Source organism: Porites lutea, chromosome 6, assembly GCF_958299795.1.
Source record: "Porites lutea chromosome 6, jaPorLute2.1, whole genome shotgun sequence".
In the NCBI taxonomy this organism is placed as follows: Eukaryota; Metazoa; Cnidaria; class Anthozoa; order Scleractinia; family Poritidae; genus Porites; species Porites lutea.
This window is the reverse complement of record NC_133206.1, coordinates 10,882,628-10,944,848: the sequence shown is the minus strand read 5'-3', so window position 1 is coordinate 10,944,848 and position 62,221 is coordinate 10,882,628. Positions and strand designations below refer to the sequence as shown.

Below are 62,221 nucleotides of genomic sequence, written 5' to 3'. Positions count from 1 at the left end.
TGTAAAGCGCTATGAAAGAGTAGCTGAATAGCGCTATATGAATTATTAAATTATTATTATTACTCCTGTATTTGCGAAAGCCGCTAGCCATGCTCCTGTGTTGAAAGCGTCTTTGACATCGTTTACTTCCTAACTCTGACACGAGATTGGCTTGATTCTCAGAGTCTGGGGTCGAATTTTTAAGATAGAGTCCATTCTCCGAGAACCTTTCCAATAAAGGATCCAACGATACCTCCTACAAATTTTCCAATCGCCGGAACAGGAATAAGAACTTGGCCAATGACTTCTCCTGCAGTAGATACTGCCACATTCATGGTACCTGATAAGATTCGATTTCCAACAGCTTGATCGAATTCTGCTTGGCTGATTCTCCCCTCTTGCTTGTCTTTATGGGCACAGCTTATATCATACACCGCAGACACGACTTCAAAAACTGCTGCGATTTCAAGCCCTCCAACAGATTCTTTGACGACTGATGTTTCGGTTACAATTTCCTGTAGCAAAGCTCTTAGCAGGGTGTCTTTGACATCGTTTACTCTTGTCTTAAAGACATCCTTGACATTGTTAACTTGTTCTGAGGAGGATATTCCTGTTTTACACCATAAGGCAAAATGCTCACAGTTATTGGTAACAGGATGGTATTTTCTTTCCCCTAGCTTACTCTTAGCTCTGGAAACAACAGCTTCGGGATCAAAACACCTGTCGTGTTTAATAACGTAAACGGATTCGTTTTCTAATTTGAAATTCCGTCTAACCACCACAGCCAATCCCGGAGTTTTTGGCGGGCTGCTGTTGCCCTGGCTGAATTGCTTTGCGAAATTGGAGTATTCAATAACGTTGACTTCACCATTTGATTTATCGACGGTCTTTACTATAGCGTGATGCCAGTAGAGAACTCGATCGAAGCACAGATGGTCTCCACGTCGGATCTGGTCCAGCGAGAATGCACGCACCTTCGGTACTTTATGCTTTTTGCTGCAGCTGACTGTGTACCTGTACACCCCTTTATCGGACAACATGGTTGATGTTTCCTGTAAAGATCATTTTCAGAACAAACAATTGTTAACAGTTACCAATTTAGAAAGTAGTTCGATCGTTACCCAGCTGGAAAAGAGGTGGCCATTATCAAGTTCAGAATGTGCTAATAAATTTTCAGCCGACTTGTTGTGCATTTTGATGCATTTCACGGTGATAGATATAGGGTGATTGTGTTTTGACAAATAATTTGACTAAACAACAAGTCGAACTAAGCCGAAAGAAAAGGAACGCACCAACTACATATTGCATGGCTAGAAATCGTTCCCAAATTCTTAACAAAAACGGAAGACGGAAGCAATGAAAAACAACAAATAAGCTGAACAAGGCAAAAAAAAAGAAAACCTATTTAGAAATAACAACTACAAAAAGAAAACCAAAAAAAAAAAGACAAAGAAAAACAGATCTCGCCGCAGATCTATCATGCCGGAAAACCTGGCATTGATTTGAGTGTTTTGGCACTCCAAAAGTGCCACTTATGAAGCATTTTTAGACTTAATACGTTGGGGCCAATTTGCCTATACTAAGAAATCGCCACGGTTATGTATAACATATGTTTTGGCCCCTTCTCAAAGCTCATTAGTCATTCTAACCCTCGCCTAGCTACTGTGTTTTTATTATTAATTTAATGGCTTTTCAAATAATATCCCCTTTGAAATCTGCGCCTAGGTCGAGTCACAAGCAGAGCAAATGTAAATAACAGATCTTACCTTTGATATCGGTCATGAACGAGAAAGTACGGCAGCAACCTACGTTCGCTTACGCTCTGATCAAAAGAAACAAAGAATTAATAGAGATCGAACTGAGCGGCTGTCGGCTTTCTTTCGCTTTCTTCGGGTGTTTTCCCCGGGGGTTGTCCCATACTTCGAGTGGGGGGTTCTACAATTGGTGACGTCACCGATGCGCTTCGCTATTGTTTCAGAAAATTTAAGACATAGTGGTGAGTTTCCTTGTCTCTAAACTTGAAACTTTTCCCATCAATTCGCACCGTCGACATTTCAGTGGCATAGCAAATTGAACAAAATGAAACTTTTTAGATTGTCAAAAAGCGCGAGTTGACTAGATAGTACGAAGCTGAATGGTAATACCGCTGAAGTTATTCCTTTTTGCAAAAATTGTAAACAAATATTCCATTTTCCACTTAAAGTTCCTCCGAAACGATAGTTCGGCGTTTATTTTCGTAGGAAGGATAAACAAGCATCAACCCTTTAATGAGCCTTCAAGTGAAATGCCTAAGCTTTTGAACGTAAGCAAGCTGGCCATAATTATGGTACTAGGCCGTCACTTTAAGCGGACACCGGGCTGGATTGAAAATAGTAGTATTGGATTACGTCCTTGAAATACGTGCTGTAGTCGATTAATAAAGATAAATCAATACATTTAGATGTCAATAAACTGTAGATTAGACCGATATCCGGCCGTATGATGTTGTCACCCACGATCAAAGTTCACCTAAAAGTCTTGCCCAAAGTACAGCACTTCATGGAACTTTATCAGAGTACATAGTAACCGTTGAATACAATATTTTTGAAATATACTTTTCTGGCGGGGGGGGGGGGGGGGGGAGGGGGGATAGGAGAAGCCGGACAAATGAAATCACATTTTTATAAGCAGTACCCGAAAGCATAGTTAAAAGAGTGGAAAATTATGGTTATGAAACATGCGAGACTCCTGGTCTATGTTTTTGTGGAATTGACGTTTGCCACCTTTTATAACCGGTCTCCTCTACTAACTACACCAAAAACAAACAGTTGTTGATAAAAAAAAGTTGCAAAATGCCGAACCTGCTGTTAAGCTGTGGTTCTGTTTACAGGGATTTGTTTAGATAAGAACTAACTTGGTTTTGTGTGCATACAGCACAAGGTTAGGTGTTTCATTTGTTTTGGGGCAGTACTCTTTCCCCAGATACAAAGACAGTTTATGAAATAAAATGTATTTAAAATACATTTTGATATATGGTATTTTTTGTATCAAAAGATTTTGACCAATCATAAGAGTTGAAAACAATAACCAAGAAAAGTTTACAATTTCACATTTTTCTCACGTGGGAATTTTTTCTGTGTTAATTAGACTCAGACAAGATTTTGTTATAAAGAAGTTGGTTGGATAACTAAGGTTGCTGCTACATACATGATGCTTTGTGAAGTTTCTGTAAGCATAGTACCGACAATAGTAAAATTAGCACCTTTTTGCATTCCGACATGTTTCCTTGTTTTTGCTTCTTTCCTTCTCATCTGTACTGTTATTTAATATATGTGGGCTGAAAATATGGACGGATTTAACCATTGACACTTGAGTCAGTAAATTAATTACAATTTAATAGTGTGAGTAGCATAATCAGTAAATTTGCTACCATGTATTCCTTGTACTGCTCACCCTTACATAGGTAGAATACAAGACTGGCAAACATAGTTATTAATAAAAAACGTATATTTATACTGTGATTGTAGTCTTGAATAGGACTGTTATTTAACAGTCTTATAGAGGACTGCAGCCTGCAATATATTGCTTATGTATATATAGAATTTAATTTGCCATTTATGTATTGCCAAATTAAATGTAAAGGAGTATTTACTTGTGCTATTTTATGATTAACTGTTTTGTAAATAAAAACAACAACAAACCCAAAAGATATATTGTCAAGAAAAAATACCACAAGGATTTGACGAATACAGGCAAAAGCATTTGTTTTAAGTTGGTTGTTGCGGAGAAATGTAGTGTGTACGAATTATCAATTATCACAGTATTTCGTAAACGAAAAAAGGATACAATAGCCTAAAAATCATTGGATCTTTTCAATCTTAACCCGATATGGAAAACTATACGAACTGAGAAAGACATCCCTACAGTCCAAATGCGAGTTTTTGAAATTCAAAGTTAACAGCATGCTGCTAACACTTTGAAATTGCGCGAATCACCATGCGTTGTCAAAGAATTAAAGGCTGGTTACAAAACAAACGGACCATCTCCACGCGCCTTCACGCGAAGCGCTATAAATTCGAGAATAATCGACGAATCCGCTCCAAATTGCCACCGGCTATAGTCTGCAGGTAACGTGTGCTCCGGTTCCTTGCTCGCTTGCTCCACAAAACCCATCGCAACTGCACAATAATCGCTCGCTCATCAACAAACACTGTTGACCTTTACGCTTCGATATGACCGCAAGCTACCAGGTTTAATACGCGACGTGAATATTCAAGCTTAGCGACCGCGTCCGCGCGACAATGCAGCACTTGCTATGGGAGGGATGGTACTATTGCTTCTAGGTCAATCGACACTGAGCGAGGGTCCGCTGCGTTAGTTTTGGCCAGAAAACAAAAGGCGATCGCGCGACCCTCCGTAAGTTTTCAACAGGGCGGCCCAGGTTTTCAAGTTCGAATTCTTCTAACGTTCGCTGTCACAGCTGCTGTCACATTGTTCGTCCAGTCGCTTGCATAGCCTTCTTGACTCTACTAGACCTATTTGCTTAGATTAATTAAATAAACAATTCTTTCCAGAACTACGTCTTATTCCACAGTATGTTGTCCAAGAAGATACAGCTGAAGATATGGTGAAGTAAAATTTATGTGCGCGATATCTTTTTTTATTATTATTATTTTCAAAACTCAGGGGCACCCAACGACGATTTCCCCCTAAATACATTGAAAACACATTTAATGCTGTCCAGAGTACTTTCAAATGCATTCTAAGCGGCGCTAATACATATAATTTTAGTCAGGAAGGCTAAAAGCGAAGCTCTTGATAATATTTATAGTTTGTTCATACTAAACATAAAATCGTGTAATGCTAAGCGGAGAAGGCAACGAGACAGGGGCACCCAACAACGGGTTTCCTCAAATACACTGAAAACACTTTTTAGCTGTTCATAAAGTATTTTTAGCTCTATAGAAATGCATTCTAGGTGGCGCTATCAAATTTGTATCTCAGTGTTCGGCCATTCTAGGGGAACTTGAGTCTTTTCGAAATTACGAGGAATTAAGAATTATTTTCCCGAAAATTTTATAAGTAATGTAACGTCTTAAGAAGGAGATAATTTTTCAGATTCCTTCTTTCATCACATTTTTGAATCCAAAAATGAGCCTAACCCGGGGAGTGAAATGTGGAAAATTAAACTTCAGAAAATCGTAGGGAATTTATTAGCAAGATTAGATGAGCTTCAAAAATTGTACATGAATGGAATGGTCATCTAATTAATTTTTTGCCAAGTAAAAGAAAATTCTAGGCAAAATTTGTTTCTCCGAACAGATATTTTACAGAAAACAGTCGTTGGATGCCCTTGACCAGAGCTGTGAAAAAAACAACAATCGGTCTAATTGCAGCACACTTTCTTGTACATTTCCTTGCCGTTGATTTGCATGACTGCAACGTGAAACGTCCAGAAAACTTCCTAGTTTTCACTTTTCATGGAAGAAATGTGGTACCTGTTCAAATTCTTGTTCACTTTTTCCACTTCCGCTCATTTTTTTTTTAGCTCCGCTATAAAATTCGTATCTGTTCGGTGATCCTAGGGCAAATTGGATCTTTTTGAATATTACGAGGGCTTCAATATTATTTTCCCGATTGATTGACCTAGAAGCAATAGTACCATCCCTCCTATAGCAAGTGTTGCATTGTCGCGCGGACACGGTCGCTAAGCTTGAATATTCACGTCGCGTATTAAACCTGGTAGTTTGCGGTCATATCGAATCGTAAAGGTCAACAGTGTTTGTTGATGAGCGAGCGATTATTGTACAGTTGCGATGGGTTTTGTGGAGCCAGCGAACAAGAAGCAGGAGCACACGTTACCTGCAGATTAGCCGATGTCAATTTGGAGCGGATTCGTCGATTATTCTCGAATTTATAGCGCTTCGCGTGAAGGCGCATGGAGATAGTCCGTTTGTTTTGTAGCCAGCCTTTAGGCCCAGTTCAGACGTCGTGCTTCTGCCGTGCCGAACTTAATTGTAATTTGGTTCGACTGTAGCACAGCAGGAAAACAACTTTGATTCAGACGTCGTGCCAGAGTCGAACCAAATTCAGGATTTACTGATGCCTCGTAACAATTCTTCTCCCAACTCCCCGTGGGAACGCAATCTCACCAAAATACATTAATATAATTTATGAATTTTGGTTTAGTGCGGCAGAAGCACGACGTTTGAATCGCTGCCGTGCCAGAGCCGTGTAGCACGACAGCGCTTGTCGAACTTAATTGCTTGCCGAACTTAATTCAAAAGTTTGATTCAGACGCCGTGCTTTTGTCGAACTTAATTCCTGAATTTAGTTCGGCACGACAGAATTTTGTCGAACTTAATTCCTGAATTTAGTTCGGCACGGCAGAAGCACGACGTCTGAACTGGGCCTTAATTCTTCTTTAGTGGATAGTACCTACAATTGCAAAACTCAACAAAATGCCACTTTAACCGGCCAGGAAAGACAAGGATACGTTCAGTTAAAGGTATCTTAGCTTTGTTTTGTTATATTTTGACTTTTGGACTATTTTAGTTCATGGGAGTTTCGACGACTCATCCTATTTTGTCCATGTGGATATTAATATACCGTAAAATTCCGAAAATAAGCCCCGGGGTTACCGGGGCTTATATTTTTCAAAGGCTCCTTTTGAGGGGCTTATTTTTGGAGGGGCATATATTCGGAGGGGCTTATTTACGGAGGGAAGTTTGCGTTTCTAAATCGATTGGGCTAGCCTTATAGTTGGAAGTAAATTTACCGTTTTTGCTTTGTTTTACTTTGTATTTGAGGGTAATTTTCCAAGTACAAGCCCCCGGGGGGCTTATATTTGGAGGGGCGATTTAACGGAGGATTTTTTGCGTTACCGGTTTGGGGCGCTTATATTTGGAGGGGCTTATTTTCGGAATTTTACGGTATTTCATTTGACACATACTACGTCTGGGCCGCCCGTGGTTGTGTAGCTCGGCAGCCGTTGTGGCACAAAGAAAATCTACCGAGATGTGAAGCTCGGCGGCGCCATTTGACCATGACTTGTGATATTTTCGGCACCGGACAAACGAACACTTTAACTCTATGCCCACAGTAGCGCCACTCTCGAGTCACTGAAATCAACACGCTCGACCAAATTACTGGAAAAGTTATTGACGTGAATCAACGCACACGTTCCATTGAAGGCTTTGATCGGGTTAGTGCGAAGTTTGAATTCAGATGTGAAAGCTTTTAAACCAGTAAATTCAATGTGATTCATTTTGTCAACAAGTTGATGATTGGATGCTGTTAAAAATAACACAGAAAATTATCCGAAGAAATGTTTTTGAAGAAAGAAAAAGAATCCCGGGTTAAGAACTAATCGACCTTTGAGAAACTGCGCCCTGTAACTCGCGCCAGTAAAACAAAATGTTCCATTTACACGTCCGACGCTGGCCAATGTCTCCTCCGATTAAAAGCACTGACACTGAACCATACGATATCTTTTGAAAACGTTCTTAAAATGATACACAGTTTAAATAGAGGTTTCGCTGTACGCAACCCTTACGTTCAAAATATGCCATGATCATATTTATCTACATCGCAACCACCCTTCCGCCTCGACAAACATATCGAACGCACTCTCCAAAAAAGCTCCGATTACTCCTAGTCTATAAAATAACACTGTTTCAAAAGAGAAGAACAGCAAAGCCAATCAGTTCCAGCGAAAATTTAAAAGTTAAAAACTAATATACCGTGATTCCTGGGAATTGTGTCGTTTCTTCATTTGTGTTTTAGATAAATATATAAAGATATCTAACTGGATTTATGAAAACATGGCTTCAGTGAGTGTACCAAGACTTTGACCCTCCCCACCCAGGACAATGGGTGACTGTCTGCACCTCCCATTAAGCCCTGCAATTATCATGATAATCATTCTCAGCAGAGGCCTGATTCAGCTGACTAGGGCAAATTAAGACCAAGGTACTCGCCAGTCAAAGCCTGCACTGAACAGTGTTGCTTTCTGAAAGGGTTGTGTCAAAACAGCCCGCTCCTTACCCCACTAGTTTTGACCCCAAGGCCTGATCCACCCACCCACTGTTAGGGAAGTCCTTGGACTATCCAGCTGTACCGACCAAGACGTCAAGCCCCCTACATTTTTGGGCACCAGACTGTTTCCACCAGACTGGCCTGGCGCCGGGCTGCGCACGGCGCCAGGCGAAAACCCAGTGGCCACGTTTTAACGAAATCAGACAGATATATAAAGTTCAAAACTGAACAGCAAAAACAATGATAACAACCGCTGATCAGTTCGGTGGCCACCTCTAACAAAGCTCTACACCTGAGATCAGTAAAAAAGACACAAATGGCGAAGCATACTGCAAACTGATCCTCGCCACGGAGAGTATCTCGGAAAATCCAGGGCAGTCAGTTGGGCCGGGGGGTGCAAGGTCGGGGGAAAAAGCGCGACACAGCCTCGTACCCAGGCCAGTTCACGCTATCCGAGTTACAAGGGGAGGCTTGGAACCGAGCGCGATAGGCGTTAAAGCTTGACAGGTGACGTTACATTCGAAATCACCGAGGACGACTGGGAACGAGGCCGGGGGCGACAAAAGTTTGAACCACAGGTGGAAAAGCTCTTCAGTCCACCCGTGCGTGAAAATTTTCGTCGCTCCTTTTCTCCCGGCCCAACTGATTGCCCTGGGTTTCCGAGGATGGACTTGAAGAGATCACGACAAAACAAAATCAAAAGATGCCTTTTGTTATTTTGTTTTATATTTTGATCAGTCTTCTCTTCGACGTGAGAATCCGTTTGCTGCTAAGTTTCTTTTTCCAGATACTGTCCTGCTTGAGAATTTATTGACTGGAATACAACAACTTTGCAAGTTCTTCAATCTACTTCACTTCACTGGTGTTTTCCTAGAAGGCTCAACTTAAAAATCTTTCCGTACAGACGTATCTCTAAAACATCGTTTTGGATTTAAAGTAAATTTTCTAACTTCAGACTGCAATGCAATCACTTCCTAACTCTGACACGAGATTGGCTTGATTCTCAGAGTCTGGGGTCGAATTTTTAAGATAGAGTCCATTCTCCGAGAACCTTTCCAATAAAGGATCCAACGATACCTCCTACAAATTTTCCAATCGCCGGAACAGGAATAAGAACTTGGCCAATGACTTCTCCTGCAGTAGATACTGCCACATTCATGGTACCTGATAAGATTCGATTTCCAACAGCTTGATCGAATTCTGCTTGGCTGATTCTCCCCTCTTGCTTGTCTTTATGGGCACAGCTTATATCATACACCGCAGACACGACTTCAAAAACTGCTGCGATTTCAAGCCCTCCAACAGATTCTTTGACGACTGATGTTTCGGTTACAATTTCCTGTAGCAAAGCTCTTAGCAGGGTGTCTTTGACATCGTTTACTCTTGTCTTAAAGGCATCCTTGACATTGTTTACTTGTTCTGAGGAGGATATGCCCGTTTTACACCATAAGGCAAAATGCTCACAGTTATTGGTAACAGGATGGTATTTTCTTTCCCCTAGCTTACTCTTAGCACTGGAAACAACAGTTTCGGGATCAAAACACCTGTCGTGTTTAATAACGTAAACGGGTTCGTTTTCTAATTTGAACCTTCGTCTAACCACCACAGCCAATCCCGGATTTTTTGGCGGGCTGCTGTTGTCCTGGCTGAATTGTTTTGCGGAATTGGAGTACTCGATAACGCTGACTTCACCATTTGATTTATCGACAGTGTCTACTATAGCGTGATGCCAGTAGGCAAGTCGAGGGAAGCATATATGGTCTCCGCGTCGAATCTGGTCCAGCGAGAATGCACTCTCCATGGGTACTGTATGCTTTTCGCTGAAGGGTCCTCTGTACGTGTACACCCTTTCTGATGTTCCCTGTAAAGATCATTTTGAGAACAAACAATTGTTAACAATATGGATGTTGATAACGTTACCAATTTGGAAAGTAGTTTGATCGTCCAGCCAAGCTGGAAAAGAGGTGGCCGTTATCAAGTTCAGAATGTGCTAATAAATTTTCCTCCGCCTTCAGGGTTGAGCATTTTGATGCATTTCACAGTGATAGATATAGGGTGATTGTTTTGACAAAAAAGTGACTAAACAAGAAGCCGAACTAAGCCGAAAGAAAAGGAACGCTCAAACTACATTGCCTCAAAATCGTTCCTAAAATTCTTAACAAAAATGGAAGAGGGAAGCAATAAAAAATAAACAAATAAGCAAAGCATAACAAAACAAAACAGATCTCGCCAGAAAACCTTTGATTTGGTGTTTCACTTCAAGTGACCGTTTGTAAGCAATTAGATTGGAAGAGAAAGAGACGCAAAAAGTCATCGAAACGTTGTTTGCGTCACTCGTTATAACGTTACCGTGGAGCGTTCTGGCACTCCAAAAGTGTATAATGAAGCATTTTTAGACTTAATACGTTGGGCCAATTTGCCTATACTAAGAAATCGCCACGGTTATGACATAACGGATCTTTTCAAACTGAACTGATAACAGTGGTTACCAACTCTTATTTTATAATATCTCGATTTAATTCACTTGCATGTGGCAAATTTAGCTTACACTATCTTGGCCGTACGATTTAGGTAAAACGAAGTGATTGCCGCGATAGTTATACCAGATCCATGGTCTGAAACATTATCGACCTTTCGAGGGCGGATCGGGCTGAGCCTGCGCAAACAGCCGCGCGAAACGTTCCCAGAGGCGAAGAGCGAGAAGAAACGGCTGTTTTCGCAGGCTAGAATTGGGCCGACATGGTCTCGTCGTCGGTTGCTATGGCCGTTGTAACGGTCGTTGGCGGTCAGGGAGTGCTGGTGTTTGCATGCTTGGTCCGTTTTCGAGGGATTGACATTGACAGACTGCTGTCTTTTTAACCCCATTGAAAAATATTATATTATAATCGCTACTATTCCAACAAGTGGGTTATTTTAATTTTTTGTGTATTTTAGTGTGTTTAATGTTATTTAGTGTACATTAATATAATTAGGAGTCCCCAATTCAGTGTATTTCGTTCTTTTGTTCGTTCGAAGTGTTATTAATTTAAATCACCAATCTGCCCGATTTCCACTTTCTATTACCTTCGATAACCAGTGTGACAGCCAACCAGAAACCAGTAAAAGGCAGAAGACAACTATGACGTAGCAAAAGTCGTTGCGCATATTGGATACGGGATGAAGCCAAAGCGAGACCAACGAAGATGAAGAGACCTCTACATATTTTGAGCGGTTTGAGTGGAGTCCGGGGCCGGGTTGTTCCAGTGGATTAAGATAACCTAGGGTTAGAGCAAAATTTAAATTTAGATAATACGTATATAAAAGGCAAATTCGTCAGCGTTTAGTGGTTTTGTCTACTTATTGACGATTGGATGTTCAAAGAAAAATAGAGAAAATTATGTGTGAAAATACTTTTAAACAAAAGACAAAGAAACCCAGTGTAAGGTTTAACCCCAGGTTAGCGCTAATCAGCCTTCCAACAACTGGGGCAAGAAGTAGTACACGAAGAGCTGCGAGCCAGTATTGTACTAGCCTGAATTTCAGCCTTCTCCTGGGGTCGCTTACTCCTGATCGAGACATCTGAAATGCCGTCCAGCGACGTCACTAGGCCTTTGCATTAACAATAAAATTCATGCTAAACGTATGATTTTCAACTGGTAAACAAAGAAATTTACGCGCCACTTCCAGTATAAGCTTGCTGGTGCTCAAACATTCAGGGTACAGAATTGTTTTACTCGCAACTTGTGTTGCACTGTGTTGGAACAGTAAACTGCATGCAGTATTCTGGATGGATCTCTACGTGATCTCTTGCTTGTCAGTATATCGAGCCGGATTTTCAAAAACGTCACGGCCGCCAAGTAAAACCATTTTCGTTAGGCTTTTTTTTTTTTCGGCCAAAAACTGCAAACTGGCTAAAGTAGCCCGACAGGGTGCAACCATTGATTTTTACAATCTCTTCCCCTTCTTTCTTTCACCAGGCTCTTTCTATTTTCCCTTTCCTATTCCTTTGCTAGTTTGTCTAGTTTGGTTTTCGAGATTATCGGGGCGCAAAAAACTTCGTTTTGGCATTTTTTCACTGAAATATCTAGCTGCATATGTCGCTAAGTTAGCTCAATATAAAGCTCAATGATTTCAACTTGCAGCTAAATGCAAGGACGAAATACACACTTGAGCACTTCCGTCAATTCAATTTATTTTTTTGGACCTTAATGAAAGTCAGGAAGAAAAACCAAAAGAATCCTTTCACTTGACAGTGGAAATGACAGAAGTGCGACTTTCTGGAGTTGATTCTTTATTCGCAAGTAAATGATAGGTAATTTAACGAGTGATAGTTTCGAATACAAGAACAAGAAATATTCATTTGCCTGTTTGAGAATAAAGATTGTCTTAATACTTTAGACTCAACGAAAGCGTTCGATCCCCAGAAAAACACCGAAATGACAGTCGCGCTAAAATTTCTCATAATAACACATGATTATGCGAATGTTGGTAGTGATTTTGATTGGTTGACTGTCGCAGGTATAGAGAGGAGACGTCGTTTCGTCAAGTTGCAATGGTAGCAAAATTTCTGGATCACAACAAACCGAAAACATCACTTATAAAGCGAATTCGCACTGTTTCAAACTTCGACGATCTTTATTCATTTAATTTAATTTGTCAAATGATGGCGAAATTTTCTGGGGCATAAGATCGAGGATCCTGTCTTGTACTTGTCTGGAGTTAAATCCGAAAGGACCGTATCTAAGTCTAGAAAAAAGAAAAAGAAAATTTTTGCGTTGTGCTCGCCTATTTCGTAAAGGCTGGCGCGTGAAATTAGGACGTTTCACGTCGCAGTCGTGCAACGACGGCTAAGAAACGTACCAAAAAAGCTCCCTATAATTTTGCTACCATGGTAACGTGACATCACACTTCCCCTCCTTATTCGGGTAGTGACTTCATCGGGCGGTATAAGTGGCTGGTTGATTCAGACGTGTCTCTCGGGAGTTTTTGCGACTCTAGGAGACGGCCGAAATTAAGGCGACTGCCAGTATTGTACAGTTTATGTAAATCTCATCCGTTTTCTGACTCAATGAATCCTTGGATTTAGGACATAGAAATTTGATGCTCAGAAAATCATTTTAAAACTGTAAAAGGAGTTGAATTATCATCCGGCCTGTTTGGCCCGTGTCCGTGGGCAAAATACAGTACCCCATGAACCACCTATGTCTGAGGCTGATATGGATTCATTGGCTGGCGAAATGAGTCCAAGAGTGGGCTGAAATAGTTCTTTTGATTGGCTGCTGCTTCAATTTGTTCTTAAGTGGCTAGTACAGATACCGATTAGACTTCAGGTTCACAGGGCTAAACTTGGGTCTTAGAAAGATCTTATGAATCTGCAGTATACCCCGGAGAAATAGAGTGATTTTACTTCCGTGAAATGGATAGTAGAATACTACGCACTATTATGCACTAATTCTTTGTAGCTATTTTGCATTAGTCATTATTATATCTGCTGTTTCACGGTTCAAGTAAAATCACTCTATACTTAACCCTTCTAACAGTACACCCAAACCGCAGTTTCAAAACACTTTCTCAGCAATAGCCACTCTGTTTCCCATATGTTACTTATCCCTATTGAAACCCTTAGATATGAACGAGATTGTCTTAGGAAAGCATGTGAGACGCACCTCATTCATAAAGCCAAAACCATCGAGCCTCAGGGAATAAACAAACCTGACGAATTATAATCATTACGTAATATTTAGCTATTTTTCTTAGCAGCCACACCTTACCTAGCCTCCTACGCAGATGTTCTTTACACCTTACCACGTCATACCATGTAACTTCCGTTTATAATTTTACAGTAGTATATATTCTTTATAATCGTGGTTTTTTTCTTATAAACCTGCTGAAGACTGGTATTGGCCATGCAGTCTAAATATTGAATACCTCAGCCTTTTTCACGTTGTTTGATACGTATTTGCATGGTCACTTTTTGACTTTAATTCTAATATTATTAAAAACTTCAACTCCTCATCAGACTTTTTAAAGACTGACTGAGTACTATGCGAAATGAAGTTAAAACTATTTCGCATAGTCTCAGTCAGTTTCCAAACTGCACCAATATTCCAATAGATCAATTTCGCCTGTTACGGACATTCCTTTGGTTTCAATTCATTAGTTGCTTCGGGTACTAATAAACTTCGTCGAGAAAAAACTTTCATCTCGTTGCCTGGGCTCGATCAGCCCATGTTTAAGCCATCATCACATCGAGTTCTCGTCATCACCGGCAACTCGGTAAAAACGAAGATACAATAAAGATGCCTCCGCCCAGAACCGAAATCATTTGCGTGTCGCTGACGTACCATTCGCGCGTCTACTTTTCACGATATCCCCTAATAAAAATGGAGGCTCAGCCTCTTAAAACCGTTATCGTTAAATGAGAAATTAACAGTTAGATCTTAACTCTTACCTCAGTTGCGAATCTAGAAAACAAAGCAGACAGATTCACCGATAACAGATCCTTGCGCACAGTGATCAACGCGTAAAGAAAAGGCGAAAAAAGGGGGTTTCCCTGCTTCCGCTGGCCGAGTGAGCCGCGCGAGAACGCTCGGACGAGTGAGCGAGTTGCGAAGCCGCGTGTCGCTGACGTGCCTCTCACGCGTCTACTTTTCACGATATCCCCTAAATGGAGAGCTTGCTTGCAGGCTAAGCCTTCGCTTTTTCTTTCAAGATCTTGACCGCGAGGGGTCGTCCTTATATCGTTAGGGCCACGCGAGGCGAGCGAATGTTAAAATTATGCAAATTACTGGCGAAAAAGGAGTAGAACGGAAAAATAAGAGACTGCTCGCTTGGAGTCCGCCGCTCGCCCCTTGTGCATGCCCTCGTTTTTCCTGCTCGTATTCTACCGTGTCTCAAAAGAAAAAATAAGATACTGCTCGCAGTCTATTCAAGATCCAGATGTTTCCATACTCAAAGGACAGCGAGAAATAGGGGGCTTTTCCCTTTCCCACCATGCCTCACTGCTTTAATAAAAGAGTATCATTCATAGACTCAATACTTTTTGGATCTTTCACCTACAATAATTACTCTGACTCTATTATTATCCCTATTGTGGACGGGGTTGAAAACTACATCCTGATAAAAAAGAGAGTGTATTTCATCCCCAACTGAATCAAGAGTACAATGAGGGTAGGGTTAGGGTTACGCGCGCGTGCGAGCGGAGACCAAATAGCTAAGAAAATTTGGTGATCTATTCTTCTAGACTGTACACACAGACGTTGTTTTATTTTTCTTTTCGGTCTTTTCGAAACATCGGCTAGCCATCCCTAACCCCTTTCGCTGGCGGTCAATGATTCCCCCGCGGTTTTAATTTTTTATCACCCGCCCTTGACGGACTTTGAAGATAAATAGAGGGTCTGTGAACAGCCTACTATTCTTTCGAGAAATTTTGGTCGTCACCCGACCGTACGTCTGTCCGACCGTCCGCACCACAGGGAAACAATGGCAGTCTTTACACTAGAGCCTAAATAAGCTAAGAAATATTTCAAGACAAGTAAATTTTAATTACTTCAAGTAAAATAAAGCTTCACACACAACCTATTCTTTTTTACTTCAGGTTAACTTAAGGCTATTTTCCCACGCAACATTATTAAGATTGATTGACATGTTTTGCCTTTCTCAAGGAGGATGGTTTTCAGTTCTTTGAAACTTTCTTGAATCGTTTCAACTTTCCGACTTTAATGAGATGCAAAGTAAAGTTAATTGAGATTTTACTTAGACCTTCACACACGAATGTCTGGTTAAGTAAAACTTAGCAGATCCCAAGTTTTACTCAACAGCCTAGTGTAAAGACAACCAATGTGAAATCTCACACTTTCTAAATAGTATGGGAGCATACTGCAAAAAAAAAGACCTTACAAAACAGCCCTACAACAGAGAAACAAATCCGCACGTAAAAAACTTCTACCTTTTGTTACACAATACCACCCGGCTTTACCTAGCCTGAAAAAAATAATAATGGGGAAATGGGACCTTATACAAAACCAGCAACGACTATGAGAAATCTTTAAGGAGCCTCCCCTCATATCTTGTCGCAAGGGAAAATCTCTCAAGGACCAACTAGTTAGAGTGAAGCTCTGAAGTTGATATAACTTCCAGTATGATTAAGTGCAGGAGTCGTGTGATGCCCGTCGCTTTTTAACCATGTAAAATACTCCTGTAGAGTTATTAAAAAGATATCAAACAAACTTCATCAAGGAGCACTGACAATATCGTTATTTTTTGGTGATTTTTGCAGGCATAGTAGTAAGAAAACTTGAAAACATTAATGTTGGCCCAACTTGTTCAAGTTGTTCAGTCCACGTCCGTCTTGTGATCTGCTGAAACAGACAACAGGAAACCGTTTCAATGTCTAAATAGTCTTAAATAGCCAAACTGGACCATAGTTTTTGGAGTTCATTTCATGCGATGACAAGTTTCAGCTTTTAAAAAAATATCAAATAGTGTGACATAGCCCCTTTAAATTAATGACCAGCAGTGACCAGCTGCCAGTTAGAGTGCTGCACCGCTATCGCAGAGGTCAGGGTTTGAATCCCGGCAAGCCTGCATTTTTCACGCTTTCTTTTCACAAATACATAAGTTGTGTATTTAACTTTGATGATCTTCTGCATTTCTTTCTTTCTTTGATCTTATTTCTTCATCCTGCAGTTCAAATTTATGAAATTCATATGTTCATCATTTCATAACTTAAAACATTGCCATGATTGCACTGTAAAACTTGTACAAGGAGACTGGATTGTATTTTTATGATTTAATTTGATCACAGGCAGATGGCTTTAACCATCTTAAAAGAGCTCAGTGACATTGAAAGAGAGTGTATGTAGAAGACTGGTAAGAATTTTCTGCCAAATGGAACAGTACCCTTATTTATTTCCCGTTTCTAAACTTGAAAACTTTTCCCATTAACTCACGTCACACCATTATAGGTATGAGGAGATTAATGTAACATGTTTACGCTATTTTGGTACAACAAGAAGTTTTGAAGCACCCGCTATTCCTCAGATAAAAAAAGTACTTATGTCATGAATAAATCAACAGCCCAAATGCAGCATTTTTAAAAAATTTATTTGATGGAAATTCTAATAAAATTTCCAAGTTGCCTTCCATTAATGGTAGACTATTTAACAATAACAAAAATTTACAAAGCCCCAGTGAAGCTTTTTGCCTTGGTAAAGCCTATGATTTCAAATTAAGCCACCATGACCAAGACTGACATTCTTTAACACAATGCACAGCCAACTTATAACATCAAACTCCATGGACAAGACAAAAATAGTGAAAAATATTTTGTCCACTGTGATGATGATGGTCGATGTTGAAGATCTCCAGCACTAACCAGTACATTTTCCATGGTGTAATTATGCCAGAAATGTTATATATATATATACAAGAATAGTTCATCAGCAGATGTTGTTTTCTTTTCATGAGCACTTCCAAATACAAACTGCCACAGTCCCTCCAAAAAACATGTAAAGAAGATTTTTGACTTCATGTGTGAGCTCAAAGCCATAACCTTCTCCCACTACTGCATGCCAGGATGAACCAAACTTTTTGTCCATGCTTTCTTTTATCATTTTTGCAGCAGCCTGAAAACATAACAGAGGGCACATTTGAATAATGACAATGATGATGACAATGATAAATTATTCATTCCCCTTTCTTTTTATTTTATATACACTGCAGCGGAGGTGGGCTGAAGGATTCAAACCAAAATTGTGAGATAATAACATTGAGAATTAATGATGATATCTTTGTTCTACTGATGTATCGGTCAAATCGAAGCTTCAATATCCCCCCTCCCCCCGGGCACTCCCCCCCGGATATTTGACTTTTTTGAAAATTATTGTTCAAATTCCCTGCTATCCGCGCCAAAATGCCGTTCAAAGGCCCTACACTAGGGTCCATTCAGGTGATCAAATGCCCCCACCCCGGGGACATTTCACAGGCACATAAATGACAGAAGGACGGCAAAAACGTCTTCAGTTGTCGAACAAAATCTTTATAAATACAGCAACTAATTCACATTCAATATAACAAAAACTGAGAAACATTGTTAGCGTATTTCACTGTAACCACAACTTAGTACATTCATGATTCAAAGCCTGAATCCAATATTAAAAATATTAAAATTTAAATACCTTCAAATACAGCACAAAGCTTTCCTCATAACCAATTGGCCACAAAGGCACAATCTTTTCCACGAAAATCCTCTAACACCGTGTCCCCCATGATAGCTCGCGATGCCAGAGATTTCACATGAAATCGAGGGTACAGTTCAAATTCCCCACCTCTAATGCATGGGGATCAAATTCCCAACCCCCTGGAAGACTCTGATAATCAAATTCCCTCCTCCCCGGGACGGCAAAGGTGTCAAATGCCTGGGGTATGCCAGGGGGGGGGGGGGGGGGGAGGATGTTGAAGCTTCGATTTGACCGATACATTATCATTGTCTTATGATTAAGTCACTTTATATTAACCGCACTAATTCACCAACTGCTGGTCTTAAATGATTTAAGGCAGGCGTTAAATAATTCCAGGTTTCCCCTCACTTTCAGAAGGGCTGAAAGGAATAAAGCCCCAATTGACTTCTGATAATGACATCCAGCTGACATCCAGTCCCTTTAAGGTAAGTCAACAACAGGGATGAAGGGTGGCTAGGATTGAAGGGGTTGCAGGGATAGGTGTGAACAGATATTCTAGCTCCGTTCACTAAAACGTACAGGGCCTTACACCCGAAAACCTGCTGTGGTTATCCAAGAGCTACCATCCACTTAAAGAATACGCCCAACAAACCTCGTTATTCGCAGAAAACTTTTCACAAGCTGTAACACAGAGCTCCATTGCTTCAGTTCGCATTTCGTCATTCATGTCCGAATACTGAAAAAAAAAGAGAAACATATTTGACGGAGGTGGAAGGCCTTCGCACTGAATTTCATTATAACAGGGGCAGCCTTGCATCATCCTCCCTAAACTTAATTTCAACTTACGCGAATCAGCGGATAACTGTGAAGCCGCTTGTAATCATATCCTCCAGTTTCCTGGGCTACACCGCCTTCTGGATTCTCTGCCATAACTTCTCTATCTTTTCATAGACTTTACCAAGATGGCGGCGTAAAACTGTTATGGTCACTAGTTGCTATGGAAATACAAGCCTCGCTTCCAAGTCACAAGTCAACCTAGCGGGAAATTGGCGCGAATCTTGCAAACTAAGCGATTGATCTTATGCAAAGTTCTTGAAATGTTGTGCAACGTTCCCTTTTTTTTCGGCCCTTATGAGAGATGATGATCACTTTTGCAATGCACTCTTCATACGAACGTTCCACATTGTGGTGACAATGAATCGCATTTTCCAATGCTTAGGTGTAATGTTCACTAGTTAAGAGGAAGTTCCAACGAGTCAAAATGGCTTCCAATGATTCGGAAGAATCGGAACAACGGGTTGTAAATGAGATGGTGGAAACATGGAAAAGGTTGGATTAGCTCTCAAGAAACTTCCAAACTTAAATTTTTTGTGGGCATTTTAGTATGAAACCAGTTAATTTTTATTTCTAGAAGTAAACCGGATTCAGTCGATAAATAATTGATAGCGATACAATCGGTATATTTAATCGATGCCAATTAATCGATTAATTGGAAAATTTTGTGAGTTGTTTTGCTGTTAGATCGGTTCTTAACAAAGCAACAACTCTTAAAGTGATCTCACTGTTACCTACGGTATGTGATATCAATGTCAAGTGATAGCATAGATTGGGTCTTTCTTCAGGTACCCTCATCCCAAAAGAAACAGGGGAACCAAACAATACAGTTCTTCTGGAGGCTTCATTGTTTGGTCGATTGTTTTTTTTGTTGTTTGTAATCTCTGCCTAGGTGAGTTGATCATCAATTTGCCTATGACAATCCAAATCTGTAAACTAACACCTATTTGTTGACTGAATCCCAATCATTGATTTTCATCTGTTGACCAGACTGGGTGCATATTATTCTTAATTATTATTCATTCAAAATATTTTCCCGATTCTGATTGGCTATAGGCACTCGTTTAATTCACCATAACCGGTTACTGATGACCAAATTTGGAATAATTTTGTGTTTAACGAGGAAATGACGTCAAAAATGCAGAGTTTTCGCAGATTAAGACACCGTTAACTGAGAAGACCTGGGGATGAGGTTGAGTTGTTTTGATTGTGAACTTGAAAAATGTTGGACATTTCACTCGTTTCAAGAGTAAGAACTAGGCGAAAACATAGCTAAAAACATGACAAGAACAGCAAGAAGACAACTCGAAGGGCGACATCTGCGATTTGGAGAATATTTACGGAGCTGGACAAACCTAATCGTGCACTATCGAAGATGAACTTAACATCGATGGATCGATGGAGGCAGTAGCATGTTTTAGCCATATTTTCAAAGTAGGAATTATTTTGAATGAATAATAAAACAATTATTGAATTCGGCTTTCGTATCATATGAAGAATTATGGAGATCTCGGAGGGTGTTATCCGCCTCGGCCTACGGCCTCGATGGATAACATCCTCCTCGATCTCTATAATTCTTCATAAGATACTCAGCCTCATTCATTAATTGTTAATTATCGGTGGCAGGTCCTTGGGCCAAGAAAAAACTCAATAGTTTTGAGGCTGGCCTCCCTTTTATCTTAGGGTTTTCAGGGGGTGGATGAGTGGGCTCCTTCTTGAAGATCTGAATCCACCACTCTTTCTTTTAGGGAACAAATTGAACTAAAGAAGAAACTTGTAACAGAAGACTGCATTGACTGGGGAGTTTCAAGTGATGAGCCTTTCAGTGAATTGAACCTGATTGGTGGAGTGGATATTTCTTTTCCCAAGGGAGATGCTGATCATGCTTGTGCATCCTTAATTGTGCTTAGTTTTCCTGACTTAAAGGTACAGTAGTGTATCTTAGAAGTTCTTTCATTAACTGATTCTCAATGAATTTTTATGAATTTTTAAACCTGGCCTAGAAAAAGAGAGTCAAGTTTTTGGCTGGAAAATATAGTGCAGTTCAGGCAGGGTTGGATACCCTAGATTACCTAGGGACTGATCCTACAATGACATGAGTGGCCACTGTTCCCATATCCCAGTGAGATGCTCAGAAAGACCTCCTGCTGAAAGAATCTTGCCCATTCCCCCCTGCAGTGATAAAATAATTTCATCAATTATTGGTTTTGAAATCTTACCAACTATGAATTTCCTTACCAATTATGGTTGTTGTTAGTGTTGCCCTTGGTATTAAGTCATAATATTTTAATAGTTGGTGAAATTGGTGCATTTTCCACCTTGGTTATGGGTGACCCTTTGAATGTTGTATAGCACTTTAGAATCTTCCCTTTTGTAGTAACCTAATCATATTCTTGTCCCTATTGTTTCTGTTGTACTACATTTTGCATTTAATTATGAGTAGGGCCAAAGTAATAACCCCTAAACTAGTGGAGAATTGTGCAGAGCAATCATGAGTTCTAAGATTTAAATTATTTTTCAGGCTAATGCCATTTTCAGTTTTTAGTTCAGTAAAATTGTGTACTTCATTGCAGAGGATCTTGCTAATAAAGATGTTTAAATATTCTTTAATAATTCAGGTTGTATATGAGGATCTAACCATGGTGCACCTTTCATCACCTTATGTTCCAGAATATCTGGCTTTCAGAGAAGTTGAATTCCTTGTTAATTGTGTCTCCAGACTGCTAAAGTGTAAACCAGAATTGGTTCCTCAGGTCATTTTAGTCGATGGAAATGGAATGTTACATCCAAGAGGTTTGATCATTATTTCTTAAAAAAGTGGTGTTGAAACTTCCAGTTATGCCAAGTAAAGGTGTGCTTGTCCCAAGTTTGTTCAAGAGAAAAAATAAATCTATGACTTTAACTACATCACCTGTATCATAACCATAGTTAATGAGGCCTTGTTAGGGTAAGATTCCGACAAGTGATACGGCCTTAAAAAAAGTGATATAAGACTAGACGAAAAGGCAAAATTAACATAAAGATGGATTAAATACCGACAGGGGCATGGCTTACTCCTCAAAACATACTGGAAATTCAGACTATAGGTATATCCCCCCCCCCCCCCCCCCCCACCCCCGTCAAGTCAAGAGGGCCTCGTTAATAGGACAACCTTATTGAATTCTCTCTTCCGGACTTGAGAGGGCTTAAAAAACCGATCCTTGTCTGGCAACATGTTCTGTTATACTGCAAATTAGGAAGTCCCTTGACAGAGTGAGCTTGTGACAAGGAGTTCATCCCAGTGCTTTCAATAACGACAGACTGACAATAACTGTGACTCAGGCTTATTGAATAAGCCAGTCATTTAAGGCCAGTCATTTAATATAAGGCCCATCCTTGCCTGTGGAACTGCATAATACTCTGTTACATTTTGTTTAGAAGATTAATATTGTAATGACCACTTTCCTGGTCACAGCCACCCAATCCACCACCAGTAGCCAGTTATTGAAAAAGTTATAATTGAAACCGCTGCAGTCTTCGAGTATATTATATTGAAAGGCCTCTTTCAACTCCATAGTTTTCCAACTAGCACATTGTTGGTAGTATGATTTACTTGTTTATGTTGCTTATGACTAGGTTTTGGAATTGCTTGTCACCTGGGGGTACTGACAGGCATCCCTACAGTAGGTGTGGCTAAGACTCTTTTCCATGTTGATGGGATTCAGCGAGACTCCCAACATGCTGACCAGGTCAGGACTAGTGAATATGTTACAGGACAAAATTAAATTTAGGTTTATAAAGATTTGGTTTAAAAAAGTCATTGGTTTATTAAACAATTTTTTCTGGGGTGACCAGTTAATGCTGAAATTTGGTTTTTCTCATGTTGTCAATTGACAGTAATCATTGGTTTGCTTCCTTTATCAACAGATCAAAAACCTTCTCAAAACTAGCGGAGATAGCTTTCCTCTTCAAGGCTCTTCTGGTACAATATGGGGCAAGGTAAATTTCTTTAGCTTCATTTTGCAATAAATTATATGGAAGAAGTGTGGAAAATAAGGCCATGCATAAGTTATTCATTTTTCTTTTAGAAAACTACAAGCTTAACTGTGGGATAATTCAGCATATTTTGATTTCATTTTAGGCTCTAAGGAGTACTCACAGATCATGTAACCCTATCTATGTGTCGGTTGGGCATAAGATAGGGCTGGAAACAGCTGTTAGACTGACACATGCCTGCTGTCAATACAGAATTCCAGAACCAATCAGACAAGTAAGAATTGTGTAATTGAAAATACTGGAACTAACTGTCATACATTTTACTTATGTAAGAAAGAAGCAATGTTTGTGGAAGTGGGATAAAGATTTTCTGGCCAGATCGTCAGCTTCAGGACACTGTATCAGAGATAAAGGGGGTGGGGGGATATGTCAGTTTATTAGCTGGTAAAAAGTGAGGAAAATAATAGTTTATTAGTAGTATGTGAAGGCAAAAATTTATTCCCTTCATTTCTGTATTATGCAAATATATTGCTGCACAAACTTGCTAAGGGATATGTAGAATACACCAAGTATCCTTAATTGCTGAGAAGGATAAGAAAATTTTGTCTACCACAATCATTTTTTGTCTTTCAGGCAGATATTAGGTCACGAGAGTACCTCAGACAGCATTACATGGAAGAATTAAAAAGCTGTTCATGTAAAAAAGACACTACTATTAACAGTGAAATCTCAACAGTGGAAAAAGATCAGCAGGGAAATGGTGAGAGTCATCTAGAAGAGCTGCAGCAATCATTTTGATGATATAAACCTTGAATAAAAAACTATTTTTTTTATAAATACATTAATACTGGAAATATGCTGGCATTTTCAGTACATGTTAAGATTTTTAAAAAGTTAATATATATTTTAAAGATTTTTTCCTCTTGAAAAACAGTCTTGGAGTTGCAAGAATTTTATTTGTCAAATTCAAGGGGTAATCACTGGTAATAAAGCACTAGAAGTAATGTAGTTCCTCTACTTTTTACAAGATGAGGTTCATTGTGCCTGACATTCATGGACTTTTTGACTGTTTATTTAGACATTACCAGTAACATTAGAAAAATCTCCTTGCTTAACCAATTCTCGGTCTTAATGAGCCACACAGTTTTTTAAGATACAAGGCAATATAAAAGAACTGAACTTTAGAGGAAATCACCTGTAAATTGTTCAAATTGGAAAAAGATATGTAGCATACTAAGAGGTGTATTTTTATGCAGTGATGACCTTCAGTCTCCCCATTTTCCTGGAAGTGTTTTCTTCTGGAGAGAAATTGACCTAAAAAGCCCATCTGTCTGATCCTTTAAATTCAATATATTGACAAACATCTAGAAACCAGAAGTGAGATTCTTGAAAACTCTCTAATAGTATATAGCCCATCTTTGGTGATTTTTGTCAAGAGAGTTTCGTGAATCCACCCATAAGCTCAGTAAGGGTAAATTCTGACAAGACAGTGGTGTGGCCTTGAAAGTGTAAGCCAATAATGAATGGCTTCCAGTGGTGACAAACAACACAAACATGGATTAAAACTGCAACAGCAATGGAGTCAAGTGCAAATAGTGAAATACCCACAGGGAAATGGTTTTCTCCTCAATATCCACTCCCCTCACCTACTGCGGGGCCTATCATTTGACTCTTAAAGCGGGGTATAGGTGATTTCCGGAAAAAAAAAATCTTGCAGACTGATTTCGAGGGGAGAAAAATTATTACACGGAAATACCTGGGGAAAAAATTTCCTACACTGAAAAAAATACCATTCATGGATTATAATCCTGGAAAAAAATCTTACACTGTTGTGTGCTGGGGAAGAGGATTCTATCACCAGAGGTTTAGAGAAAAAATTTTTTTTTGCCCAAACCAAATCACCCATACCCCCCCCTCTAAAGTCAAATGGTGGCCCCTAAACTTCCCTAAACAGGCCTCTTCCTGAGATCTTCCATATTTAGAACTTATTTTTTACTTCCTTGTTCCCTGTCTTGATTGCTGTTCAAAGAGATTTTAATAGGCCTTAGACTATATTAATATTCCAGAGAAGTCAAAAAGTCACTTTTGGCTAGTCATTCTTACCTGTACATGGGAAGGGGGGTCCTATATAAGCCTAAGAGGTATGTGCCATCCCAAAAGGTATTTTTTTGCACCATTTTGGTCTGAAAATGAGTATAGACTCTAACCAGTTTAGGCTGGAACTGGGTATGAACTTTTTTTGCCAGAGGCATATGTGAATTTGAGATGAATTTTGAGAAACGTCTTTGTTGGTGTCCTAATCTAAGTAATGATTACATAGAGGCCAGGTCTGAAAACGGCTGTGGAAAATGACATGGTTTGAGGTAGAGTTGGGATTTGGTGAACTGGGCAGCATACTTCCACCAAGAATTCCCAGAAGTACTACCCCTCCCTTACCCCCTGAGTACCAGTATCTTTGGGGCGAAATGAGTTTCAAAAGGGGGCTAACTAACCAGGGCTAGATGACTGGGCCTGAGTTGTTCAAAAGCTGGAAAAGAAATGCTATCCAGTGGACAATGCAATCGGAGTGAATGATGTAACTTTCCGGCATCAGTTGAAAGTGAACGAATTTTGTCCTAAATACATCAATCCCAAAATGTACAAAGTTATTGAACTTGTATATTGACTAATGTTTCATTGACTACTGTTTCTTATTTGATTATCAGTTGAAGTCATATGAACTACTTTTACTTAATTGTACTGTACATAGCGCACTCCACAGAAGTGAATGTTGGCATCTTGTATGCTCCAGAATCAGCTAAGGGTGCGTGAATCTTGATCTGCCGCATGTGAGTGTCCCTGCCATTCTGATGATTTGCCAAAACAGCGATCTGCAGCATGTAAGTTCTCAAGGGCTTATCTCCATCAGACAACGAAACGGTTAACCATCCACTCGGCTCCTCAAGCTCTATCAGTTCTATCTGATGCAAATCATGAAAATGGTTTCCAGCTCGAATGGATATTTTACTAGGTGTATAACTTTCATCAGCTTTGTAATCGGCGTACAAACAAAGGTTCTGAATGGCTGTCTTTCGACGGAATTGAATACTGACCAAGTGCGGTTGAGGGCCGTCCGATTGCCAGTACGTTTCTAAGTTTCCATCACGCAGTTGTTCTACGCCAAATCCAGGTTTGCATGAGGATAAGGACCACACTGCTTGATCGCCGATTTCTCTGTATTTTTCGCCGCTTATTCCATCAATTTGTTGCTCGGCATTTGAAAGATCTTCCGCTCGAACCGCCATTTTGAATTTGGCGCTGTCAGTAAGCATGCGTCACTGGGAATAGCCGCTGAAAAAAAATTGACTTCTTACTTTACAATACCACCCGATTCACTCAAAGGGTACTGGGTATCACCCGTAAAAATGATACCCAAATTACCGGGTATCACCCGCCATAGTATGTACTATAGTACGACTGAGAAAGTGCTGTACCGGATGGTGCAGGATGATGGATAAAACGTGTTGTAATTGCACGTTTATCGGTCTTATTATAAAATCTGTTGCAGCACGCTGTCACTGAGGTTATATTTTAACGTGCAAAGCAGTATTAAATGGGCCGGTAAGTTGTGAAAGCCTTTATTTTGTTCATTATTTTTGCCTTCGTTGTTTACCTATCCTTTCTGGTGTTGTTGACACTTTAACAGACCAGTTCGTTTGGTTGCAGGCGGACACTGCGGTAAGCAGGAGAAGAACAGCTTAGTGCGAGCATTTCGGATGATGCCGGTGAACAGGATCGCGACGATTTACGACGTGGACTGATCTTTAGCAGGTATCTTGTGCAGCTTACCATTTCGCTTTCGAACCTCGCTTTCAGCGATAATTAAGCCAGAAAACTTCTAGATGTAAACTTAAGCTTAACACTGATCTTCGCTATAAAAAGACTGTCAAGAGTAGACGATGTGTGTGCCAAGTTACGACAACCTGCTCTAACGACAACTTTTCTAAAGAAGGTTCGTTTTCAAAGAACAACAGGTGTCACCTCTGTGACTCCGAAGCTGGTATTCTTTGTCGTTGCTTGGACTGCAGTGCAACAGCAAAGGTTTGCGAATCTTGTGCAATTTCACGACAAATTAGATATTTTTTCATCGTCTGGAAATCCTTAAGGTACCTAAGTTGGTCCCTGATCTAGGTACGTAAGTTGGTATAAGTTGCAATACTGAGTACTGAGTTGATTGAAAATGTAAATTTCTACAGGTTTGCAACCCGCACTTCAAATCAAATTGTTGTAAATCCAGTCAATCCCCCTTATGCTTTTAAACTTCATGCTAATTATTTTATTTTTGAAATAATGTGTGGTAGGTACTAAGAGAAAGCATTTGCATTCTCAGCTGCTCTAACTGCAGCATCTCATTGAAGTTGCTTAAACTTGGCTAGAAACTGCTCTCAGATCCCTTTCTCAACTACGTTATTTGTCAGTCATTACAATTTATCATTTTGCTTTTTTTTTCAAATTATTATCTTATTAAATTTTATGTATAGAAGTTGCAGTGGACGGTCTAACATAATTTTATAAAATTTATAAAATATATACCTGCCTTAGTAACATGTGCATCCCTTGCAGCTGCCTCTAAACAAGCCTTGGTTTCTGTATTAGCGTGTGTGCACCACCATCACAAAGATTTTCCTTACTTCCCGTTATTCTATGGTTTTACAGATCCCATTTGAAACCAATGTATGCATTCGAAGCTGCCCCCATTGTTGGTTTGTCATTTTCAGTAGATTTCCTTTCGAAATGGTTGAAAAACAAGTTTATTTAAACTAGTTTGCATGAAATATAGGGCTAAACAATGCATGTTTGATCCTTGTTTCATGCTTTATGTGCCAGATTTGTTATTGTGAAAAGTGCACTTAGCATGCATTCCAGCTATTTCTACAGGCACTCCACGCAAATCATTATGGAAACAAATTATTCAACAATTAGAACGTAACAGGATTAAAAACCCCAACTGGCAGTGGAGGCAACCATTAAAACTATTAACAATCAAGGCTGCGACTAAGAACAAATCAGGCAAGTGACCACAGCAGGACTCGAACCAAGGACTGCTAGATTGCAACTTGTCTGATGTGGTTCCTTACTCAGCCAGTCACTTCCTCCTGAGTATGGCATTCCATAATTTTTGTTTACAAGGAGGAGAATTATATATTCAGTTGAACCTCCACGAATCACTCCACAATGGCCACGTTAACGGCCATTTTTTTGGCAGACAGTCCATACATTCACTCTTGTTTCAACCTCTCTACAATGGCCACTTTTCCTTGTCCCCAAGGTGGCCGTTGTAGAGGGTTTGAACTGTAGTACTCTTTCATCTTACCAAGAACCCTGCAAAGTGCTTGACAGACATCAGTGCTCATTTAACATCCTGCTCTCCCTCGCCTCTTTTGTATTTATTGTTATTCCTATGATTTAAAATGTGGTGCTATAAAGCCACTCGTCAATGATTTCTTTAAGTTCAATGTAGTTGATTTACACATCTGCTTAATGTGCATTGGTTACTGTGTTTTATATATTTTTGTACTCTTGAAGCACATAACTTAAATATTACTCTTTTGCCTTTTTCAGTTCTGTAGTATTTCAAGTGGTTGTCAGTGAACATGTTTGCAGCTGTGAACCCAATTAAGTTTTTTTCAATTTACCAAGTTTAATCTTAGGGGTTCCACACCAACCATGCCAGAGTTGGCATTCAAATGTTTTGAGTTATTTTGCAATTGAATATCTATAGCTTTTAATTTTTGATACCAAGTTCTAAAATCTTTTAGCTGTGTTTATTGTTTCCACCATGGCCCTTGTCCACCGACCAGGCAGTGTTATTGGGAGATATCAGCCTGACTTACGTTTAGATGTCAGAAACATTCACTATAAAATTATTAATCCATACACACAGGGAGTGGTGATATTGAATATGTTTTCAAATTCAAAATAATGTCCTTAATATCCCAACAAAGCGGGTATTTAGAGGAGAGAAATGCTCACAATTTACAGGATGAATTTAAGTTCCTGAATTGCAAAGTGAAACTTTGGGGAAGCAAAAACATAATACATGATGGTGTGAAAACAAAGCTGTTAACAAGAAAAAATTAAAATTAAGAATTCAATACTACTATACTTGTGTAACCCAGACAAATGTGCAAGTAATATTCTCTAAAAGCAATGATCAAATAAATCTCTTTTCCCAATTTCATTTTACATGCAGGTGTCTGCTACAAAAGACAAGGGATTAGAGGAAGTGAAAGAATGCACTGTCACAGAGAAGAAACCATTGAAAGAGAAGAAGAGTTGTTACGCTCTGGAAGCCAGCTCACAGCTTAAATCCTTAGTGGCCTTTTACTAAACCCAAGTTTTGCTATCAGTTAGCCTTCCACTGACGCAGACTTTCTTCTGGCTCATCACACAATCCTCCTCAAGAACGTGGCCTAGGAATGTCTGCATGGGAGGCTAGCTATCTGTGGGCTGGCTTTAATACTTTCATGTAATTTATATGTCTGCTACAGTCACTGTTTATGTGATTGAAATAAGTATGCAAAGAAGCTGCATTTCTGTCACCCTTATCAAAGGCACCCAAAGTTCACAAAACTAGTGCCCAAGTCTTACATATTGTCAAAAGAATAATATTATATTTCATTATATGGCAAAAAAATGAGAAAATGAGTTTTCAATTAAAATTGTGTTCCTTGCTTCTAGAAGCATGTCTTCTTTCTTTTGAGGATTAGGGGTACAAATTTCGTAAGAAGTGTTTCATAACATTGAAAAGCAAAGCAAAACAAACAAGGGATACAGACTTTTTAAGGCCCATTTTTTTCTGTGCCCATCCTTTGATGAACTGTATTGAATGCAAGTTTCAGATGTTAACCATCAACTTTGTTTCAAGTTATTGGTAGAGGACAAGTTAATTATAGTGAGTAAAAAAGGTTATTTTCTATATTTTGTAGTTCTGTGTGATTCACCGTTTTATACACAAACTGTTAGATTGATGCCGTATTTCAAATTGTAGAAAATGTTGTTGAGTTGTGGGTGTAATTTTAAACGACATATTGTTATGAAAGGCAAACGCATACACTTAACTTGGGGACAAATTATATTCCATTGATGTGTTTTTTTACATTGTGTAAAATTACACTACATAAAAGGCTGCCGAAACTGGCAAAGGCGGCACACTTTTGTATTTAATCTTACATTTTGAGGGTGGTATGGCCATTCCCACGTTCCTTAGGGGTTCCATCAAGTGAATTACCCGAAAGCAGACCTTTGGCTGCAAAAAGAGTTTGTGGGTTGTAACTTGCCACCCCCCATAACCGTAAAGGCTGGTTTTCACTAGCGACGGAGTCGGAGTCGGAGTCGTAATCAGAAGCGTAGAGCTTATGATCTAGTGAAAACAGCGTTCCCATTTCGCTTACGACTCCGTCGCTTATGTTCCGCTTATGATCTAGTGAAAACAAGATTGTCGGAGTCGGAAGCAGAAGCAGAAGGACCAAACCAATCACAAAGCGTGGGCACGTGCATTCTGATTGGCTTATCCTTCCGCTTCTGCTTCCGACTCCGAAAATCTGGTTTTCACTAGATCATAAGCGGAACGTAAGCGACGGAGTCGTAAGCGGAGTCGGAAGAAAATGGAAACGTTCTGATTCTTCTGACTCCGATTACGTCGCGCTTATGACTCCGCTTACGACTCCGATTTTTGATTTTCACTAGGTCATAAGCGCTCTTACGACTCCGCTTCCGACTCCTACTCCGACTCCGTCGCTAGTGAAAACCAGCCTTAAGACGTACAGTGGCGGATCCAGTGAGAGGGTCGGGGCGGGGTCCGGACTCGCCCCCATCAGGCCTGAGGTTGTTTTTTATTACTTGTTTGACCCTGAAAGTTTTGCATCTATAGGATCGCATATCACGATTCAACTGGTTGATTTTTCATTGAAACGCGCGCTGCCTTTTGGCACGATTAAATTTCAGGCATATTTGAAAAATATGTAATTTTGGGAGGGTACTCTCAAATGATCTGTTCGTTTCAGGATTCCGAATCAAAGATTGGACCCCCTAATTAAAAAAAAATTCTGGATCCGCCCCTGACGTAGAGCTATCGATTTGTAAGATGCATCTACTGCATCGAGCTAAAAAAGATGTAACCTTGCTTCAGAAAATACGAGGAACGTAAAGGCTGGTTTTCACTAACCAGGACGGAGTCGGAGTTGTAATCACGAGCGTAGAGCTTATGATGTAATGAAAACATCGTTCTGATTCCGCTTACGACTCCGTCGCTTACAATCCGCTTATGATCCAGTGAAAAACAGATTGTCGGAGTCGGAAGCAGAAGCGGAAGAACTAAACCAATTACAATTCCCACGCTTTGAGATTGGCTTTGTTCTTCTGCTTCTGCTTGCGACTCCGACAATCTGGTTTTCACTAGATCATTAGCGGAACGTAATCGACGGAGTCGTAAGCGGAATCGGAACGCTGCTTTCACTAGATCATAAGCTCTACGCTTCTGATTACGACTCCGACTCCGACTCCGTCGCTATTACAGAGTGAAAACCAGCCTTTGATAGATGCCACGGTATCTCCTCAAGTTTGCCCGTAGAGGAGAAAGTAAAATATATTTCGGAAAATGAAACTGTTGCCTTTTGAGGGGCAACTTCTAAAGGTCAAACATTTCTGCAATGTCACATTGAAGACATCTGCCTCCCAAACTTTATTTTTTAATCAATGAGTATTCCGTTCAACAACGATAAGGGCGAGGCTAAGGAAATGTCTGACTGCTACTCCCGGAAACAGAGGATGATGCACTGGATAGCGAAACAGTATGTGATTTTGACCATATTGACAGTGCATTTTTCAGGTATTCGGGATGTTATTTCTTGTCCTTAGATCCCATGTCCTAATGCACACTTATGTGTAGAAAGGAACCAGCAACGGCGTCAATAGAAAATCTGGAAAAATTCGCCAGAGGGTAAGAGGGTAATTTGAAGAAAATGACGAATAATTCAAAAATGGCGAATGCCAAAGGTTTAATAAGTGAAAATTCTAAAGAGATGGCGGTTTAAAGGGGCCCCTTGAAAAGTGACGATTTTGACAAAAATGGCGATATGGTTGGCAAAATTTCTATTGAGATGTTGACAAGGCTCTCTTGAAAAGTGGGGATTCGACGAAAATGGCGAATTTGCATACAACAATTCAAAAATGGCAAATGTGACGACAAATCACCTAAGGGTTGGCGAAAATTCAAACTTGACTCAAAAGAGATGTCGTTGTTGCGTACATTTCTGGATATCTGATCTCCAAATGCTGGGGGTGAAGGTCCAGCCATTCTATACGCAAGTTGCCGTCAGCTAGTGCCCCGGGTGAATATGTAGAATTTTTGGGTTGACGTACGTTTCCCCTACTTTTCATGAAATATGGGCCAATACGCATTTCTTGCGAAATAGTTTGGGACTTCGATGATGAGCTGCCGTGAAATCGCTATGTTTCCTCTAGTTTGCAAAAAAATACTTTATGATAATGCATATAATGCATCCCATTTTATACGAAATGCGAAATAGTCCTCGGCGCTGGAATGAACTGCTGTAAAATAAGTAATTTCACTAATTCCCATGGATTTTCCCCCTCCTCGGGCGCCCCTCGCGCTCCCGCGCCCGAATTTCGCCTTTCCCCTTTAACACCTACCCTCAGGCTTTGTACATGAGATATGTCCAGAAATGCACGCATTGGCGAAAATGCATGGCAGAAATGGCGATTAATCGCCAAAATCGCCAAACCGTAAGCAAAAAAGGGTTTGTAACCGGCTCCTAATTCAAAAAGGGTTTGGGGGCTAGTTGAAATGACTTGTGGGCTAGTACTTAATTGCTAGCTACAGCTTGCCTGCATGAATGGCAGGCTGTAAAACTGACTTTCTTTGCACCCTAAGGGACGTCTTTAGTTATATAATTTGAATTAAGGGGCCACTTTTGGCATGCAATTTGAATATTTGCCAAATTCTGGATATCACAAGTCCACTGGCGATTTTCGTCGAAATCGCCAATTTCGCCAAAATCGCCAGTCTCCAAGGGGCCACTTTTGGCATCCAACTCAAACCGTCAGAGGCTGGCGATTTTTCGCCATTTTTGCCATTTTCGCCATTGTATCCATTTCTGGACATGAATGCAGACGTACATGGAATATTTTGACACTACGCGGTTCTTAGATCCCATTGAAAATGTGTGGTGTTCCACTGCTTTTCCTGGAACGGATCCGGTTTAATATGCCGAGTTTTGGGGTTGCAGTGAAATTACTGTGTTTTCACTATTGACACTATTCTATCATGAAATATTGGGCCACGACGCATTCTTGTCCTTAGATCCCATTTTCGTCGGACTGGGAAATAGTCCATCACTCAAATGAATTGCTGTGAAATCAGCGTTTTTCTAAAAACATGAAATAAACATTATATGGAAATTACGCATTTCTGGCCTGCATTTCCCATTTTGTGATGCATGAGGAAAACCCCTGCTCTTGAACGGGTTGCGGTGAAATGAGTGTTTCCTTCTATTTTTCATTGAATATCCGGGTAAATATACGGAATTTTCGTCGGCCTTCAATTTGAAGTGTGGGCCACTACGGAGTTTTATAGTCCAGGACTTGAATAAATTGCTTCGAAATAAGTAGTGTATGTCACTCTGATCAATATAGTTTGCAGAAAATATGGTGCCAGAAACGCTTTTTTCATCCTAATTTCTTAGTATTCAATAAATGCGAAATATAGTCCAGCACTTGAATAAATTGTTCTTGCCAGTGTTTGTTGCTGTGAAATTATTGTATTTTATCTGAGTGAAACATATTCCGTTACTTCGATGAAGTGAGGTGAAATCAGGACCTTTCCACCAGTTTCCATGAAATATAGGGCTAAATTTGTATTTATGGGTCCTTGGATCCCATCTCCTAATAATCGCGAAATAGTTTGGTACTTTGATGAGCTGCTGTGAAATCAGATGTTTCCCCTAGAATTTTTGGAATATTATGGCCAATACGCATTTCGAATTCTGGCCATGAGAATGGCTGAGATCTTCCAATTTTTTTTTTAAAAAGAGATATAGTCCGGCAGTTCCATAATAACTCCTCTAGTCTAGTGGGGTTAATTTAACTCCTTACAGTGGAGGTTTTTTTTTCTTTGGGGGAGGGGGGGCGGTGGGGGGAGTTTTTTTTACTCCAAAAAGGAGTTTAAAGAACTCTTTTTCAGGAGTAAAAATCACCCAGATATTGAGGAGTTGGAATAACCCCCAAAAAGGAGTTATCCTGTACCTAAAATTGTTACTCCACTTGAACAGAGTTAAAGTAGCTCCAATAAGAGTAAAAACAACTCATGTAAGGAGTAAAATAACCCCATTTTCGGAGTTATTTTAACTCCAGACTTGGAGTTAAAACCGGAAATCTTTTTAAGAGTAAAAATGATCCCAAATTTGGAGTTCAAGTAACCCCATAAAAGGGGTTATCCTGTACCTAACAAATTACCTAAAATTTACTGTGTGAGTTGCTGTGAAATAAGTGTATTTCCACCAGTTTGCATGAAATATGGGCCAAATAGACATTTTTGACCCCTAGATCCCATCTCGTTAACGAATGCGACGAACTGCCGTGAAAGCATTGTGTTTCAAAAAGGTAGTTTTCGGTTCCCTGCTTGGATCCCACTTTCTAATAATTTGGAAATGTTCAGTGGGCACTTCGATGAGTTAATGTATAAATCAGTGTGTGTTTTCACTAAAACCCGCGCGACTATAAAGAACCTGCGTTTTAAGAACCTGTTAGGCTAAAATTTGAAAGAGGTTCTTATTAATTCTCTAAAATCTATAAAAAGACATTCTGTGCTCTTGGGCAAATACTGAAGATAAGTCAACATTGAGGAAATGTTGGGGAGACTTAGGTGCCAAGAGTGTAAAACTGTTAGAACTGAGTGTAATTGGACAAGTCAGCAATTCAGTTCTTCTTTTTAGTATAACATAACATAACATAACATAACATAACATAACATAACAACTTTATTTAAGTGTCGATGTCTTTAGCTTATAAAAGCTAATTGGGGACACTGAAAAAATAGGAAAAAAAAATTATAAAATGAGTTTATACGTGGTATCATAAGGTGAATTTATAATTCGCTAAAATCTAAAATTTATAAAAGGTAAAAATTAAAAGATTACGGAGTTATCCCCACTAAAATATACAGAAAAATGCTAATCTGGTATGCAGATTTCAAATGAAGAATCTGTTAAGGCTAACTCAGTGAGAAACTGCAGGATCTTATATTACTTGCGGGTTTTATTGTATTTGTCATGGAAGATTGGGGCAACTACGCATTGCTGGCCTTTAGACCCGTCTACTACGAGGAATAGTCCAGCATTTCGATGCGCTAAGTGAAATCAGTGTATTTTCACCAACTGCCATCAAGTACAGCTGTCAAATAGTGGTGTTTCGTGCACGTTATGTAAAGTATTCCATATTTCTCTAGGAGAAGGGATAACAAGCTGAAGGGGAAGTCAGAAGTTTTGATTTTTTCACTTGTGTAGGAAAGTTTAATGCTCAATACTCAAGGTCAGTTAACTCATCTCTGCAGTTAATTAATACACTCCCTGTATTTGCGACAATAAAGTAAAGAGGGCCGAAGGTGCAGCTTAACTAAGGGATCAACTGTTAACCGCGGCTACTGCGCCTTCAGAAAAAAACATATTTCGCTAAAAACATTTTTATTTTACCATTCAAATCACATTGATCTTAACATCCTGAAATATACTTCATTTTAGGCAAACAGTAATCAAGTCTCTCTCTTGAATTTGCCCACCCTTAAAATTACCAGTCCATCTCATCATGTATGTCATTGGCCCAGATGATTTCGGATGATTGCGCATTTAGAATTAAGACCAGATTTTCATTTTAAACGTTTCTATTATACGATTCCGATCTTTTTGGTCTTATTTATATAGATATAAAGTTCTTTTCGTTATTTCTCGAATTTCCCCGCCCTAAAAATAACTTGACCCTGGATGAATTCTTGAATTCGCCATTTTCTCATAGACCGTAATGAACCTTGTTTAAAGCCCAAAATTTTGCACAACCATTGTTTCCAATCTCTCCTGGGTATTACAGTCGTCCCAAGATAAATTTAAGACAATGGTTATGCAAAAGTTTTAAGGGGTAAACAAGTCGCGTTAGGGTCTATAAGAAAATGGCGCATTCAAGAATTCTTCACTTTGCGCCTTCATAAGATCAGTTTTTCTGTTTAAACACTCCTATTATACGATTCCCAACAGTTAATATCATCGAAATACACTTCATTTGGGGGAACTGTAATAAAATTTCTTTGTCGAATTTGCCCGCCTTAAAAACGCCCGTGAATCGGCATCCCATAGGATGTCTCACACGCTGTACTCCCCATTCCAAAATTCTTTACTTTGCCCTTCGGAAGACCAGATTTTTGCTTTAAACGTTTCTATTACACGATTCGGAACACTTTGATGTGAATATCATAGAAATACACTTCATTTGGGGGGAACTGTAGTAAAATTTCTTTGTCGAATTTGCCCGCCTTAAAAATGCCCGTGAATCGGCATCCTATAGGATGTCACACACGCTACACTTGCCATTCAGAATTCTTTACTTTGGGCTCTTGGAAGACCAGATTTTTGCTCAAAACGCTTCTATTACACGATTCGGAACAGTTTGATGTGAATATCATAGAAATACACTTCATTTGGGGGGAACTGTAATAAAATGTCTTTCTCGAATTTGCCCGCCTTGAAAACGCCCGTGAATCGGCATCCTATAGGATGTCACACACGCTACACTTGCAATTCAGAATTCTTTACTTTGGGCTCTTGGAAGACCAGATTTTTGCTCAAAACGCTTCTATTACACGATTCGGAACAGTTTGATGTGAATATCATAGAAATACACTTCATTTGGGGGGAACTGTAATAAAATGTCTTTCTCGAATTTGCCCGCCTTAAAAACGCCCGTGAATCGGCATCCTATAGGATGTCACACACGCTACACTTGCCATTCAGAACTCTTTACTTTGGGCTCTTGGAAGACCAGATTTTTGCTCAAAACGCTTCTATTACACGATTCGGAACAGTTTGATGTGAATATCATAGAAATACACTTCATTTGGGGGGAACTGTAATAAAATGTCTTTCTCGAATTTGCCCGCCTTAAAAACGCCCGTGAATCGGCATCCTATAGGATGTCACACACGCTACACTTGCCATTCCAAAATTCTTTACTTTGCCCCCTCCGAAGACCAGATTTTTGCTTTAAACGTTTCTATTACACGATTCGGAACAGTTTGATGTGAACATCATAGAAATACACTTCATTTGGCGGGAACTGTAATAAAATTTCTTTCTCGAATTTGCCCGCCTTAAAAACGCCCATGAATCGGCATCCTATAGGATGTCACACACGCTGCACTCGCCATTCCAGAATTCTTTACTTTGCGCCTTCCGAAGACCAGATTTTTGCTTAAAACGTTTCTATTACACGATTCGGAACAGTTTTATGTTAATATCATATAAATACACTTCATTTGGAAGGAACTGTAATAAAATTTCTTTGTCGAATTTGCCCGCCTTAAAAACGCCCGTGAATCGGCATCCTATAGGATGTCACACACGCTACACTTGCCATTCAGAAATTCTTTACTTTGGGCTCTTGTAAGACCAAATTTTTGCTTTAAAAGTTTCAGTTACACGATTCGGAACAGTTTGATGTGAATATCATAGAAATACACTTCATTTGGGGGGAACTGTAATAAAATTTCTTTGTCGAATTTGCCCGCCTTAAAAACGCCCGTGAATCGGCATCCTATAGGACGTCACACGCGCTGCACTCGCCATTCCAAACTTCTTTACTTTGGGCTCTTGGAAGACCAGATTTTTGCTCAAAACGCTTCTATTACACAATTCGGAACAGTTTGATGTGAATATCATAGAAATACACTTCATTTGGGGGAACTGTAATAAAATGTCTTTCTCGAATTTGCCCGTCTTAAAAACGCCCGTCGTATCAGCATCCTATTAGACGTGAGCCAGACCGCACTCCCGAAACCCAGAATATTTTATTTTCCGTGTTGAGAACTACAATTGTTTACTAAAGACGTTTATCTCAAATCACGGATGGATTTTAACCCAACACAATGAAGTAAAACTTCACTTTGAGCAATTTAACTTCGCCCTATTCGTTACTCGTCTTCGAGTTATGCGGAATTAGCTGGAATTGTTTGAAAATTTGCGGTTTATATATCAAATAGTCGTTAATTTTTTAGTCTTTCCATTTTCCGCTGTATCAAAGAGGCGGAATTGTTTTTATTTTATCTAAAATATAACGGTTACTTACACAGACAGTTGTGTAGCCTGTGGACCGCCATATTGCCCGTACTATAGTACGTAATTCAGCGGGTGATGCCCGCGTAATTTGGTGCATTTTCAGCGGGTATCACCCATAGGGGTTGCGTGAATCGGGTGACAATACAGACGCCATATTCGGACACACTTTGGTAGAATCCACAAAATGGTAAGTTTTTTACCGCATTTGGTGGTACTTCTTTGATATTTTATACTGTCAAAAGAGGACTTAATATTTAACTTACTCTTTAAACTGCTGAGCAGCAGAAATGTACGTTTGAAGTCTAGTTAAATGCTGTCATTTGTAAGTCAGATGAATGCATTTAAGCTCAACAGTTTTTCTGAGTGTTAAAATACACTATGCTTACTTCTCAGCGATGCTGCGTGCTTGAAAACTTTGTTCTTATTGTGTTAAAATAACTTTGGCCCGGTCCATAGGTCATACTTCTGCCTTACTAAACTTAATTCTTGAACAAAGTTCTGACAAGCAAAAGCATGATGTCTGAACGCAGGGATCCCACACAACCTGTTTGTGTATTTTATATATCTACTAACACTCACGAATTATAACTCTCATGCCTGTGGAAAAAAGATGCGGATCTCAGGCATCAAGGACAATTTCTCATGCCTCACTCTCAAATCTGGATGAATAGCATAGGATTAATGATGAAAATCGACTCCATTCCCTTTAAGATATTCCAAAAAGGTGCTTAATGTTGGCCCTGTTGACTTTGTTCCCTAATAGTATCACAGTATGCTAAAATTGTTGCCTTCATAAGGGCTTCAGAAATGCTCAAAACTCTAGACTGTTCACAGTCCCCTATTTTTCTAAGATCATTGCGCGCTTTGCATTAAGGGCAGCCATCTTGGATGAGTGTCAAAACTAATACGCTCAATTTTGACGATCTTACGAAAAAGTAGGGGAATGTGAACAGTCTATCAAAACTTGTGAGGATGTCTTTGTTCAGAATGTTATGACTCAACCATTTGATCTTCTAGTCAGAATTAGTGGTTTCCTCATGTTACATGGTATCAGTGGGGTATATCCGTAGTAAGTGGATAGTAAAAATAGGATTTAGTAAGTTAAAACATGTGTATCTAAAATATAGTGATTGCAGTATAATTAATTTTGTAGCATGCTATATGGGGGTCAGTTGGTGTTTTGTAAGCTGTATGTTTACAGTAGCAACATGTTGGCTACTGTCTGCCAGGATACTAAGGTTGAAAATCAAGTGTCTAATATCTGAAAAGTTACCCAGTGCTCTTCATCCATTTATATCTGATCCTGACGATTTACTCTGCAGACAGACAGATACAACATTCACAGTCAACTGGAACATCGTAAGTTCACTAACAGTCAATAATAAATTCATTTTTAACTTAAACTCTCTGTAGACTAACCTCTCTGGGATACCTCAGGTTATGCTCTCTTCATGTTCTTCTTTTCATGGCTCAAATTTTACTGTTTAGTCCACTAGCAAAGTTTGTGCAAGCCATTTTTTTTGGCTGGAAAAGCAGTAACTTCAGCAGCTACCTTTTGTCCCTGCGGTTGAGGGTGTCGCAGAAAAGCAAGATTATAATATACCTTGAAACAAAACCCTGAAAAAGTTGCACACAAAACATCTCTCACCCAGTAGAGTACAAATGTGCAGAAAAAATTTGCATAGGTTTGATGTCTAGTTAATGCTATGAAACCAACCTCATTTCCTCATGGTGTTCAATGTATGCATACAAGAACACTTTCATTTCACTCTCAAATTTTTGCAAGAACAGAATTTTTCAAGAACACTTTCATTTCACTCTCAATTTTTTACAGGAGAAATGTTTGCTTGCAAAAATGTTTGCTAGAGGACATTTGCTACTTTCAAAAACCAACTATATTTTGTGAGTTTTTAATTGCTGAAAATCTTGTTTTTATTAGTTTGTTTGTGTGTACTACTGTAGCAAACTTATTTTTCTCTTTCATCATAGTTCAGTCAAAGTATGTTGGAACTGGGCACTCAGACACAACAAAATTGTAAGTGAATGAAGTTACCTTTAATCTCGTCACTGAAATGCAACCATGCAAAGATGGCAACTTTCAAAATTGATTGTACATAGCATTTGAGTTGTTTGTTATTGTTCAGAACATGATTGTTTTAGTGGGTTGAAAATCACTGTGCTGCTTCACCCTTTCAAGTATTTTTTCAATGTGGGAAACCAAATGCATATGTAGATATATATGTCATTTCCTTGATGTGGTGGAAGGAGGTTGTGCCAAGTGGGATGTTTGTTAAAACTCACTTTGGAAACAAAGTTCTACTACAATCTATAGGAGACATTGTTGTTTAGAAACGTTGTTTTGGTTTTTCAAATATGTGTTGTGGTTCAATTTTTTTCTTGGTTTAAATTTTATTTCCCTTTGTTTTTGGGTATGGTAATGTATGATAATGAGTTTGAAACAAAGGAAAATAAAATTTAAACCAAGGATAAAATTGAACCACAACATAATTATGTAATGAGTAAAACAAAGGAATCTTTTGTTACAAGAACCAATGTGCTTCTGTTGGCACATTAATATTAATAGGTAACGTCATAGTGAGTATTGATGAAATTCTATGGGAGGATTTGATATCTTAAGCTTAGATCTCCGCAGTAGAATAACACCAACATCCACAGGATAGTCCCGTCTCTAGCTAATGTGTTTTTTGTTTGTTTGTGTCTTTTAGTGAGTGGCTAGTCAATCAACACAGAGACAGTGCAGCATCCTACATTGGCCACTACAATCTACTGGATTACTTTGCCTTAGTAGAAAATGAATCAAGGGCTAGAACAAAGTTTAACCTTTTAGAGGTAGTCTGTTGAATTTTTTTGACTGAAACTTGTGTTTATTTGTTAAATATTACCAGTTATTTTTTTTAATGTGGATTGTTTGAAAGCTTAATTAACTTGAAGTGTCTTTACTCATCTCTTTTCCTCCTTGTGTGACTTTTCTAGATGCCCTATAAGCAGAGGTGTATTATTAAATTATTCTTTTTTGCACTTCATACTGTATGCACCTGCCTGTCACATTGGCTGTTTCTTTTCATCTAGAAATAGGCAGCGTGCAAAAAGTAAAAAATAGACTATGGAATAAAAAAAGAGGAGAAGACTTGTTCAGCCAACGTCTTATTTTTATGTCTTATTTTATAATAGTTATTCTGTGAATTGAGAAATTCTTCCTTAGGTGGTCAGCCTGGGTAAAATTCAAGCCTATGAATTATTGGAAGTTACTTTATCACAATTTGTTTAAGTGATGTACTTACTTAGCATAATAACCTGCTTTACTGTAGAAAATGCTGCAACCCTGTGGCACACCACCACACAGACCTGATCAAGATTAGCACAGCCAACCATATTTAAAGGTGAGCATTGGCGTGTGTTTTCATGTTCCAAAAAAAATAACCTGACGGTGTCCTGTAGGTGTATTTATGTTTTGTGCAATTTCTCTTATTGGATTTCAAAGTTTGTGTAGTAGTGAGTGTAACAGATGAGTCATGGCAACAGTCCAAGAAGAAAAATTGGAGGTTACTAAAAATTTTATTTGCGTGTTGCCCTTACATTGCACAAATGTGGTGGTCATGATATAGAGACCTTTGATTCTAAGACGAGGACAACTATGAGATTTTCTCAATACTATGTAGTGCTTGCGCGTTAACCAGTGTCATTTTGGAGAGAAAATGCAAATAGCTGTCATCATTCTACTTACTGCGAGTTTTAACGAAACTGTTGTAGTGGCAGAAATAATAATTTTATCAATGGTTAGAAGTTCTATCATTTTTCAATCAGGAGAGAACTTTCCCTCCTTCAATAAAAATAAAAGTGCTAACTTTTTTTGTGAATAAAAAATTAATACAATTATAAAACTTTTCGAGGTGCGAAAAAACTTTCATGTAATCTCGGCCTTGTAGTCCTCCTGGTTCTTGAATCTAAAGGCCTGTAATGCTTGGAGCACTGATAACAAATTTTCATCGTTCAAAAAACATTTACAAGTTTTTGAGTGTGATGACGAGATAAAATTACGGCACATCAAGAAACAGAGTTTCTATTGGATTATTAAAGTTCTTTTATTTTTTAACTAAAAAAATCTCTTAAAATGTGGACAGTCATTCACCTAGTCTCTTTTCTTCACACCTTGGCCATTTTACACCTCCAGTTGTGTGTACAGCCGTTTTTTTCTTTTTTACGTTTCATTGGATGGACTAAGAAAAAAAAAGGCTGCTGTAGCGTGCTGTAGATATAATTTGTGAGCATAGAGACAGAGCCTTAAGTTGTTTCTCTGAGAATCCACATAACTGTTTGCATGGCATAAGAGCGATGGAGTATTTTGAAAAAACAACAATCGAGTCTATGTGTTGTAATTAAGAAGCTTGTTTAGGGCTTGAAAAAGTTTTGGATTCTTTGCACATGAGAATTTGGTCATTTTAGTGGACAAAGATTACCAGGATAGGTTTTCTCTTGTTCTAATCATCATTTTTTGTTTTGCCTTTTTTCCAGATTCTGTTCAATGTTTCGTCTTCGCCCTCACCAGAATGTGTTTGATTACGTAATCGTTCACGTTGCTATGGACTCATATTGTCACACCTGTGCGTATCCAAATGCCGCCTAGACTCTTCGTGCATTTTAGATAGAAAGAGACATCACTCTAAAATGCACCTTTAAGACTTCTTTTAAACGGTTTTCTATTTGAATGGTCTCAGTCTAAAAAGCTTTTCATTTTGTCGTAGTTGAGCTTAATATGCAATTTTTCTCATAGCCTGTAAAGTCATGTAAGCAATTTTCTCTCATAATTAAATAAAATATGACTTCAAATGTGGACGTGGACTTTGGATCCTGTCAAATGACGAGTCAAACTGAACCGAACATACGTTTTTGAACAAGAGAAACAGGAACCTGGATTAAAATTTAACGCCCCGGGTTAGCGATAATCGGCCTTTGAACAAATGTGCCTCTTTAATAGAACCATAGGACCATGGGCATGATTAACCTCCTCGTCAGGGTATCACTTCTCAATACCGCCCATGACTGGGGCATTACGAGCTGACTTACAATTTTAGCAACCTTATGCAGTACAATAAGCAGCGTTTCTGGCAAGTACTGCTGATTAGAAGTCTTGCAAGAGTTTGGATCGTCTTGCATGACCCACGGTATAGAATATGAAGGGCTTTTAATTAAAGTGTAAAAATCCCATCGATTAACACCTTTTCATTTCAGCCCGCGAGCGTTAATTAAGCTTATTCGCCACTTCACAGAGGTGTGAGAGTAGATTTTTGCTCAGAAGCCTCAACAACACATTTATAGCGCATACAGACATCAGAGAATACATTTACTTGACTTCTAAGTAAACTGTGTGAAAGATCATGGCATTCAGACATTCGACATGACAGTAACAAGACAGTCGTTTTTTCATGAGCTCCAGTTAAATCATTAGTACTAACTTTACTGTAAGAAGAAAATTTATGGAAGGTCAGCTAATTAGCCAGTAGACGAATGCTTTTTACGACTGGTTATTGTTATGTTTTTCACTGAAGGATTAAATATTGTACGAGACTTGATTTATGTTTGTTTGTTGTTTTGTGTCAAACAAAAAGCATCGTTAAGTCCGGACTGATTTGTCTGATACATGAACAGGCGCCGATCATTCAACTGAAAGGACACGTATAAGCAATAAAATCAACGAAAAGAACAAGTCTAGATCTTAGAGCTGTTTGAGGGGGAGAGAGAGAGAGAGCCTTTTTCACGCCTTAAAAATAAACCATTCAACAAAACAAAAACTACTCACCAATTAACAGTGAATTTCTATTTTCTCTAGTTAAAAACTCCTTAAAAACTCAGGATATTGAATATCCAAATTTTTAAGACAGCTATTTTGGTAATTTTTGGATGTAATTGCTGTTGCAATTTTTTAAACTGACAACTGTTTCGGTACAATGTTTGAAAAGAGAGAGTAGTGTTATTTACAAGAAGACTATACGAAAAGTGTTGTTTACTAATATTGTACAAGAAAAGACTGATCCAATTTTGAGCGTGTGAGTAACCATTGCATGTATTAGCGATTTCTAGTGGTGCATGAAAATAAAAAGATAATTGAGTACGAGATCTCTGAACGCTGAAAAATGAAATCATCGACGCAAGTAACATCTAAGCGACAGGACATCGATCTTTCAAAATAACTTAAGGTCACTAAAGTTATTTGCAAATTAATACTCCATTAACAAGTCACTGTGTTTACTGTTAGAACAATATAAAAAGTTACTATATCCAGGGGACCCTTTCTATGAAGTAGATTAAAATGTAACTGAAGCCAACATGATTTTTTCCCGAGATAAGTATTACATTTAAGAACGGAACTCTTTCCAATTGAATCAAGATCGTTGAAAAATAGAAAGTAAAACAAATCTTTATTAAGAAAAAAGTCGGCAACAGTAAAGAAAAAATCTTCATAACTTTCAATGATGTCCTAATTCTCTAATCCCGGCACACAAAAGCAAAGTGGAATCATGTATATATCATTACCATAGTGTTTATTCGCGTTATGTCGACAAATAACACTTAAATTAACGAACTCGGACGTAAAGAGCGATCTTTTACGGTTTAGGTTTCACCGCTATGGAGTTTTCTTTCATATATATAACAGGCGAGTGATAGCTTGGAAAAACGCAGACTTAAATTGATTGTGTGAGGTTGAAAGACTGGTGGGCGCGATTATGACATCATAGGTTTTTTTGTTTCATTTCTTCAGTAATAAACCGTGTGCCAGGCTCTTTAGATAATCATTTTAACCACAAGGGAATAATCTTGTTGTCATTTAATTGGTCATCGGTCTTACTTTTATAGACAGATGGGTAGTTTATTCAAATCCACCTTTCAATAAGCTTTTGCATAACAGACATTATGCCAAGTGGCTTCTTTGAAGCTCATAATCGTCTGCCTCGCATCCGATCATAAGGACCTTGTTTTTGTGCAATGTGGGAGACTGTGTCTCCAAGTGAGAAACATTTTGACGACGAGAGAAAGTGTATTTCTGCTGAGCATGGATCCTGTCACATCGTTGAAAATCATAGTCTTTCCAAGCCTTGAAGACAAGATATTTGCTTCGGACCGGAAAGGTTTCTACCCAACTTCATCGAGCGCGTTCAATACAAAGGGTACGCTTGCCAACAGACAAATACAAAACGGTGACCGAATAGACTTAAGGAAACTAGCGGCTGAACGCAAGATTTCGGGAAATAAAAGACAGTTTAGCTGCCCTAGTATCATCGATTTTAACACCTTAAAATCATACCAAGAAATTCGTCCCATGCACAAGCCAAAAAGGATTTTCAATGGTTTCTTCCCTTCGAGAGTTAGATCCACGATCTCTGTGGGATTACAGGGTGCTTACAGAGATGGTCAGGTAAGTCAGTCGCTTAAATCACTATCTGTAGATAGACTATTACATTGCCATTTGTATCAATTCTAGAGTTACATACTCCAAATGCCCCGTTTCCTACATAAATTCGTTTTCCCTGACTAGAAAAAACAAAACTTAATGGCAAGAAACCGGATTTCTGCATGAGAAATTTTTCTTTCGGCTTTCCTGTTTTTTTTTTTTCGAAATCGACGGAGGCTTTTTTTTAGTTCGGTCTCTAAGTAGTCCAACTTTCCAGGGGCTGCTTTAAGCTGTAGGTTTTGTAGTTTATATTGATATATTGTTATCGTAACGAGGTGGTTTAAAAGGAAGCCGGTTAGCATGTCGTTAAAGACTTCAAAGGTTGATGTTACGATGTGCGTTTCTTTCCGGCTATCCCTAAACCAACTCAATTTTTTGGAAAATGAAAAAACTCATGAGAAAAAAACAACAAAACACAACACAGAACAAAAGTGTTTTCCCTTATGTACTAAGCTAAGAGCACTACATCCCTTCTATGAAAACAACGTCTTTTTTTGCGTTTCATTATCACCAATTAGTAAACGTTTGTTGAATTTTATTTGTTAACACGATTACCCGTTGAAAACGAGTGAACAACACATTATGTCGTCTTTTCTTTAAATATTAGTTCTTAAACATATTTACAGCTAGGAATAACCTTGCTGAATTGCATGATTCCTGGTCTTAGCTTTGAAATTCATTTTTGCCTGACCCAACGGGTGAATGATTTTGGACGTAAAGGATGGGAAACATGTAACCATGTAAACCGCGCGTGGGACCCTCACAAGGCGCTAAAATCTAGTACACACTTACAGCACTTACATCACTCGGTACAACACTCGTACATCCACTTGTTTTTCTGTCTTTAAGTTAAAGCGATGTTTTATCACTTTTCAGGAACTTACTCTCGAAGAACTCGTTCCAAATCCAAACACACCACCATACCACGATGGAGCAGTGCTTTCTCGGAATGCAACTTCAAGAAACAGCAGCTTACGATCAGAGCCCATCACTTTTCCGAACGAATCCGAGTCCCGTCTGAAAACAAAACAAGACTCGAGGAGGGTAGTGTACTCACTCAGAAATGGTTCCCCATCCCCCTGGGTGGACAGATACAAACTGAAGCAGAAATCAATTTCCGCGTTAACTTATGTGGAACTCAAAAACAAGACCTCCCCTGCTGAGGAACCGCCTGTTCGGGGATTTTCCAGATAGCAGGATTTAGGCAGAAGACAGTTATTTCATTTCCCGCGGAATAAATTCAAATCTTAGTTAATAATGTGGTTCTGTGGATGCCTGAAGAATTTCTTCATTTTTCTGCGTGCTATGTGAGCCTCCAATCGGATCACGAACGAGGAAAAAGCGCGGGAAAACGGAGTTCAGCAAAATTATTTTAGTTCCTCAGCTTTTTCCTGATTGGTTAAAAGTCGACTCATATTCCGGAGTCTAGACCAATCAAATAAGCACAAGAAATGGAGTTTGTCTGCGACAAAACCCCGCAATCGGATTTTTCAGGGCTCATTTGTTTATACATGTGGAAATGCTCGTAGGGGCCATGAACTTGCTTTGTTGCTTCAGGGTGTTCACGAGTTGTTAGCCGCACGTTTGACGAAAAGTTAGAGCGGTTTTCATTTGAGTGTCGAAAAGTAATTGGTTTTGCACTTTCTACACGATGCGATTGGCTTAAAAGATTCGCGCCACCTTTTCATCCAATCAGAAGTAAAACCAAAGCCAATTGTGACGTGCTCGCATGCATTTTCCCGCGCTTTGCGTCAGCCACATGTAATTACTTCGAGTTTTGATTGGTTCAATGTATTGTCTGTGTCCTACGTGATTGGCCAGAGTAATTACTTTGGTTTTGGTTTTACGACACTCAAACGAAAACCACTCTAATTAAACGTAATTTATGTAAAATGCAATGTTCTCCAAATGGGGAAACTGAATTCTTTTTTTCCTTGTTATATGGCGTGAATACCTTTATAAAGTATACACAGCGAATTATGGGATAAAAAAATGAGTACAAAGTAACGTTGTTTGTGCCCTATCGTTATTTAGTAAAATTACGTTAAAATACTCTTACTCCATGATACCATTTTGGCTAGAAAGTTCACAAGGAGCTGCCTTCTAAATCGACCCAACTCGACTTAAATTTTCCACATCCCGCATTTTATGCTACAAATAGACTGAACGTGAGAAAAAAAATACACTGACGACGAAGGTTATATTGGTGAACTTTAGGGCCTAATCTGATATTTAGTCTTGAGCAGAATTATACTATTGAAAGTTCTAGACTAGCGCTTTTTCAGCAAGCCGTATTTTCTCCTCAAGTTCTTGATCACTGTTCATCAGATTTTCGATGTCCTTCAGGCTCATTTCTAACAGCATTCCTGTGATTTTGTCTGCATATTGTGGACATATTTCTTCAACCACCTCAAACAATTTTTCGCCAAGCTTTTCTTTAGTTACGTGGCCTTCAGTTTTGGTCTCTTGCCTGTAAAACATTACCGAGAAACGCTTTATAAACAAACTGAATGGAATATAAATATTTTTACTTATTTATATACATTGCAGTTCAATACCCTCATTAGTTTTTTTTGTAAATGTATTTTCTTCGCTTTTGCACACATGTCCAGTATACACAAACGGATACGATTCGTCAAACTGATGGTCCATTGGTACCAATGGTACGATTGGTACCAATAGAAAAGCACCGCATTCCAATGGTTCTATTGGTGAATATGCATCTCATTAAGGAGACTTAGATTATTTTCTCATGTGGTCTAGCTGGGTACCGGGCAATTCCAATGGTCCATTGGTACCAATGGTACGATTGGTACCAATGGAAAAGCACCCTATTCCAATGGTTCTATTGGTGAATATGCATCTCATTAAGGGGACTTAGATTATTTTCTCATGTGACCTGGCTGGGTACAGGGCAATTCCGATGGTCCATTGGTACCAATGGTACGATTGGTACCAATGGAAAATGATGCCATTCCAATGGTTCTATTGGTGCAAAACAAGTTTCCTTTTACACCAAGTAAAAACGCGCTAATAATTATTTTGAACGTTCTTCGTTCTATAAGAAAACCACGCAAACAAGTTCGCTTTTACATCAAGTAAAAGCGCGCTATAATTCTTATGAATATTCTTCGTTCTATCAGCCAACCACGCAAAACAAGTTCGCTTTTACACCAAGTAAAAGCGCGCTATGATTCTTATGAATATTCCTCGTTCTATAAGCCAACCATGCAAAACAAGTTCGCTTTTACACCAATTAAAAACGACTAATAATAATGAATATTCCTCGTTCTATAAGACAGCCACGCAAAACAAGTTCGCTTTTACACCAAGTAAAAACGCGCTAATAATTATTATGAATATTCCTCGTTCTATCAGCCAACCATGCAAAACAAGTTCGCTTTTACACCAAGTAAAAACGCGCTAATAATTATTATGAATATTCCTCGTTCTATTAGCCAACCATGCAAAACAAGTTCGCTTTTACACCAAGTAAAAACGCGCTAATAATTATTATGAATATTCCTCGTTCTATAAGCCAACAGCCAACCATGCAAAACAAGTTCGCTTTTACACCAAGTAAAAACGCGCTAATAATTATTATGAATATTCCTCGTCCTATCAGCCAACCATGCAAAACAAGTTCGCTTTTACACCAAGTAAAAACGCGCTAATAATTATTATGAATATTCCTCGTTCTATCAGCCAACCATGCAAAACAAGTTCGCTTTTACACCAAGTAAAAACGCGCTAATAATTATTATGAATATTCCTCGTTCTATTAGCCAACCATGCAAAACAAGTTCGCTTTTACACCAAGTAAAAACGCGCTAATAATTATTATGAATATTCCTCGTTCTATCAGCCAACCATGCAAAACAAGTTCGCTTTTACACCAAGTAAAAACGCGCTAATAATTATTATGAATATTCCTCGTTCTATAAGCCAACCACGCAAAACAAGTTCGCTTTTACACCAAGTAAAAGCGCACTATAATTCTTATGAATATTCCTCGTTCTATAAGCCAACCATGCAAAACAAGTTCGCTTTTACACCAAGTAAAAACGCACTAATAATTATTATGAATATTCCTCGTTCTATAAGCCAACCATGCAAAACAAGTTCGCTGTTACACCAATTAAAAACGCGCCATAATTCTTATGAATATTCCTCGTTCTATAGGCTAACCACGCAAAACAAGTTCGCTTTCACACAAAGTAGAAACGCGCTAATAGTTACAAAGCGAGGGCGACCTATATATCTAGCGCTAATAATATCTCAAGGTGCTGCGAGTATAACAAACATCGTACGAACATTAAAATTGAAAGGTAACGCGTCACTGTCGTGTTCGTTCTGTTTATTGTGATTCACGAGCAAACAACAATATTCCAATAGAACCATTGGAATAGGGTGCTTTTCCATTGGTACCAGTCGTACCATTGGTACTAATGGACCATTGGAATTGCCCCGTACCCAGCTAGACCACATGAGAAAATAATCTAAGTCCCCTTAATGAGATGCATATTCACTAATAGAACCATTGGAATAGGGTGCTTTTCCATTGGTACCAATCGAACCATTGGTACCAATGGACCATTGGAATTGCCCTGTACCCAGCCAGACCACATCTGAAAATAATCTAAGTCTCCTTAATGAGATGCATATTCACCAATAGAACCATTGGAATAGGGTGCTTTTCCATTGGTACCAATCGTACAATTGGAACCAATGGACCATTGGAATTGCCCTGTACCCAGCTAGACCACATGAGAAAATAATCTAAGTCCCCTTAATGAGAAGCATATTCACCAGTAGAACCATTGGAATAGGGTGCTTTTCCATTAGTACCAATCGTACCGTTGGTACCAATGGACCATTGGAATTGCCCTCTACCCAGCTAGACCACATCAGCAAATAATTTAAGTCTCCTTAATGAGATGCATGTTCACCAATAGAACCATTGGAATAGGATGCTTTTTTATTGGTACCAATCGTACCATTGGTACCAATGGACCATTGGAATTGCCCTGTACCCAGCCAGACCACATGAGCAAATAATCTAAGTCTCCTTAATGAGATGCATATTCACCAATAGAACCATTGGAATAGGGTGCTTTTCCATTAGTACCAATCGTACCATTGGTACCATTCGACCATTGGAATTGCCCGGTACCCAGCTAGACCACATGACAAAATAATCTAAGTCCCCTTAATGAGATGCATATTCACCAATAGAACCATTGGAATAGGGTGCTTTGCCATTAGTACCAATCGTACCATTGGTACCAATCGACCATTGGAATTGCCCGATACCCAGCTAGACCACATGAGAAAATAATCTAAGTCCTCTTAATGAGATGCATATTCACCAATAGAACCAATGGAATAGGATGCTTTTCTATTGGTACCAATCGTACCATTGGTACCAATGGACCATTGGAATTGCCCTGTACCCAGCTAGACCACATGAGAAAATAATCTAAGTCCCCTTAATGAGATGCATATTCACCAATAGGACCATTGGAATAGGGTGCTTTTCCATTGGTACCAATCGTACCATTGGTACCAATGGACCATTGGAATTGCCCTCTACCCAGCTAGATGACATGAGCAAATAATTTAAGTCTCCTTAATGAGATGCATATTCACCAATAGAACCATTGGAATAGGATGCTTTTTTATTGGTACCAATCGTACCATTGGTACCAATGGAGATCCTTCTTATCACCACTAACACCAATGGAGTCTATTTGTGAGTATTGGACAACCCTCCGCTTTTGGGGCTGAGTTAACGTTTGCAAAGACTTCTGGGACGGTTACTAGGGGCGGGAAAAATTGGCCAATAGCTGACCGGCGCTTAGACTGACGCATCCCCAGTAACGATTCCAGAAGTCTTTGCGAAATTTAACTTGGCATTGTTTCCTCCTTATTTCTAAAGTGGTGAATATTTCAGGTGTTTACGTGGGTACAGGCACATAGGTAGCAATGCCCCTGGGAAAAGTAAAATTTGCACCAAATATGGTTGACTCTATTAAACCACAAAAAACCTCTGAATTTTGGTGTTTATCTGCTAAGGAGTTGCCCTACAAATGTTGCGTTGATAGGGGTGTATCAGGTTTATAAGGTCCTCAGTCTCTATTTCATGTCTAGTTAGTATACATTTTAAATTCAATTAAACTCTATTATCTCAAAACCCCCAAGGGAAACAAGAAATAGTTTAACCTGGCAGTGGTTCAATTTACTGGGGTAAATTAACTGTCAAAGAGAAAAGGGAAAAAGTAAAATTAGTTCGAGTCAGAAGTAAGACTGTTTTTGGTTGGTCAGGCTGACTTTTTTGCTCGCTCGGTTGCTGTGTGATCACATTCAAGCTCACTTCACTCACTTTAAAGACTGCTCTTGATCGAGAACTTGTGAGGAGTTGACTTGGAGTAAGTCTAGTCAGTAGTGGCGAGCTTGAGTCATCCAAGTTAGAGTTAACTGGGGTTCTTCTGAATAAAACTACATCGAATAAAAAAAAGAATATTCAGCATTCCAGAGCTCTCCCCCTTATTCCAACAAGAAGTTAAGGATGTCCATTTTAAAGTGTGGGGCAACTGGAAGTCCACATCACTTTCTAAAAAGAGATTAACGACAGTGTTTGAGCAGACTGTAACAAAATAAGCAAGGAAGGGGAATGGTTCCTATCTCATCCAGGCAAGTCTTCTTCAAAATCCATGCCTTTGGTCTAATGTAGCTAGGACTACTTACCTACATACTACTTAGATGTTCATAATAAACAAGCTCAAATAACAACTCTCACCTGTTTGGACCAGCTTGCGCATTCCTTTGGTCTACATCCAACATCCCATTGATTTTCCCTTTCAACAGTTTTTTATTCAGAACCAAAGTTTCCAGGGTAGCACGGTCTTTTTCAGAATTCATAATCATTCCTGTTATTTTTCCAGCCTCAGTTGGATACCATTCTTTTATGATGCTACACAACTGTTCATCTAAATCATTTTGTGTTTCAGAGTCTGAGATTTTTTTGTCTTCAGTCTCTAGACCCACTTCTTCAGGAGACTGTGAATGTTCCTTTATAATATTTGTATTAGTAAGAGCACTTGCTGCTTGCAAGGCTTTGTCTTTAAGTGCCACAGAATCCTCAATCAACAATTTTAGTGTGGAAACATCCAGCTCTAAAAGCATTCCAGTGATTTTATCAGCCTGCTCAGGGTACCATTCACTAATTGAACAATAAAGTTGTTCACCATATAGTTTCTTGTCTGAGTTTTCTTCAGCCAAGGTTTTAGTTTCTGCGTGATTAAGATGGCTGTTCAAAGCCATTGACGCCTCATTAATTTTGTCCTCAAGAGCTGCTTGATTTTGAACAATAACTTCTAAATCTTGAAGATCCATCTCGAGAAGCATCCCTGTTATCTTGTCAGCTTGTTCTGAATTGAATGCACTGACCAATTCAAACAGCTTTTCTCCAATCACTGCTTTATCGGAGTGTTCCTTTGATTGAGACACACTTTGACTATTTTGAGAGACTTCAGAAGTATTTTGTAAAACTGCCAAAGCTTCTTCCACCTTCTGTTCTAACAGGTCTTTGTCATTCACAAGTTCTTCTAAGCTTTGAATATCCATTTCTAATAAGATTCCTGTCAATATAGCTGCATCACATGGGTAGCATTTTTCTATTAAAGAGTATATCTTTTCACCCACGGCCTGTTTCTTCTCTGATATTCTGGAACAGTCTGTATATCTTCCAAATGGTGACAACTCTCTTCTCTCTGATAGACCACTGTTTTCACAATCACCCTGTTCTTTTACATCTGTTGGTATGCTGTGCATTACCTTCTTGTCACTTTCATTTTGTGTATGACTTGCCTGCAGTCCATTCCTTTCCCTGAAGTTGTTTAAAACAGTGTAAGCTGTTAAAATAATTTGTACTGTCTTGAAGTCTAAGAGTTAAATTTAAAAACCAGTTGGATTGATAGACATGATAATCAAGGACCAGAGGGAGAAATTGACAACCTTTCATGAAGTTAGTGAACTAATGGCTATTTATGGTGCATCATTTTTTGTTTGCTTCTTAGAGCAGAGATTCAAGTCTCATACAAATCCAGGTAGTTGCCAACAAGACTCCCATATTAGGGGGGGGGGGGGGGATTAATTGGGCTACTGACTGCATGATGCAGTGGTTTATTGATTTGGGAAGTATAGATCATAATTACACTTTTTACCAGCTTTAGTGTATAACTACTCCTAACCTGTGGAATGGGATAGAGATAGCCCTTTGGAGCAAGAAACTATTGGTATTATTTTTAATTGGGACATTTTCACAACTCACCCCCTTGCCCCATCCCTCTGCCCCCAAAACTATAGCATGATGATACTAACGTGACTAATCTGATCTAACAACAAATTCTGAAATTATTGTCATTCTACTCTCATAAAATGTAGCATGGACAGGGTCGACTCTTGGGTTTTTAAATACTGTTGTATAACAGAAATGTTCTGTTTCTAAAGACTTTAAAGCAAATTAAGTTTCAGTTTTATCTCTATCAGATATGGTATTGCATTTAAAGCCCTTCTTACTGTCCAAGTGAATATGTTTCTATTTGATGGGTTGATCTGCAAATAGCATATTCCTTTCTTGTAAGGAAAGACTTTTCACATGCAGAGAGAGAATTGCAGCAAGTTAAAGCTTTTCCTGTGGGGACTGTGGGAGGGCATTGTTTTTCAGCTCCTGCACTGGCTAACAACCTCATTGAACACTGCATTAAGTTAATCATTGGGCATGGATATAGGGCCAATAATTGTAATGAACACAAAATTATTACTTGGAGTAATCATCACTACAAGCAATAATTTTGTGTTCATAACAAGTGTGCTGTAAAGAACCTGCATGCCGTCCCTGTGCAACTATCAGAGCTGCATGATCATGATTTCCATTGTTAGTTGAGGGATAGTTGCAGAGGGATCTTGGTCCCAACCCCATTCAAAGGGCCCTCTCCTACCCGTCCCAGTGGAGCGAGGGAGATGGGTAGGACAGGACGCTGGGAACTACGTTGATCAAGGTCCCTGCACAGCCCTGTTGGTGGAGTCTCCTTCACAGCTGTTTTTAGGGTTGTCAAACAACAGTCCTCCCCAAGTGTTGTGTGAAGACCATAAAAACGGCTGTGAAGGAGACTATATATGTCACCTGTTTTTAGAATTGTCTTGAAAATTTGACATGTAAAAAAAGGATGTTTCCCTCAGTCACCTACAACTGTATGGCTAGGATGGAAATATGTACCCCTTGAAAGGTTAGGCCTTTTTTGAAATTCGTTCTTTGCGTGTTAGGTGAAAATGGTACTAAATCACCGCTTTCCTCTCTTTTTAGTTTTTTAGAAACAGTTGTTTTCACCTAACATAACATTCTTACATTTTGAAGGTTATGCAACAGCAGCAATTCAGGGCTGTCAACTCTCCCAGATAATCCGGGAGACTCCAGATTTTGGACTGTATCTCCCGGTCTCCATATAAGAGTCTGAAATTTCAAGGCTAATAGCCAAAGTTTGCTATTTCTTGTAGACTCCACTTTCCGCCAATAAAATTTTAAATATTTTGCATAGTTTGAGCTATTTAACTGTTAACATCAAACAATTCCTCTTAAACTCTGGTTTGACATTGTGATATAAGCAATGATGTGATTGGGTAGAAGTAAACCAATCAGGCCAAATGTTACAATGTCAGCAACATCTTTTTCATGCATTCGCAAATTTGTGATGATTGGACTCATCAAGTATTTTTTGCACAAACGATCGATGTCATGTGTCATAGGTTATGATGTCATCTTTCATCCCTTCCCTATCAATTCTCAATACTTAAAGACATGGGGGGTTGACAGCCCTGGCAATTCTTATATTTTTAGCATCAGCTACCTGTTATTCTTTCTGTAATAAATAAAATGTAGAACTTGTGCTTTTTTCATTTGACACTAATGAAAACTACTCTTTCGATTTCAAGGTGTGACTAACAATAGATTCCACTGTCACTGTCATCATCATCATCTTCATCATATTCAACATTTTACACTTTTTTAGCTACAAACAAAACAGATTTAACTGAATTAAAAACGGCCAATTACTTTCAGCGTCCAAACGCTATAATGAACTGGAAATGAACTTGAAAATACAATGAAAGAACAGCTTGTAGTAACAATAAGATGATACCTTTCGGATATCAATTTTGAAGACGTGGAAATCAAGTTTTTTGCTGCTAGATGAATTCTGGCTTCGAGCTCTTTGCGACCTGCTGTCGATAGAAGTCGCTCCAGTTCATCATCTTCCGCTTCCAAAAGCATTCCTGTAATATTCTCGCAACTTTCTGGATATATTTCATTTACTATATCATAGATTTTTTCTCCAAAGTCAGCCTCCTTTCTTTCGCGTTCGCTCAGTTCGCTTGTTGAATTTCCCATTTTGTGGATCTTCTTACGGAAGCAGACTCCTTTAGGGTAGGGTAAGTCTCGTAAATTAAGGTAATTTTACATTTGCCGTATTTTTATCGTTTTTTGCAAGAATGACTTTGATTTTTATTTACCTAAATTAATTGGAACTACTGAGTAAAAAAGATATGGGAAGACTTGCAAGTTTTGAAAAGCTTAGATATGTGAATATTTTTTAATATTAAATTAAAATTTATCTACCCCTCCCCACCCCGCCAACTTCCTTCAATGCGTTTCCAGGGCTCTCCCCCTTGGGTGGAGCACTTATTCCCCAGGGCTCTCTTCCCTCTCAGTCAATTCATTTTCGGTGACGTATCCGAGGCAAACGGGCGAGAAACATTTTCACATTTTCGCTTGGACTACGTGACCCGAAACGCTTTGGCCACGCGGAATAAATAAATAAGAAGGGCATACAGGCTGCTGGCGATATCATTCATGAAAAGAGTGTGAATACTTGATCTTTACTTTAGAAGGCGTTTGCGGTCCCGAGAGTTTAAAAAAGCAATATGTTTTTTCCTGTTCAAAAAAAGCACGAACATTTGGAACACAGAGCAAGTCTATTTGTCCTTTCTTTGCTGACTAGGGATTACTAGTGGCTATAGTTCGATATAGGATATAGTTCTCTTCTACCTCACTTGATATCTAGCCGGATGTTTGAAAACGTTACTACCAAATAGACTTCTTACGTCAAACAGTTTTTTTCGGCCAAAAACTCTCCAAAGTAGTCATTATAAACCTAAGAGTGCAACCATTGCTTTTTTTCTCTTCTCCTCCTTTCGTCCTCCTAGCTCTTTCTTTTTCTACTTTCCTTTTCCCTCGATATTGTGATTCTCGAGGTTTTTGGCGCAAAAAACATGCCTTTTGACCCTTTTTCACTCACATGACTATAAATTTCGTTGGGTTCGCTTTCAAAAATTGGACTAATAACGACTCGAAGTAATCGGATGAAATTCAGGCTACCAATGTCAATGTACATGTTGGACTGAATTAATGAGAGACCCCATGCCAACCTCGTTCCCGGAAAAGCCCTGGGGACGAGGTTGGCCCAATGTCTGTTATGACGATGACGAGAACAATAAAATGTGCTTCCGGGAAATAAAAAAGTTTCCGTAAGTTTGCATTCATGAGAGCCCGGGGGGGGGGGGGGGGGGGGGAGCCCGAGCATGAGAGCTTCTCCCAGTCAAAACCTTTAAGTTTTTTGGGTGATTTAGCTCAACTCAAGTTTTGGAATACACTCAAAGAAAGTGTATACTACTCGTAGCCAAGAGATCTATTTCTTTTCTTCTTCTTTCCTTTATTTCACATAACTTAAAAGTCTTGAAACGCTGCTGATATATAAAGTTCGCTGTACTAGCGAAAGAAACTCCATTCTATAATTCAAAAGCATTTTGCTGAACGGTCTAACCTTCATGCCTCAGGGGAATTTAATAAAAACTTTGGTCGCGGTTTCAGTAGCAGAAACTGACCAATCAGATGCATTTCCCGAGCGGCACGGGAAATATAGGCATGTTTTCATCAAGCATTTGTTGGGCGCAATATAAACGCCTGATCGTCTTTATAGTGAGAAAGTTGCTCTGTCTGTTCCAAAACTGTAGAAATGCTAAAAAAGCAGCTTTTAGCACTGTTTCATTCGATTCCCTTGGCTAATAAAAAATGCTATATTTGAAAACTGTAACTTTGAATAACAAACAAAACAGGAAACTATTGCAGTCCGATCTCTGATCTTCTTCACGTCTTATATCAGAGTTAGACTATTCTATCATGACTGTTAGCTTTTCCTGAACGATTAAGGAATATCCAGTTCCGGTCTCTTCCGGAGCAGAAAACGTTGAAAAAGTTTTAAAGTCTGTTTTCTCATGTTTGCTGACCTTTTGTTCAATTTTCAATCTTTCTTGACGTCAATGAACTTCATCAAAAGATTTTGATTAAATCGTTATTACAACGTTTCTAGCAGTTTTAACACAGTCTTCGGTGAGCACTGATTGTCCAGGGCCACAGTTCTTTGAAAATGTGCGATGATCGTTTCCCTTTTTCAAAAATATTTTTTATACATTTTGAATGGTTGAATTTTAAGCGTTAATTGCATATGAATAAACATCAATAGTATATGTTTTTATTGTTGTTCCGAACACAAAGGCCAGTAAAACTTGTGAAAAATAATTCAACATGCGCATAATCACATCTTGGTAAACTTTGGTAATGCTACTTTGCATGTGCAACACGAGTTTTTCTCGAGTTGGAATGAATTTTAATCGAGAAACTGTACAAAAGGAAGACGCTGATTTCGAGTTGATTGAACTGTTGTTTAGACAGTTAACTTACACTGGAAGGACCAAACTCATCTCAAACGATCGCTGTCATTTCTGAATTGGATCAAATGTCACCACCAGCTAAGATTCGCTTGCGCCTCTTCGAAGATACCAGGTTTGTCCTCAGTTCAACTTATATTTTTGGCCTATTAAGCCCTCGTTGACATTAATTGCTGGCAATAAACCCAAATTAATCTAGTCCCCGAAATTTCCGTAAGTTTAGTTGCCGCGGAAATTTTAAAAAGTTTGAATTCGCGCTCTTTCGCAATTTTAACTTTAATCGTGACGAGCGGGTGCAAAACAGGCTATCGTAGTCTTCGCATATTCATTAGTTTTGTCAAACTGATAGTGGTGATCAACATCACTGAGCAATCAAATATTAGGACTTTAAATGGTTCTTGTGCTAGCAATTCTATAACACTACTTTTCCTCAACTTTCTTTGCTTTTATCTACCGAAAAGTTTTTAACGTTTGTATGTTTCTTTCTCGGTACTTTTAACATTTATTCTGGGTCTAGCTTGTGGTAATTCACACGGTTGTAGGCCTTTTTCAAAAATACCATAATACTCTCGAAAAGCCTATTGTATATACTCATTCACAAGCCAGTCATCGATTTGTCAAGTTTTAATCAAGTCGGCATTTTTTTTTCTGAATGCGTCTAGTTCAAGCGTTAGTCAAATCTGAGTGTTGTTTTTCTCAATGTGTTGTGATAAGCGTCCAAATTGCTTTAACGGTTCTTACTGGTTATTTTTGCTGCAGAAAGAAATTATTCTTTTAGACTTTACATAAAGGATTTTCTGTCATAATTCTGTTCTCTGTGTGTTGTTCATTGTGTCGCCAGAAGTTACCTGTAAACATGCATGGTCCCTTTGTTAGGTTGGCTCGTTAAGTGTTGAACTAGAGTCAACAAGATAAACGCGAGTTACGATTGTTACGGTCAAATAGGCCTATTTTGTTGATGTCTATGTAGTTAAAATTTTTCGCTTTGATCAAAGAAGTGTTCTCTTCTGTAGACTACACTAATAAAATAAACTTCAAACGTTGGACAGTTTTTTATTTCTCTGACTCAGAGTTTTACATTTCATTAACCGCGACCTTATTAATTAATGTACGATTTAAATATAAATTATGCTTTTATGCCGCACAAACGGGTTGCCAACAAACAAACTGTTGGCAATTTTGGCGTAGAGTGCTTAGCTTGCACCGGGAGAGAATTACAATGCTTCCAGGGACGGTTAGGCTGACACAAGATAATAGTCGACAGAGGTGTAAGACAGGTGTAAATAAAACTGAAGGTAACGAGAAACCAGGTAAACAAGAAAAGAAGGTTAATTCGGAGTGCAATTCTTAACACGTTAGTACCGTGGTATTTACAACAACAAATAACGCTTTCCATTTTTTTAACAGGTTCTGCCTCACCATAAAGAAAAGAAGACCAATTTGCCTTCCAAAAAGTTTTCAAAATAACAATAAAAGTACTGCCACGATCCTTAAAAAGGATATGCAGCCAACGCATTTTTGTGTCTGTCATTTATTCAGTATATACCAAACCTATGGTAAGTTCATTTTTTGCTAAACACAGTCGGTTAGTCGGGTCTTCATGCAATTTTCCACTGTTTTGAACAGGTTATTATTTAAGGCAAATTTTAAGAACAGGTCGTTGAGGTGGAACAGAAGATCATTATTAGAAATAATAACCTACTGTTTCAGTTCAGTGACCATAATAATAACCTGCTGGTCCTAAAACTATGGAAAAATACGCGCTCGGTCATTATTCTTAAAAAGGTCTCGAGGCTCAACGATTAAGTTATACTTCTTTTCTTGTTGCATCTTTCTTTCCAATAATTTTGATGTGAATTTTTTCGTCACTCTGACAATTCTGGTTTGGTATATACACGAAGACAACATGTTGTATTTAGTAATGAATTAAGCAAATACAGTCCTCACCCCCCCAAAATATCACAATCTAAAAGAAGTTTACGCTTTTGAATTAAGTAAGAAAGTACAGTTTCGTAGACAAAACGGAACCTTACCAAGAGCTTAATTCTTCAGCGTAAACTAACAACAAAAAAAAACCAAGATTAATACAACAAAAAAGTAGTCAAAAGACCGCCAGCGAACAAATAATCAAAAAACTAGAAAGAGAACAAGAGGTAAGTAAAAAAGGTAAGTATCAAGGTAAGTTTATCTATACTGTTTTTATTTTTGAGCCCTGGGGACTAAGTGCTCCGCCCAAGGGGGGGAGAGAGCCCTGGGGACTAAGTGCTCCGCCCAAGGGGGGGGGAGAGCCCTGGGGACTAAGTGCTCCGCCCAAGGGGGGGGGAGAGCCCTGGGGACTAAGTGCTCCGCCCAAGGGGGGGGGAGAGCCCTGGGGACTAAGTGCTCCGCCCAAGGGGGGGGGGGAGAGCCCTGGGGACTAAGTGCTCCGCCCAAGGGGGGGGGGGAGAGCCCTGGGGACTAAGTGCTCCGCCCAAGGGGGGGGGGGAGAGCCCTGGGGACTAAGTGCTCCGCCCAAGGGGGGGGGGGAGAGCCCTGGGGACTAAGTGCTCCGCCCAAGGGGGGGGGGGGGAGAGCCCTGGGGACTAAGTGCTCCGCCCAAGGGGGGGGGGAGAGCCCTGGGGACTAAGTGCTCCGCCCAAGGGGGGGGGGAGAGCCCTGGGGACTAAGTGCTCCGCCCAAGGGGGGGGGGAGAGCCCTGGGGACTAAGTGCTCCGCCCAAGGGGGGGGGGAGAGCCCTGGGGACTAAGTGCTCCGCCCAAGGGGGGGGGGAGAGCCCTGGGGACTAAGTGCTCCGCCCAAGGGGGGGGGGAGAGCCCTGGGGACTAAGTGCTCCGCCCAAGGGGGGGGGGAGAGCCCTGGGGACTAAGTGCTCCGCCCAAGGGGGGGGGGAGAGCCCTGGGGACTAAGTGCTCCGCCCAAGGGGGGGGGGAGAGCCCTGGGGACTAAGTGCTCCGCCCAAGGGGGGGGGGGAGAGCCCTGGGGACTAAGTGCTCCGCCCAAGGGGGGGGGGAGAGCCCTGGGGACTAAGTGCTCCGCCCAAGGGGGGGGGGAGAGCCCTGGGGACTAAGTGCTCCGCCCAAGGGGGGGGGGAGAGCCCTGGGGACTAAGTGCTCCGCCCAAGGGGGGGGGGAGAGCCCTGGGGACTAAGTGCTCCGCCCAAGGGGGGGGGGAGAGCCCTGGGGACTAAGTGCTCCGCCCAAGGGGGGGGGGAGAGCCCTGGGGACTAAGTGCTCCGCCCAAGGGGGGGGGGAGAGCCCTGGGGACTAAGTGCTCCGCCCAAGGGGGGGGGGAGAGCCCTGGGGACTAAGTGCTCCGCCCAAGGGGGGGGGGGGAGAGCCCTGGGGACTAAGTGCTCCGCCCAAGGGGGGGGGGGAGAGCCCTGGGGACTAAGTGCTCCGCCCAAGGGGGGGGGGGAGAGCCCTGGGGACTAAGTGCTCCGCCCAAGGGGGGGGGGGAGAGCCCTGGGGACTAAGTGCTCCGCCCAAGGGGGGGGGGAGAGCCCTGGGGACTAAGTGCTCCGCCCAAGGGGGGGGGGGAGAGCCCTGGGGACTAAGTGCTCCACCCAAGGGGGGGGGGGGAGAGCCCTGGGGACTAAGTGCTCCGCCCAAGGGGGGGGGGGAGAGCCCTGG

The 62,221-nt window shown here is 39.6% G+C and overlaps 6 protein-coding genes and 1 long non-coding RNA gene across 7 annotated transcripts; 4 read left to right on the top strand and 3 right to left on the bottom strand.

Moving 5' to 3' along the window:
• Positions 1–17,058: 17,058 nt before the first annotated feature.
• LOC140941100 (dynein axonemal light chain 4-like) lies at positions 17,059–19,126 on the bottom strand. The gene is made up of 3 exons (XM_073390063.1): positions 19,002–19,126; positions 18,808–18,891; positions 17,059–17,600 (listed from the first exon to the last, which is right to left on the bottom strand). The coding sequence occupies exons 1-3, from the start codon at positions 19,083–19,085 to the stop codon at positions 17,436–17,438; spliced, it is 333 nt and encodes a 110-aa protein (XP_073246164.1). The 5' UTR covers positions 19,086–19,126; the 3' UTR covers positions 17,059–17,435.
• A 256-nt stretch (positions 19,127–19,382) lies between these two features.
• LOC140941032 (endonuclease V-like) lies at positions 19,383–23,848 on the top strand. Its single transcript, XM_073389981.1, has 7 exons — positions 19,383–19,484; positions 20,738–20,915; positions 21,608–21,782; positions 22,605–22,717; positions 22,896–22,967; positions 23,110–23,238; positions 23,598–23,848. The coding sequence occupies exons 1-7, from the start codon at positions 19,417–19,419 to the stop codon at positions 23,760–23,762; spliced, it is 900 nt and encodes a 299-aa protein (XP_073246082.1). The 5' UTR covers positions 19,383–19,416; the 3' UTR covers positions 23,763–23,848.
• A 799-nt stretch (positions 23,849–24,647) lies between these two features.
• LOC140941033 (anaphase-promoting complex subunit 10-like) lies at positions 24,648–26,254 on the bottom strand. The gene has a single exon (XM_073389982.1). It carries the CDS (start codon positions 26,246–26,248, stop codon positions 25,691–25,693), a length of 558 nt encoding a protein of 185 aa, XP_073246083.1. The 5' UTR covers positions 26,249–26,254; the 3' UTR covers positions 24,648–25,690.
• A 117-nt stretch (positions 26,255–26,371) lies between these two features.
• LOC140941015 (uncharacterized) lies at positions 26,372–29,924 on the top strand. The gene is made up of 3 exons (XR_012166414.1): positions 26,372–26,564; positions 26,650–26,774; positions 29,197–29,924. It is a non-coding gene; the product is annotated as an uncharacterized lncRNA (long non-coding RNA).
• Positions 29,925–38,489: 8,565 nt separating this feature from the next.
• Positions 38,490–43,193, top strand: LOC140941034 (splicing factor 3B subunit 5-like). The gene is made up of 6 exons (XM_073389983.1): positions 38,490–38,528; positions 39,664–39,700; positions 40,331–40,376; positions 41,068–41,191; positions 41,671–41,742; positions 42,875–43,193. The coding sequence occupies exons 1-5, from the start codon at positions 38,526–38,528 to the stop codon at positions 41,719–41,721; spliced, it is 261 nt and encodes an 86-aa protein (XP_073246084.1). The 5' UTR covers positions 38,490–38,525; the 3' UTR covers positions 41,722–41,742; positions 42,875–43,193.
• A 2,133-nt stretch (positions 43,194–45,326) lies between these two features.
• LOC140942344 (uncharacterized) lies at positions 45,327–47,062 on the top strand. The gene is made up of 2 exons (XM_073391300.1): positions 45,327–45,773; positions 46,686–47,062. Exons 1-2 carry the CDS (start codon positions 45,411–45,413, stop codon positions 47,001–47,003), a joined length of 681 nt encoding a protein of 226 aa, XP_073247401.1. The 5' UTR covers positions 45,327–45,410; the 3' UTR covers positions 47,004–47,062.
• Positions 47,063–47,805: 743 nt separating this feature from the next.
• LOC140941066 (uncharacterized) lies at positions 47,806–56,260 on the bottom strand. Its single transcript, XM_073390024.1, has 3 exons — positions 56,009–56,260; positions 52,609–53,697; positions 47,806–48,279 (listed from the first exon to the last, which is right to left on the bottom strand). The coding sequence occupies exons 1-3, from the start codon at positions 56,254–56,256 to the stop codon at positions 48,075–48,077; spliced, it is 1,542 nt and encodes a 513-aa protein (XP_073246125.1). The 5' UTR covers positions 56,257–56,260; the 3' UTR covers positions 47,806–48,074.
• Positions 56,261–62,221: the final 5,961 nt, after the last annotated feature.

Coding starts and splice junctions, on each gene's coding strand:
- LOC140941033 (XM_073389982.1), bottom strand. CDS start 26,248: ATGGCGGTTCGAGCGGAAGATCTTTCAAATGCCGAGCAACAAATTGAT.
- LOC140941066 (XM_073390024.1), bottom strand. CDS start 56,256: ATGGGAAATTCAACAAGCGAACTGAGCGAACGCGAAAGAAAGGAGGCT. Junction 53,698..56,008: donor TCAAAATTGATATCCGAAAG/GTATCATCTTAT, acceptor AAACAACTTCAG/GGAAAGGAATGGACTGCAGG. Junction 48,280..52,608: donor GCGCAAGCTGGTCCAAACAG/GTGAGAGTTGTT, acceptor AATGTTTTACAG/GCAAGAGACCAAAACTGAAG.
- LOC140941034 (XM_073389983.1), top strand. Junction 39,701..40,330: donor TCACAGTCAACTGGAACATC/GTAAGTTCACTA, acceptor CTTTCATCATAG/TTCAGTCAAAGTATGTTGGA. Junction 41,192..41,670: donor CAAAGTTTAACCTTTTAGAG/GTAGTCTGTTGA, acceptor GCTTTACTGTAG/AAAATGCTGCAACCCTGTGG.
- LOC140941100 (XM_073390063.1), bottom strand. CDS start 19,085: ATGGCAGAGAATCCAGAAGGCGGTGTAGCCCAGGAAACTGGAGGATAT. Junction 18,892..19,001: donor ACAGTTATCCGCTGATTCGC/GTAAGTTGAAAT, acceptor TTTTTTTTTCAG/TATTCGGACATGAATGACGA. Junction 17,601..18,807: donor AGTTTTCTGCGAATAACGAG/GTTTGTTGGGCG, acceptor TTATGTTTTCAG/GCTGCTGCAAAAATGATAAA.
- LOC140942344 (XM_073391300.1), top strand. CDS start 45,411: ATGGATCCTGTCACATCGTTGAAAATCATAGTCTTTCCAAGCCTTGAA. Junction 45,774..46,685: donor GTGCTTACAGAGATGGTCAG/GTAAGTCAGTCG, acceptor ATCACTTTTCAG/GAACTTACTCTCGAAGAACT.
- LOC140941032 (XM_073389981.1), top strand. CDS start 19,417: ATGGCTTCCAATGATTCGGAAGAATCGGAACAACGGGTTGTAAATGAG. Junction 21,783..22,604: donor TGGAATGTTACATCCAAGAG/GTTTGATCATTA, acceptor GCTTATGACTAG/GTTTTGGAATTGCTTGTCAC. Junction 22,718..22,895: donor ACTCCCAACATGCTGACCAG/GTCAGGACTAGT, acceptor CTTTATCAACAG/ATCAAAAACCTTCTCAAAAC.